The sequence below is a fragment of the Bos grunniens genome, chromosome 12 (assembly GCF_055505025.1).
Source record: "Bos grunniens cultivar Pamir isolate PY7600 chromosome 12, Bosgru_T2T1.0, whole genome shotgun sequence".
NCBI classification, from domain to species: domain Eukaryota; kingdom Metazoa; phylum Chordata; class Mammalia; order Artiodactyla; family Bovidae; genus Bos; species Bos grunniens.
In genome coordinates this window covers 1,467,066-1,539,154 of record NC_141176.1, presented here as the reverse complement: position 1 = coordinate 1,539,154, position 72,089 = coordinate 1,467,066, and positions in this window count along the sequence as shown.

Below are 72,089 nucleotides of genomic sequence, written 5' to 3'. Positions count from 1 at the left end.
AGAGGAGCTATCCCACATTGAAAGTCAGGAAGGGCAGTGGTGAGGAGATACCCCTCGTCCAAGGTAAGGAGCATTGGCTGTGCTTTGCTGGAGCAGCCGTGAAGAAATACCCCATGCCCAAGGTAAGAGAAACCCAAGTAAGAAGGTAGGTGTTGCAAAAGGGCATCAGAGGGCAGACACACTGAAACCATACTCATGGAAAACTAGTCAATCTAATCACACTAGGACCACAGCCTTGTCTAACTCAATGAAACTAAGCCATGCCCATGGGGAAACCCAAGATGGGCGGGTCATGGTGGAGAGATCTGACAGAATGTGGTCCACTGGAGAAGGGAATGGCAAACCACTTCAGTATTCTTGCCTTGAGAACCCCATGAACAGTATGAAAAGGTAAAATGATAGGATACTGAGAGAGGAACTCCCCAGGTCAGTAGGTGCCCAATATGCTACTGGAGATCAGTGGAGAAATAACTACAGAAAGAATGAAGGGATGGAGCCAAAGCAAAAAGAATACCCAGCTATGGATGTGACTGGTGATAGAAGCAAGGTCCGATGCTGTAAAGAGCAATATTGCATAGAAATCTGGAATGTCAGGCCCATGAATCAAGGCAAATTGGAAGTGGTCAAACAAGAGATGGCAAGAGTGAATGTCGACATTCTAGGAATCAGAGAACTGAAATGGACTGGAATGGGTGAATTTAACTCAGATGACCATTATATCTACTACTGCGGGCAGGAATCCCTCAGAAGAAATGGAGTGGCCATCATGGTCAACAAAAGAGTCCGAAATGCAGTACTTGGATGCAATCTCAAAAACGACAGAATGATGTCTGTTCATTTCCAAGGCAAACCATTCAATATCACAGTAATCCAAGTCTATGCCCCAACTAGTAATGCTGAAGAAGCTGAAGTTGAACAGTTCTATGAAGACCTACAAGACCTGTTAGAAATAACATCCAAAAAAGATGTCCTTTTCATTATAGGGGATTGGAATGAAAAAGTAGGAAGTCAAGAAACACCTGGAGTAACAGGCAAATTTGGCCTTGGAGTACAGAATAAAGCAGGGCAAAGACTAAGAGAGTTTTGCAAAGAAAATGCACTGGTCGTAGCAAACACCTTGTTCCAACAACACAAGAGAAGACTCGATACATGGACCTCAAAGACGGTCAACACCGAAATCAGATTGATTATATTCTTTGCAGCCAAAGATGGAGAAGCTCTATACAGTCAGTAAAAACAAGACTAGGAGCTGACTGTGGCTCAGACCATGAACTCCTTATTGCCAAATTCAGACTTAAATTGAAGAAAGTAGCAAAAACCACTAGACCATTCAGATATGACCTAAATCAAATCCCTTATGATTACACAGTGGAAGTGAGAAATAGATTTAAGGGCCTAGATCTGATAGATAGAGTGCCTGATGAACTATGGAATGAGGTTCGTGACATTGTACAGGAGACGGGGATCAAGACCATCCCCATGGAAAAGAAATGCAAAAAAGCAAAATGGCTGTCTGGGGAGGCCTTACAAATAGCTGTGAAAAGAGAAGCGAAAAGCAAAGGAGAAAAGGAAAGATATAAGCATCTGAATGCAGAGTTCCAAAGAATAGCAAGATGAGATAAGAAAGCCTTCTTCCATTATCAATGCAGAGAAATAGAGGAAAACAACAGAATGGAAAAGACTAGAGATCTCTTCAAGAAAATCAGAGATACCAAAGGAACATTTCATGCAAAGATAGGCTCGATAAAGGACAGAAATGGTGTGGACCTAACAGAAGTAGAAGATATTAAGAAGAGATGGTAAGAATACACAGAAGAACTGTACAAAAAAAGATCTTCATGACCCAGATAATCACGATGGTGTGATCACTGACCTAGAGCCAGACATCCTGGAATGTGAAGTCAAGTGGGCCTTAGAAAGCATCACTACGAACAAAGCTAGTGGAAGTGATGGAATTCCAGTTGAGCTATTCCAAATCCTGAAAGATGATGCTGTAAAAGTGCTGCACTCAATATGTCAGCAAATTTGGAAAACTCAGCAGTGGCCACAAGACTGGAAAAGGTCAGTTTTCATTCCAACCCCAAAGAAAGGCAATGCCAAAGAATGCTCAAACTACCGCACAATTTCACTCATCTCACACACTAGTAAAGTAATGCTTAAAATTCTTCAAGCCAGGCTTCAGCAATATGTGAACCATAAACTTCCTGATGTTCAAGCTGGTTTTAGAAAAGGCAGAGGAACCAGAGATCAAATTTCCAACATCTGCTGGATCATGGAAAAAGCAAGAGCATTCCAGAAAGACGTCGATTTCTGCTTTATTGACTATGCCAAAGCCTTTGGCTGTGTGGATCACAATAAACTGTGGAAAATTCTGTAAGAGATGGGAATACCAGGCCACCTGATCTGCCTCTTGAGAAATTTGTATGCAGGTCAGGAAGCAACAGTTAGAACTGGACATGGAACAACAGGCTGGTTCCAAATAGGAAAAGGAGTACGTCAAGGCTGTATATTGTCACCCTGCTTATTTAACTTATATACAGAGTACATCATGAGAAACCCTGGACTGGAAGAAACACAAGCTGGAATCAAGATTGCTGGGAGAAATATCAACAACCTCAGATATGCAGATGGCACCACCCTTATGGCAGAAAGTGAAGAGGAACTAAAAAGCCTCTTGATGAAGGTTTAAGTCGAGAGTGAAAAAGTTGGCTTAAAGCTCAACATTCAGAGAACGAAGATCATGGCATCTGGTCCCATCACTTCATGGGAAATAGATGAGGAAACAGTGGAAACAGTGTCAGACTTTATTTTTCTGGGCTCCAAAATCACTGCAGTTGGTGACTGCAGCCATGAAATTAAAAGACGATTACTCCTTGGAAGGAAAGTTATGACCAACCTAGATAGCATATTCAAAAGCAAAGACATTACTTTGCCAACAAAGGTTTGCCTAGTCAAGGCTATGGTTTTTCCTGTGGTCATGTATGGATGTGAGAGTTGGACTGTGAAGAAGGCTGAGCGCCGAAGAATTGATGCTTTTGAACTGTGGTGTTGAAGACTCTTGAGAGTCCCTTGGACTGCAAGGAGATACAACCAGTTTATTCTGAAGGAGATCAGCCCTGGGATTTCTTTGGAAGGAATGATGCTAAAGCTGAAAGTCCAGTACTTTGGCCATCTCATGCGAAGAATTGACTCATTGCAAAAGACTCTGATGTTGGGATGGATTAGGGGCAAGAGGAGAAGGGGATGACAGAGGATGAGATGGCTGGATAGCATCACTGACTCGATGGACATGAGTCTGAGTGAACTCCAGGAGTTGGTGATAGACAGGGAGGCCTGGCGTGCTGTGGTTCATGGGATCGCAAAGAGTCAGACACGACTGAGCGACTGATCTGATCTGATCTGATCTGATAGCAGTCTTCCAATATTCAAACATTAGAGGAGCATCAAGTTGTTCTTTATTATATGGAATTACAATTTCTGATGGCTCTTTACCAAATAATTCAATGCTCCACTTTTTTCCTTTAATATCAAAATAGCTATCAATCCTGGATAAGAAGCTGCTACTTTTTTGGTTTGAGCGGGAAGATGGACCCACTCTAGGGGTCCGTTTTGCCATAAAACCAATTTTTTGTCTGGCTACTCCAGTTACACCTATGGGGGTTTTATGGCAAAGGAATTGTCAAGCAGTTGTCAATTTAATTTTTTAAATTTTTAAAATTTACATTTTAACAGCATAAATTTAGAGATATGTTAATTTAGGTCTAATGTTTAGTTTAGGTCTCTGTATAAATTTAAATAATAAATGTATAACCTCCTTATCTCATTTTGGTATACAGATATACCTAAATGCAAAATATGTTTATATATGTATTTATAAATGGCAACAAGTATAAACTTATTGACATATAATATATATAAATCAATATACTTAAATTAATCTTTATAATTAATATATTAATTAATATATATTACAGCAATACAACACGTACACAGCTAATACCAACCAACACAAACCAATGTACTGCAATTATACATGTCACACATATATAATTATACAGTATATAGAACATATATCATCACAGCACATCAATCCATATCAATTAATATCAGCCACACACACATTATATTACTGCAATATATATTTAATTATACAGTATATATATAATATGTATATATAGTATATATATTAATTTATATACAAATTAATTAAGTATACATTTATAAATAGAATTAGGCATACCTTTATTATATTTTATTTATACCCATACCTAATTAGGCAAACTGTAATTAGGCAAATATATTTATATTATGTATTTATAAAATATGTAAAGTATTGTTAATTGTACCACCTGTTGATAACTAAGAAATTGAGAAAACCCTTCTCTGAGTATCTCCTATTTGAGACAGCATGTCCCTCCCCCATAGGGTAAAGGGGAGTGTAGGAACTACATAGGGTTGGAAAGTTCCACAGGTATCCTCAAACTGCCAATCTAACATTTTTGAACTTTTTACTGTGGGGGCTTGAGGGCAAATGAAACAAAATTTGACCCCTGAAATCTATCAGGGCAACTTGCCAATCATCACTATTTTGTCAAAGACTTGCAGTTGATCCTTATTGAATGGAATTACTATATTTGCTACTTCTTTTCTAAAAAGTTCCACACTTCTTTTTTCCTCCTTTTATAATTAATTGTGCCACCAAGCTGGGATAAGATGAAACTATTTTTCTTGGGGTCACTGGTAGATGGAACCAATGGGCCTTTTTGTCACAAGCACCCTGTAGGTGTATGTTTTGTGGCAAGAATAATTTAATCTCATCTTTTGGTAATATTAATCCTAATTAACTGATCATTTAAAGTCTCATCTACTTTAACAAGAGCCGACTCTGTCTCATTAGTCAACTTTCTCTTAGAACTGGAATTAGGATTGCTTTTTAAGCAATCAAACAAAGGCTTTAAATCTGCAGTAGTCAGTTTTAAATGTGGGCGTATCCAATCAATGTCCCCTAATAATTTTTGGAAATCATTTAAAGTTAGTAAACAATCTCTCTGTGGCTTCAAAGGGGCATTATCAGTTTTCAAAACTTTTGGCAGACCTAAATATGAGAAGCAAGTTAAGAGGTGTTGCACAACATCTTTATAAGCTTCTCCAGTTATCGTTTTGTAACCTAAATCTGGTCTATAGCCTTTTAGATGACAAGCAACCATCTAATCTTTGCTTGAATACTTCCAGCAATGGGGAACTCACTACGCTTCAAGGTTTTAAACTCTCCCTCACCTTTTTCTCTACAGCATTCCCACCCCGCATACCACTTTCTCTAATCCCACCAACTCATTTTCAGTAGTATGTGTTGGCTAGGAGCTGGGCCAGTCTTTCTGCACCCCACTCCAGTACTACTGCCTGGAAAATCCCATCGAAGGAGGAGCCTGGCAGGCTGCAGTCCATGGGGTTGCGAAGAGTAAGACACGACTGAGCGACTTCACTTTCACTTTTCACTTTCATGCATTAGAGAAGGAAATGGCAACCCATTCCAGTGTTCTTGCCTGGAGAATCCCAGGGACAGGGGAGCCTGGTGGGCTGCTGTCTATGGGGTCACACAAAGTCGGACACGACTGAAGCGACTTAGCAGCAGCAGTTCCTGTGTCTAATAGCCCTGACATTTTATTTTCTTGAATTAAAAAAAATTTTTTTAAAGGCCTAGAAGCTATAATTTCCTGTACCCAAAAAGCTAGATCACGAGATCCAAATCCTCTGGGGCCCCTAGCTTAAGAAGTCAAGGTTGTTCTTGTCTGATAGTAAGGTAAAAGCAAAAACTGTTATTCTTTGACCTTTATTAATTTGCACAGTTTTGGTAGGCGGCAAGATCAAAACCTTAATGTCTCAATATAATCAGAATCTATTACACCATGCACCACTGAAATTCCTTGAAAAGAAAGCGAACTGTGTCTCAGCACAAATCTTACAATGCCCTCAGGCAGGGGTCCAGCCACTCCCGTTGGAATCGGAGCAACCAGCACGTCAGGGGTTAATATTGTTGCTAAATCCCCTTACAGTTCTGCTTTTCTCTTAGCCTGGGTGAGACCCCCCCTGAGGGGGTTTTCTCCAAGGAGCACGCTCTGCATATTGTGCACGCAGTCTGTTTTAAAAGCTCCACTGTTCAAAAACCTTTTTATCTTCCTCATGCTTAGGCAACACTTTGAGAGGATTTGGGAGCAAAGTGGGGAACTCTTGGGCCCTGGAAGGCGCAAATGGAGGCGGCGGCGATTGCCTTAAAACAGATAGTGGTGGCTTTTTTTTTTTTTTTTTAAAGGTTTGTGCAGAGAGGGAGGGAGCTCGCCAGGGCGCCTGGTCACAGCCTCTCTTACTGTCTCTCTCTCTCTCCCCCTCTCTTCCTGCCTTTCTCACTTTTCTCTCCCCCTTCCTTTTTTGTTACCCTTCTCTTTCCCTCGTTTCTTTCCCTTTACCCTCTTTCTCTCTTTTTCTTCCCTCCTCCCTCTCTTTCTCTCTGTATCTCTTTTTCTAACTTCCTTTCTTCCTTTCTCTATCTTGCTGCATTCCCTGATTCCTTCCTTCTCCGTTCCTCTCTCCTTTTCACTCTTTAGTTCTGTCTCTATCTTTAGATTTTTCTCTATTTTCTTTTTCACTTTTTTTTTCTTTTTATTTTTCTTCTTCTTCTTCTTTTTTTTTGCTTGGGTGAGGCCCCCCGAGGGGGTTTTCTGCAAGGAGCAGGCTCTGTATATTGTGTATTCTTTAAAAGCTCCTTTGTTTAAAGGAAAACTTTTTTATCTTTTTCAGCCTTAGGCAATGCTCTGGGAGGCTTTGGATGTAAACTGGGGAGTTCCTAGGCCCTGGGAGGTGCAAGCGGAGGTGGGGCAGTCGCCTTAAATCAGAAATTGTTGGATAAATTTTTAAAGGTTTGTGTAGAGGGGGAGGGGGCTCGCCAGCGTGCCCGGCTGCAGTGTCCTGTAAGCCTTCTCATTCCTTGGGAGGTAGAGCACAGTCTCCCTCCTTTCCTTTGTCAATGGCAGAAAATATGATCTGTGCAGAAGGTGGAGACCCACTACCATCCACAGCTATAGCCTCTCCCATAGGCTATCTAACAGCCTCATGACAGGGGTCCAGAACATTTTTAATCATATTTATAGGATAAGTGTTTAGTTGTTTTTTCAGCTTCACCCAAGTATCTAAATTAACAGTACCCTCTTCTGGAAACCAAGGACACTATTCTTGTACAAATGAAAAAAATGATTGAATGGTAGATTTTTTAACTTTGATTCCTCTCTTACTTAATAACTGTAAAATTACTTCTATAAAGAGCTGTCTTTCATTTGATTCAGTGTTACCCATGTCAGAAAATTAAATATAGTAGAAGATATAGTTTTAGTTTTCAAAGATCAGGTTTCTTTCAACCTTTTAACTCTAGAAACCGGGTTTTCTCTCTAACCCTTTAACACTTTCAATACTTTCCACTCCTCTCGCCCTGTCTATCCTACAGTGGGGTCCGCGGCACCCTGAGTGGGGTCCTAGCTGTCCTGAAAACTCAGCACAGGGGGAACAATAGGGCTGATGACCCTAATTTTTCTGAGGGGGGAGCAATAGGACTGATGACTCTAATTGCTCTGAGGGGGGAGCAACAGGGCTGATGACCCTAACTGCTCTGAGGGGGAAAAACAGGGCTGATGACCCAGATTGTTCCAAGAAGGGGGCAATAGGGCTGATGACCCTAATTGCTCTGAGGGACCTACCTTCGAAAACCATGTCCGGGCGACACTTGCTGGGGACCAGCCCCGGTGGATCCAGGGAATTAGAAGGGGAGACGGCTTCAGCGATCAGGAAACAACAGCTTATTTAAATGTTAATTAAAGATATAAAGAGTAATAGAATAAGGATAGCTCAGTGAGAAAACTTAGTGGAGAAAAGAGGCTGAATAATTCAGCCAGAAGGTGAGAGAAAGAACGACATGGGGAGACCAAGCTTCAGTCTTGGTCAGGACACTGTGGCTGGGCACGCTGGTGAGCCCCCTCCCCCTCTACACAAACCTTTAAAAATTTATCCAACAAGGCCCACACTTTATTTTCCAAAGTAGTTTTTATACCTTAAGTTATGCATAGAGGATAATGGGGGAAGGGGTAGAGTCATGCAGCAAGCCAGGCTTTCTTCCTGCAAACTTACCATATGCAAAAGTTTAGGTGATTTGCATCATCTTCTGGCCCAGAGGCCTGTTAACATTTTAAGACCCTTTCTTCAGAAAACTTATTTTTCTATAAAGGTGATTAGTCAGGGGCCACCCTCCAAAAGCATTAGATAAAGTTGCATTCCTACAGAGCGAAGGTGTGGTGGGCTATAACAAGAAAAAGAATTAACTTAAGGGTCCAAGGTTACAAACATCAAAGCTACTACATACACCAATTATATTAATCAATACACTGCTAGGGACACAACAGGTAAGGGATATGGAAACTTAGCAGCAAACATTGGCCCAACAAGTGAAAAACCCTTCAGCAATACAATCTCTAATCAATCTTTTAACTGCTCAAAGGAATCTGTATTTAGACAGTTTAGAACATCTCATGCCTCTCACAGTTGGGAGGCTCTGAACAATCACATGTGGCCGGAAAAACCTATTCAGGCAGGATAGAGGACTTCCAAAGGAGTTTGTAGGTTGAAACACTATCACACCCAGGAACTTTATTAACTGGAGCTGTAAGTTAACTCTTTTTTCAGAGAAAGGTAGTGAGGGTCAGCCCCCTGTAAAGTCAGAGGTGTAGGTGAGAGCACAAAGCAGAAAGTAGGCAGACTCTGGTTGGGGGTAGATGCTCGAGAATTTCCAGGGGGACTCGTGAGGCTCGATCCCACCTTTGCATATGCCAAGCCTCCTTCCTCATGACCTTTGCCATGGGTGGAGCTCCTCACGCTGGCTCCCGGCACCAGATCAAATTGCCAACATCCGCTGGATCATGGAAAAAGAGAGTTCCAGAAAAACATCTATTTCTGCTTTATTGACTATGCCAAAGCCTTTGACTGTGTGGATCACAATAAACTGCGGAAAATTCTGAAAGAGATGGGAATACCAGACCACCTGACCTGCCTCTTGAGAAATTTGTATGCAGGTCAGGAAGCAACAGTTAGAACTGAACATGGAACAACGGACTGGTTCCAAATAGGAAAAGGTGTACGTCAAGGGTGTATATTGTCACCCTGCTTATTTAACTTCTATGCAGAGTACATCATGAGAAATGCTGGGCTGGAAGAAGCACAAGCTGGAATCAAGATTGCTGGGAGAAATATCAATAACCTCAGATATGCAGATGACACCACCCTTATGGCAGAAAATGAAGAGGAACTAAAAAGCCTCTTGATGAAAGTGAAAGTGGAGAGTGAAAAAGTTGGCTTAAAGCTCAACATTCAGAAAACGAAGATCATGGCATCTAGTCCCATCACTTCATGGGAAATAGATGGGGAAACAGCGGAAACAGTGTCAGACTTTATTTTTGGAGGCTCCAAAATCACTGCAGATGGTGACTGCAGCCATAAAATTAAAAGGCACTTACTCCCTGGAAGGAAAGTTATGACCAACCTAGATAGCATATTCAAAAGCAGGGACATTACTTTGCCAACAAAGGTTCATCTAGTCAAGGCTATGGTTTTTCCTGTGGTCATGTATGGATGTGAGAGTTGGACTGTGAAGAAGGCTGAGCGCCGAAGAATTGATGCTTTTGATCTGTGGTGTTGGAGAAGACTCTTGAGAGTCCCTTGGACTGCAAGGAGATCCAACCACTCCATTCTGAAGGAGATCAGCCCTGGGATTTCTTTGGAAGGAATGATGTTAAAGCTGAAACTCCAGGACTTTGGTCACCTCATGCGAAGAGTTGACTCATTGGAAAAGACCTTGATGCTGGGAGGCATTGTGGGCAGGAGGAGAAGGGGATGACAGAGGATGAGATGGCTGGATGGCATCACTGACTCGATGGACGTGAGTCTGAGTGAACTCTGGGAGTTGGTGATGGACAGGGAGGCCTGGCATGCTGCAATTCATGGGGTCGCAAAGAGGTGGACACGACTGAGTGACTGAACTGAACTGAACTGTGAGAAAATGACTTTCTCAAAGACAACTATTTGAATCAATGATGAAGTTCTACAGACTTCAGAGGGAGAGAGGTTTACTAATTTCTATGTTCAGATGGAGAACTTGGTCAGATGGTGATATTAAAAAGACTAGAAGTGATATCCATATAGTCAAAATTTTCTTCCTAAAACAGAGTTATGAGTTTTCATTCTTTTGGTTAATTTCCTCAGTTGCTTGGTGTCTCCTTGTCTGCTCAGGGTAGGAGGGTCACATCCTTCGTGACATGACACATGCTTTCCCTGTCAACACTGCATCTTGATTTCCCACCTTCTTACAGCACAGAAGACTGTACAAGCCCTTATCTCACTTCTTATCTCACTGATTTTCAGGGCTATCCTAAGCTCTCCCTCTGCTCAGGCTCAGGACGTGTTTTTCTCTCTGCCTCAAAACCCTTTCCCTGGTTAAGTTCTGGTCACTCTTCAAGTATGAGGGAGATTAAATACAGAAAGAAAATGTTCTTACTACTCACCCAGAGTTGGGGGTAGTTAGGTATTATCTCTGAGGAATTGTATTCATCTTGACTTCTAAGTTATTTGTTTCTCAACCTTATCTTTATATTTCCAGGAAATTTATTTTTATGACCTCATAGGGCCTTGTACTTGGTAAGCACCTAATCAGTGTTTGTTGGTTAAACACATAGATGCATTTGATGGATGACTGGAATAGCTTGGAGAATCCTTTCCTGATAAAGGAACAGAAAAAATAAGCTATAGTCTAAAAGTGATCTAGTCTACAGTTTGTGGAGTTTTTAGGCTGTGGATTCTGGAAACTGGCTTCCCAGGATGAAACATTATCTCTACCACTTATTAACTGTGGGTTATTAGGCAATTCTTTTTTTTTTTTTTTGGCTATGGTTTTTCCTGTGGTCATGTATGGATGTGAGAGTTGGACTGTGAAGAAGACTGAGCGCCGAAGAATTGATGCTTTTGAACTGTGGTGTTGGAGAAGACTCTTGAGAGTCCCTTGGACTGCAAGGAGATCCAACCAGTCCATTCTGAAGGAGATCAGCCCTGGGATTTCTTTGGAAGGAATGATGCTAAAGCTGAAACTCCAGTACTTTTTCCACCTCATGCGAAGAGTTGATTCATTGGAAAAGACTCTGATGCTGGGACTGGGGGCAGGAAAGAAGGGGACGACAGAGGATGAGATGGCTGGATGGCATCACTGACTCAATGGACGTGAGTCTGAGTGAACTCTGGGAGTTGGTGATAGACAGGGAGGCCTGGCGTGCTGTAATTCATGGGGTCGCAAAGGGTTGGACACGACTGAGCGACTGAACTGAACTGATTAAGTAATTCTGTGAATTTTCTTGACACAGCTCTCTCATTTTAAAGGCAATATATAAATGATACTAGCTTTATTGGGTTGTTGGAGTGATTAAATACATGACATGTGTTGTGTGATTCCTATAGTCCTGATACCTGGCAAGCAATTCAGTACACTTAGTATGTTCCAGATGGCAGGTGATCAAGTTCAGCTAACACTCACTAGGGCGAACAGAAGGTGGGTCTAGGAAAGAGAAGGGTAGGGAGCCCCTCCCTGTGCACTCAGCTGTCTCATTTCCCTCACGTGCCTTTGAAGACACCACATGGACATTTTGTATACTAGTGTGCATCTCCATTTCATTCTAAATGTCTGGGAGAGAAGGTCTACCTCTCTTTTGGAGACAGTGGAATCGCCAGTGGCAGCACATGGATATTCCTCAATAGCTATTTGCAAATGATTGGCAAGCACAATTGGTGGAATCATTTGATAGACTTTTATGGCCTGAGTTCTAACAACATTGATTGTGAGTAACTGTGGGTCTTAAAAATTACAAACTAAGCCAACAACTCAGATATTACATGTACCCTAACAGCAGTTAATTGTACCTTAAAATTCGCTTACCTTGAAGTCAAGTTTAAACGCCCTTTTTGTCTATGTGTGTGATAGGTCTGGGATCAGCAGAGGTGATGATGATGAAGAGTAGGGGGGAGAACTGAACCCAAGAGCAGGTTCTACATTCCAAGAGAGGAGCCCAAGCGTGTCAGTGGATGGGCCCACAAGTACCAGGTATTGTGTGATACACAGAACCCCTACAGCCTCAAATTTCATTATAAGATTTAAGAGAAAGTAACATATGAGGGAAAAGGTGAGTGAGTTTAGGAAGATAATTGAGTCAGTCCCTCAGTCGTGCCCGACTCTTTGTGACCCCATGAACTGCAGCACGCCAGGCCTCCTTGTCAGTCACCATTTCCCAGAGTCCACGCAAACCCATGTCCATTGAGTCGATGATGCCATCCAACCATCTCATCCTCTGTCATGCCCTTCTCCTCCTGCCCTCAATCTTTCCGAGCATCAGGGCCTTTTCCAATGAGTCAGCTCTTTGCATCAGGTGGCCAAAGCATTGGAGTTTCAGCTTCAACATCAGTCCTTCCAATAAACACCAAGGACTTATCTCCTTTAGGATGGACTGGTTGGATCTCCTTGCAGTCCAAGGGACTCTCAAGAGTCTTCTCAAACACCACAGTTCAACAGCATCAATTATTTGGCAGTCAGCTTTCTTCATAGTCCAACTCTCACATCCATACATGACCACAGGAAAAACCATAGCCTTGACTAGATGGACCTTTGTTGGCAAAGTAATGTATCTGCTTTTTAATATGCTGTCTAGGTTGTTCATAAGTTTCCTTCCAGTGAGTAAGTGTCTTTTAATTTCATGGCTTCAATCACCATCTGCAGTGATTTTGGAGCCCCCCAAAAATAAAGTCAGCCACTGTTTCCCCATCTATTTGCCATGAAGTGATGGAACCGGATGCCATGATCTTAATTTTCTGAATGTTGAGCTTTAAGCCACCTTTTTCACTCTCCTCTTTCACTTTCATCAAGAGGTTCTTTAATTCTTCACTTTTGGCCATAAGGGTGGTGTCATCTTCATATCTGAGGTTATTGATATTTGTCCCAGCAATCTTGATTCCAGCTTGTGCTTCCTCCAGCCCAGAATTTCTTATAATGTACCCTTCATATAAGTTAAATAAGCAGGGTGACACTATACAGCCTTGATGTACTCCTTTTCCTATTTGGGACCAGTCTGTTGTTTCATGTCCAGTTCCAACTGTCACTTCCTGACCTGCATACAGGTTTCTCAAAAGGCAGGTCAGGTGGTCTGGCATGCCTACCCATCTCTTTCAGAATTTCCATAGTTTATTGTGATCCACACAATCAAAGGCTTTGGCATAGTCAATAAAGCAGAAATAGATGTTTTTCTGGAACTCTCTTGCTTTTTAAATGATCCACCAGATGCTGGCAATTTGATCTCTCGTTCCTCTGTCTTTTGTAAAACCAGCTTGAACATCTGGAAGTTCATAGTTCACGTATCGCTGAAGCCTGGCTTGGAGAATTCTAAGCATTACTTTACTAGTGTGTGAGATGAGTGAAATTGTGCAGTAGTTTGAGCATTCTTTGGCATTGCCTTTCTTTGGGATTGGAATGAAAAATGATCTTTTCCAGTCCTGTGGCCACTGCTGAGTTTTCCAAATTTGCTGGCATATTGAGTGCAGCACTCTCACAGCATCATCTTCCAAGATTTGAAATAGCTCAACTGGAATTCCATCACCTCCACTAGTTTTGTTAGTAGTGATGCTTCCTAAGGTCCACTTGACCTCACATTTCAGGATGTCTGCCTCTAGGTGAGTGATCACACCATAGTGATTATCTGGGTCGTGAATATCTTTTTTGTACAGTTCTTCTGTGTATTCTTGCCACCTCTTCTTAATATCTTCTGCTTCTGTTAGGTCCCTAGCATTTCTGTTTTTTATTGACTTCGCACCTGAGGTCGGGGGCAGTGGCCAAGAGGAGCTGCCTCATGTCTGAAGTAAGGAGCAGTGGCTGCACTTTGCTGGAGCAGCCGTGAAAAGAGACCCTGCTTCCAAGATAAGAGAAACCCAGCCAAGACAGTAGGCACTGAGAGATGAAATCAAGGGGCAGACAGACTGAAACTACAGTCACGGGCAACTAGCCAATCTGATCACAAGGACCACAGCCTTGTCTAACTCAATGAAACTAAGCCATGACATATGGGGCCATCCAAGACAGATGTGTCAATGTGGAGAGGTCTGACAGAATGTGGTCCACTAGATAAGGGAATGGCAAACCACTTCAGTATTCTTGCCTTGAGAGCCCCATGAACAGTATGAAAAGGCAAAAAGATAGGACACTGAAAGATGAACTCTCCAGGTCAGTAGATGCCCAATATTCTACTGGAGATCAGTGGAGAAATAACTCCACAAAGAATGAAGGGATGGAGCCAAAGCAAAAACAACACCCACTTGTGAATGGGACTGGTAATAGAAGCAATATTTGATGCTGTAAAGAGCAGTATTGCATAGGAACCTGAAATATTAGGTCCATGAATCAAGGCAGATTGGAAGTGGTCAAACAGGAGATGACAAGATTGAACATCGAGATTCTAGAAATCAGTGAACTCAAATGGACTGGAATGGGTGAATTTAACTCAATTGACCGTTATATCTACTACTGTGGACAGGAATCCCTTAGAAGAAATGGAGTAGCCATCATAGTGAACAAAAGAGTCCGAAATGCAGTACTTGGATGCAGTCTCAAAAACGACAGAATGATCTCTGTTCATTTCCAGGGCAAACCATTCAATATCACAGTAATTCAAGTCTATGCCCCTACCAGTAATGCTGAAGAAGCTGAAATTGAACAATTCTATGAAGACCTAAAAGACCTTCTAGAACTAACACCCCCAAAAAGATGTCCTTTTCGTTATAGGGGACTGGAAAGAAAAAGTAGGAAGTCAAGAAACACCTGGAGTAACAGGCAAATTTGGCCTTCGAGTACGGAATGAAGCAGGGCAAAAGCTAATAGAGTTCTTCCAAGAGAATGCACTGGTCATAGCAAACACCCTCTTCTAACAACACAAGAGAAGACTCTACACATGGACATCACCAGATGGTCGACACCGAAATCAGATTAATTATATTCTTTGCAGCCAAAGATGGAGAAGCACTATACAGTCAGCAAAAACAATACTGGGAATTGACTGTGGCTCAGATCATGAACTTCTTATTACCAAATTCAGACTGAAAGTGAAGAAAGTGGATAAAACCAGTAGGCCATTCAGGTATGACCTAAATCGAATCCCTTATGACTATACAGTGGAAGTGAGAAATGGATTTAAGGGACTAGACCTGATAGACAGACTGCCTGATGAACTATGGATGGAGGTTTGTGACATTGCACACGATAGGAATGAAGACCACCCCCATGAAAAAGAAATACATAAAAGCAAAATTACTGTCTGAGTAGGCCTTACAAATAGCTGTGAAAAGACAGGAAGTGAAAAGCAAAGGGGAAAAGGAAAGATATACCCATTTGAATGCAGAGTTCCAAAGAATAGCAAGGAGAGATAAGAAAGCCTTCCTCAGTGATCAATGCAAAGAAATAGAGGAAAACAACAGAATGGGAAAGACTAGAGATCTGTTCAAGAAAATAAGGAAGATAAGAGTGAATTAACAGCTCACTGTTTGGAAAGCATCATATATAACAGCTCAGGACACAAATTCATTTGATAAAAGATTATCTTCAGGGGATTTTTCAGAAAAATAAAAGTTTTCCAATTAGTTTCCTTCAGATAATGTAATTTTCTCTCATAAACATACTGTGGTTTATTTCACTTTTCATGTGTACGTCTGCTACAGATTTAGACAAAGATGAGTGAACCCATCTTTACTCTCAGGATACATATTTCAAAGTGGTGTACTGGTTCTTGGACAGGTAACTTTCACCAGCAAGCCCTAAAGGTGAATAAGAAACATCTTGTTGACTCTTTGGGACACTAATTCTTTCAGGACATTATTACATTTCATCTTCAGTATACTAATTGGCAATTTGGGAGCCTGAAGCAGTTATGTGTCTGCTAGAAGAGTTGTTCTCTGACAACTAAGGAATAGTTTACTAGGAGAATCAGAATGGCAGAGTTTGAAGGAATTTTAGACAGTCATCACTGTAGGCTTTGGCCAGAGGAGCACAGGAGGGACAGGAATATTACATGCAGCTCCAATCCCAGCGGCAACCCTGTAGTCTTGGGCTCATCCTAAATTCATTCATTTCTTCTCCTTGACCAGGAAAGAAACTCCAGGCCAGTTCTGGATAAGACATGTCAAGTCACGATACGACATATTCTTGTTGGGTGAGTGGGCTTTATGATGTCTTCTTTAATGTCAACAGACAGATGAAGTGGTATGATCCTGACCTTGTGATCCTGGTCAATTTTGGGGAGAGCTTTCCAAAGAATTTTGTTCAGCCTATTCCTAAAATGCACAAATTTAATATAAAATTCCATCTCAGAATGGCCACATATTTACAATATGTATTCTCAGGTATTCTTCCTAAATTACTAATATTATGTCTGAAATTGTCTTATTTGTACTCATTAATCACTGTACTATGTTTATTGTGAATAGGTTTATGAAGTCAGATGGTCAGAGGTTTGCATCCAGCTCTGTCTACTAGTTCATGGCTTCTTCAAGACTCACTGTCCTCCCCTGTAATGTGGGATAATACAGAGGATGAGATGGTTGGATGGCATCACCGACTCAATGGACATGGGTTTGAGTAAACTCTGGGAGTTCCTGATGGATAGAGAGGCCTGGTGTGCTGCAGGCCATGGGGTCGCAAAGAGTTGGACATGACTGAGCAACTGAATTGAACTAAACTGAATAACAACTCACCTTAGATCTTGATTGTGAGGCTTAAGTAAGATAATATTTTATAAGCTTTCATCACAGTCCATTTTAGATCAATGTTAGTTACTATTATTATCATTATTATTGTTGCACACAACAGTCAGGGTTGAAGTTTAGTTCATGTTATAAAATATTCTTCAAAAATTAGTAACATAAAGAAAATCTAAGTGAAGCTTTCTTTTTTATTTTCATAAACATGGAAGACTGAATAAAATAAGTGATACTTATATTATAAATTGTTCTAATGTCATAAAACTATAATTCATAAAATGAATTATATGTCATAAAAGTATAATATATGTCATAAAAGTATAATTCAAAATTTTTTTGTTAGTATTACTTATATGTGCTTAAAACAGGAAAAAAATCATATTTCTTTGAAAACATCTGTTAATTTTAAATTCCCTTGATTTATACAAACTTTTAACTCAGGGAAAATGAGAGATGTTTCCCAGTTTGTCATTTACTTGTCTTTCTTTCCTGCTAACAATCTTAAGTCTCAGAATTTAAATACAAGGGTAAGAATATTAGCCTCGTTTTCATATTACTGTTGTTCACTTACTAAGTTGTGTCTGACTCTTTGTCAGAGTCAAGGACTGTAGCATTCCAGGCTCCTCTGTCCTCCACTATCTCCTTGCTCAAATTCATGTCCATTGAATTGGTGATGTTATATAACCATCTCATCCTCTGTGGTTCCCTTTTCCTTTTGCCTTTGATTTTTCCCGGGATTGGGGTCTTTTCCAGCTCTTTGCATCAGGTGGCCAAAGATTTGCAGTGTCAGCATCAATCTTTCCAATGAAGATTCAGGATTGATTTTCTTTAGGACTGACTGGTTTGATCTTTCAGTCATCTGAGTTAAGTTCATCCTTTCCTCTCCATTTTAGTTCACTGATTGTTGTCAATGTTTGCTCCTGCCATCTCTGGCTTGATCACGTCCAATTTACCTTGATTTATGGACTTCATATTCCAGGTATCTGTTCAATATTATTCTTTACAGCATCAGATTTTACTTTCATCACCAGACATATCCACAAGTGAATGTTTTCACTTTGGCCCAGCTAATTTATTCTTTCTGGAACTATTATTAATTACTGTCTACTCTTCCTTAGAAGCATATTGGACACCTTCTGACCTAGGGGCTCATCTTCTGGTGTCATATCCTTTTGCCTCATCATACTGTCTATGGGGTTCTCTAGGGAGTGGGTTGCATTTCCTCCTCCAGTGAGCCCTGTTTGTCAGAACTCTGCACTATGATCCATCCATCTTCACAGCATGGCTCATAGCTTCATTGAGTTATGCACGCTCCTTCACTACAACAAGGCAATATTCCATAAGGGGGTGTTATTATTTAATAAAATTTAAATCCTTAACTATGTTAGTTTATAGCTTTGTTCTCTGAGAGAATATTTGATCTCTCTGGACCTTGTTTGCTTCTTTGTAAAATAGAGATAACACCACTTCATAGAATTAAAAAGAAAATAATTGGGCTCAGTTGGCTTCACAAAAAACTTTTAGAACTTATTTTAATGTAAAACAAGTTACTCTTCTGAAGTCCACATTGTTCCTTGTAGTGAAGATGAATTGAAGCCCCAGGAGATTAAAGGGCTGGCTTTGGCAAAATATGAACATATCCTGGGTCTACTATACCAGAGTTAATCAAAATATGCTCTTATGAGCATTTTCTCTGTGAGATGTTCTGGGGGAAATGTTTGCATGGGCAAATAACTCCAGGAATACTGCACATTACAACTCCCTCACAGAATGCAGATTTACAGAGCTTTTAAAGTTATTACAAACCAAGGATTCTTTCACCAGAAAAAGCTTATTTAACTTTATATAACATTTATCACAAGACAGGTTATGCTACAAAAAGGCTGATGCCCTCAAGTTGAAGATGATTCTGACTCAAATTATTCTGATACAAATTCATGGCTCTTCCTCCAGTAGAACTCAGATGAACATATACATGTAAACCCACAGAAAAAGTTCACTTATGGACTTGGTTTATCCGGGGGTTGGTATTTCTAGAGGTGGCAAGTCCACAAAGATAGAGAACATAAGAAGAGAGGCACGGCTAGGAAACAGATGACTCTTCTTTTGAACTTTTTGTGCTTGTGCTATCTGTGAGACAGCCAAGGGAGGAAGTATGACCAGAAGTTGGGTGCACACATGTGACTCTTAAGACAGCTGTGAGGCAAGTATAGTAGGTTTTCACTAATTGATAACTTTAGTCAACAAATTTGGATATCAAAGCTTAGACGGGTAGTAGATGTAATTGTACAGAGGGCCTGCTTTAGATTAAAAAAAGAGGGGAATCACAACATTCTCATGAGAATTTTTAGCATTTTAAGAACAGGCAAAAGAAGGGAAAGCATCAATTGCCAGTCCTTTAGTGGATAGTTCTACACTATTTTTCACATTATTGTTGTTGATTGCTGTACTAATATTTTTTCTCTTAATGAGCAGGAGACACTCAGGAAAGTTGTGATATGCCTGAAATCACATTGCTACAAGGTGGCAGCTTCGGCTGCCCAACACAGACAGCTTAACTAATGCTGACTAAGATCTTTTCCCACTACACCCTGTTAACTTTCTCTTATGTACATGTCCCTCTCTTGGATTCTTGCCCTCGTGGAATTTCCAGCCAAGTTACAGAAAACTATAAATATCAATGCTGTGGTATGGGTTATAAATCCTATAAGAGTTGGGAGAAGGTTATCAGTGGGAGTTTCCAATCCTATTATAGAGCCAGTAAAATCAATAAGGGTCTTATCTAAGCTGAGAATAACAGATGTGTTACTCTGAACCATGATAAGAGGTTAGGAGGAGAAACTAGTATTTTAGCAAAGCAAAAATAATTAATTGCATAGTATTACAATCTTCTTTTTATCTTTTCATTTTGATTTAAAATTCATTTTTATAGCACAAGTATTGAATTTCAATGTATTAAATAAGAAATTAAGCAGAATAGAAACATAACATAAATATGTCTGTAATATATATTATATATGTATACAGTAGTATTACAATGTATATATTTACACATACATATACATTTATATCACAGTAATAAAAATAAAACTCAATAGTCAATCTGAGAAACAAACGACTAAATTTTATCTTTATCACTTATATTCACATTGTCAGTGTTTAGATTTTGGTTTCGATTGTTTCCAAAGCAATTATTTTCCATCTGCAATAAATGAAAATGTTTGGGTTTGTTGTAGAAATGTTTAAGATGTTTAAGCTAAACAAAATGTGTGTCTCTACACTGAGAAACATCCGATCAAAACAGTGGTTTTGGTGTTTTGAACTGTCTCAGACAAAATGCATGCTGATCTAATTAATACTGCAAAAGATTTTTCAAAAGGAAAAATAGCTGGGCTTGTTATTATATATGGTCATACATTATAATAACTAGACAATTAGTTTTTAAGAAAACAAAAATGAATCAGTAATTGTCAGTCACATTGTGCCAAGCAGTTTCAACTACTTAGAGACCACAGTCTTTAAAGTGACTTTAAAGACTGATTCCTTGCAGAGCTTTCCTTTGACTTCTGTAAACTTTCTCAAAACACTTAGTGGTAGTTTCCTATAACAAAGTGTCATACACTCAGTTCCGTTCAGTTCAGTTCAGTCTCTCAGTCATGCTTGACTCTTTGCGACTCCATGAATCACAGCATGCCAGGCCTCCCTGTCCATCACCAACTCCCGGAGTTCACTCAAACTCATGTCCATCGAGTCGGTGGTTCCATCCAGCCATCTCATTTTCTGTCGTCCCCTTCTCCTCCTGCCCCCAATCCCTCCCAGTATCAAGGTCTTTTTCAATGAGTCAACTCTTCACATGAGGTGGCCAAAGTATTGGAGTTTCAGCTTTAGCATCAGTCCTTCCAATGAATACCCAGGACTAATCTCCTTTAGGATGGACTGGTTGGATCACCTTGCATCCAAGAGACTCTCAAGAATCTTCTCCAACACCACAGTTCAAAAGCGTCAATTCTTCAGCACTCAGCTTTCTTCACAGTCTAACTCTCATATCCATACATGACCACTGGAAAAACCATAGCCTTGACTAGACGGACCTTTGCTGGCAAAGTAATATCTCTGCTTTTCAATATACTATCTAGGTTGGTCATAACTTTCCTTCCAAGAAGTAAGTGTCTTTTAATTTCATGGCTGCAATCACCATCTGCAGTGATTTTGGAGCCCCCCAAAATAAAGTCTGACACTGTTTCCACTGTTTCCCCATCTATTTCCCATGAAGTGATGGGACCAGATGCCATGATCTTCGTTTTCTGAATGTTGAGCTTTAAGCCAACTTTTTCACTCTCCACTTTCATTTTCATCAAGAGGCTTTTTAGTTCCTCTTCAGTTTATGCCATAAGGATGGTGTCATCTGCATATCTGAGGTTATTGATATTTCTCCCAGCAATCTTGATTCCAGCTTGTGCTTCTTCCAGCCCAGCGTTTCTCATTATGTACTCTTCATAGAAGTTAAATAAGCAGGGTGACAATATACAGCTTTGACGTACTCCTTTTCCTATTTGGAACCAGTCTGTTGTTCCATGTCCAGTTCTAACTGTTGCTTCCTGATCTGCATATAGGTTTCTCAAGAGGCAGTTCAGGTGGTCTGCTATACCTACTTCTTTCAGAATTTTCCACAGTTTATTGTGATTCACACAGTCAAAGGCTTTGGCATAGTCAATAAAGCAGAAATAAATGTTTTTCCGGAGCTCTCTTGCTTTTTTGATGATACAGCAGTGGATTTAAAAATAAAACAGAAAATTGATGATGCATTAGTCAGTCATATGGCTGTCTTCTCTGTGTATCTTAATGTTGTTTTCCCTCTGTTATGTGTGTGTTTGTGTCAAAAACTTCCCATTTTATTAGGACACCATCATATTGGATTAGGGTTCATTCTGATAACCTCATTTTAATTTAATTTTCTCTGCTGATACCCCATTTTCAAATAAGATCACATTCCATGCTATTAGGGATTTGGGCTTAAATGTATCTTTTTGAGGGAGACTTAATTCAACCCATGACACTGATTTTTAAAAATTTACCTTCACACTAATGCAGACATGTAGAACAATGGAACAGACTAGAGAGCCTCGAAATAAACCCTCACATCCACAATCAGTTAATCTTTGACAAAGGAGGCAGCAATGTACAATGGAAAAAAGGGATTCTTTTCAGCAAGTGGTGTTAGGAAGCTAGACAACCTTAAGAAAATCAATGAAATTAGAAACTCTTCACACCATAAGACATCACACCATGAAACTCCTAGAAGAGGACTCATGTCAAACATTCTCAACAATATTTAGAATCAGTATTTAGATCTTAAGACCAGTCTTCCAAGGCAAAAGAATTAAAAGAAGAAATAAATGAGACCTTCAAAGTTAAAAGCTTTTGTACAGCAAAGAAAACCATAAGCAAAATGAAAAGACAACCTATGGACTAGGAGAAAATATCAACCTCTGTGACTGACAAGGGATCGATTTCCAAAATATACAAATAGCTCATAAAACTCAACATCACAAACAAACAAACAAACAACCCAATCAAAAAATGGGCAGAAGACCTAAACAGTCTTTCCTCCAAAGAAGACATACAGATAGCCAACAGGCACATGAAAAGATGCTACATGTCACTAATCATTAGAGAAATGCAAATCAAAGCTACAATGAAGTATCACCTCACATTTGTCAGAATGGCTATTATTCTATAAGCCTATAAACAATAAATCCTAGATAGGATGTGGAGAAAAGGAAATTCTACACTATTGGTGAGAATGTAAATTGGTAAATAGTGTGGAGCTTCCTAAAAGAAACACAAAATATAGAGTTACTATATGATTCAGCAATCTCATTCCTGGGCATATATATGTAAAAGACAAAAGCTCTAATTTAAAAATATACATGCACCCCAATGTTCATAGCAGAACTATTCACAATAGTCAAGATATGGAAACAACTTGTGTCCATTGACAGACGAATGGATAAAGAAGATGTGGTGTATTTATAGAATGGAATATTACTCAGTTATAAAAAGGAATGAAATAAGGACATTTGAAACAACATGGATAGACCTAGAGATTAACATACTAAATGAAGTAAGCCAAACAGAGAAATATAAATATTAGACATCTCTTCTGTGTGGAACCTAAAAGTTAATACAAATGAGCTTATTTACAAAGTAGAAGAGAATTTAGACATATAAAACACATTTATAGTTATCAAAGGGGAAAGAGAGAAGGTGAAGGATAAATTAAGAGTGTGGTATTAACATATCTACACTACAGTCTACAAAATAGATAAACAACAAGGATTTACTGTGTAGCACAGAGAACTATATTCAATATCTTATCATAATCTTTGATGGAAATGAATAAAAAATTATGTATAACTGAATCACTGTTCTGTACACCAGAAACTAAAACAATATTGTAAATCAACATCAGTAGTATATATATATATATATATTTTTTTTTTCCTATAGAGATATTAGTATCCTTTCCCTATGCTTTCCAGATCCTCTTCCTAACTGAAGAAAGTCTGGCACTTCACCTGACTTTTCCACTTAGCTTCTCTGTCATTCCAACAGGGAATAAAATGGAAACATTCTTTAGCTTTTCCATGTGACCTGTTACCTCTTTTATTGGCTTGGTAATTGTCTTCTTAACATCTCAGGAGCTTATGTAACCATTCTAGGCTGAAATCTGGGCAGAAGCTTTTTAATTGTTGTTGTTAAAGTTTTCCAGGTAACTCTAATATGCAAATAAGGCTGAAAAAAGTTCGATGCATGATACTGGTTGCTTGGGGCTGGTGCACTGGGACGACTCAGAGGGATGGTACGTGGAGGGAGGAGGGAGGGGGGTTCGGGATGGGGAACACATGTATACCTGTGGTGGATTCATGTTGATGTATGGCAAAACCAATACAATATTGTAAAGTAATTAACCTCCAATTAAAATAAATAAATTTATATTTTAAAAAATAATCTTAAATTTATGATTTACTGATTTTATATTCTTTTAATGCTTTGTTTGACGTTAGCAAAGAGCCAGACATGGGACTGAGCATGCACACACACTCTTATAGTATTTTTCCTCTTACATTCTAGAGTCTTATGAAAGTTACAGCATATGTGTTTTAATGAATGACTACTAATGTAGAGTCCTAGATAGATAACACAAGGAAGAAAAGATAATGAGATATGCAAGAAGAATCCCATTGGCTATGGGAAAAGTGTTTACATTCTAGTTACAAGATAAAAATCAATCAATTATTTGCCTATTGGCTTTAGAAGTGGATTTCCTTGATACAAAGAGTAAGACAAGCACATAAGATCAGGAACTGAAGTATTCAGAGATGCTGGATATCAACAGGCCTAGGTATGGTCCCATGATTCTGGTACTGAGAGGAGAAAATACAAAAGAAAGACACATGGCCCTTTACAGTAAAATGTGAATAGAGCTCAAAGGGTTATTCTTTTTTTTTTTTTTTTTTAATATAAATTTATTTATTTTCATTGGAGGCTAATTACTTTATAATATTGTATGGGTTTTGCCATACATTGACATGAATCCACCATGGGTGTACATGTGTTCCCCACCTCCCTCCCCATGGGTTATTCTTTTAAAAAATGAATCTTTTAAATTTATCTTGGCTTAGAATATAAGAGAACTATAACAGTCCTTTGGGGAATAAATCTGCTAATTATGTCAGAGGGATTAACTGGAGTAACACTCTATGCATGTTTTCCCATGTTTGTTCCTAACATTTATTTTCCCATTTGAATGAGTCTGTGTGTGTTTGTGTGTGTGTTTCAACAGGCTAAAGCTATCATTGACCATATAACAGCACTGTCTTAATTTACTCTCCTTTTCTACACAATTGAAAGGAATAGATATATTGGACCAAATAGTATCATATTTTGAAGTATTTGCCCTCGGTTCTGAGCATTATATTCTGTATTTTAAACAATGATTTAGGAGAAGACAGCTCTGAAAAATATAGGGTCAAAGCAAGACAAAAAACTCATCTCAGAACAATGGTTGAAACCCAGTTTTACTTGAATAATGAACTAGAATATTGATGAAGATTACTTTACATTTTTAACACTTTTACCCCATGGTATATAACAAATTTATGTCAATTATAGTCCTAGTTCCAAAAGCTATTGGGTTATTTTAAAATGACCTGGCAGACATTTAAGATGTCTATGATTTATTTTATGATTATAATTTATTTTAAGATGCCCTTTGTGCAATAAAGTTTATTTAGGTTTAGTTAGGTTAGTTTTTATTCATTTTCAAGATAATACTATTGCAAAGGAGGATGCATTGGAAAGTCTTCTGATTAGACTCCAGAAGAAAAAATAAGCACACACATTTCTGGAAGAGACATATTAATAAAATGCTGAAAAACGTCTGAAGAACTATATTCTCTAGTGAGCTATGACCATCCAGAATACATATTAGTCTTTACAGACACTATAAAAAAGTTTAGAGATCTAATAGAAAGACTGTTTTGAATTATGGAATTCAAATACAACCTTTTATATTGTTAATCTTTCTTGAAGTATAAAGAGATGGGAATATAGAGAAAAAAACTATTTCATCTTAAATTTAGCCCTGTGTATTTTTTCTTTTTAACTCACCTGCCTTTTGTGGATACCTATGATTCATATAATATCTATGAACTATTATAGATGATACAAAATAACTGTTTGATTTAATTCTTATATATAGGAGTCTGTAGTATATATGAATTGGATATATAAGTAAAACATCATTTTTTAGGAAAATTCTGCAGAGAAAGCAAGCCATTAATCTTAAATTATGAATAACTCCATGATAAGAGGAATCGTGTTCACCTTGATTATTTCTATAGTTGAAGCATTTAACATAGTGCTTTATGCATTGAGGGTATTTAATGAGTATTTCTGGAAAATCAGGATGAAATTGATCAGCAATTTTTGGATGACGAGATTTTAGATGTCTTGGGAAGGATGACTGCAATTTGAATTGGAATGTACTGGAAAACCAGCTAAAAGCAATGTGGAAAAACTGAAAATTGAAGTGAACCTTGAAGAATGCATAATATTTGGATGAAAAAAGAATGGAATGTATATAGGTGTATGTTCCATCCATATACATTATATATATGTATGTACAATAAAAGTGTATGCTGATATGTGTGTATAGAAGCAATATAAAAAAATAAAAATGGCAGGTATAGACATGCTATAGAGAGAAAGGAAATTACTATGCAATAGTAACTAATCTTTTGGAAATTAAATAGAAAGTAAAGTTGAATAGGTTGGGAGAAACCAATAGATTGGAAAGTATTGTTCTTCTCTTTTAGACATTTAAGCTTTTTTGTAAAGTCAGTGAAGAATTCTCTACCCAATAAAACAGATTTCAATGATTTTAGTCCATCAAAAAAAGAGCCAAAGATGAATAAGATTTTTGCCCAAAACAGAAAGAATTGAATTGTCATTAATTAAAGTGGGAAAAGTTGAAGGAGAAGAAATTTTGGAGAGAAAATCAAGTGTTCATTTTTGGATCTATTAATTTGGAGATGCTATTAAACTAATTTAGATGAGGTTAGTTAAATAGAAATTTGCATAGTAAGTTCCAGAGATACAAATGTGGCTATTGCCAGTATAGAGATGAGATTAAACCATAAGGTTGAATCAGATCAGATCAGATTAGATGAGTCGCTCAGTCGTGTCCGAATCTTTGCAACCCCATGAATCGCAGCACGCCAGGCCTCCCTCTCCATCACCAACTCCCGGAGTTCACTCAGACTCACGTCCATCGAGTCAGTGATGCCATCCAGCCATCTCATCCCCTGCCATCCCCTTCTCCTCCTGCCCCCAATCCCTCCCAGCATCAGAGTCTTTTACAATGAGTCAATTCTTCGCATGAGGTGGCCAAAGTACTGGAGTTTCAGCTTTAGCATCATTCCTTCCAAAGAAATCCCAGAGCTGATCTCCTTCAGAATGGAGTGGTTGGATCTCCTTGCAGTCCAAGGGACTCTCAAGAGTCTTCTCCAACACCACAGTTCAAAAGCATCAATTCTTCGGCGCTCAGCCTTCTTCACAGTCCAACTCTCACATCCGTACACGACCACAGGAAAAACCATAGCCTTGACTAGACGAACCTTTGTTGGTAAAGTAATGTCTCTGCTTTTGAATATGCTATCTAGGTTGGTCATAACTTTCCTTCCAAGGAGTAAGTGCCTTTTAATTTTATGGCTGCAGTCACCATCTGCAGTGATTTTGGAGCCCAGAAAAATAAAGTCTGACACTGTTTCCACTGTTTCCCCATCTATTTCCCATGAAGTGACGGGACCGGATGCCATGATCTTTGTTTTGTAAATGTTGAGCTTTAAGCCAATTTTTTCACTCTCCACTTTCACTTTCATCAAGAGGCTTTTTAGTTCCTCTTCACTTTCTGCCATAAGGGTGGTGTCATCTGCATATCTGAGGTTATTGATATTTCTCCCGGCAATCTTGATTCCAGCTTGTGTTTCTTCCAGTCCAGCGTTTCTTATGATGTACTCTGCATATAAGATAAATAAACAGGGTAACAATATACAGCCTTGACGAACTCCTTTTCCTATTTGGAACCAGTCTGTTGTTCCATGTCCAGTTCTAACTGTTGCTTCCTGACTTGCATACAAATTTCTCAAGAGGCAGATCAGGTGGTCTGGTATTCCCATCTCTTTCAAAATTTTCCACAGTTTATTGTTATCCACACAGTCAAAGGCTTTGGCGCAGGCGACTGTGACGGGTGCGCTAAAGCACAGGGGGCTGCGACAGGCATGCTAAAGTGCAGCTGAGAGGAGCCACCCCACATCTGAGGTCAGGGGCAGAAGCCAGGAGGACCCCATGCCCGAAGGGCGGCGGACAAGAGGAGTTACCGCACGTCCAAGGTCAGGGGCAGCAGCCGAGAGTACCAGACTGCCATGGTGCAGGGACGGCCGAGAGGAGCTACCCGGAGTCCGAGGTCAGGAGGGGTGGCCAAGAGGAGTTATCCCATGTCCGACGTCAGGGGCGGCGGCCGAGAGTACCAGACTGCCACGGAGCAAGAACGGCCAAGAGGAGCTAACCGGCGTCCGAGGTCAGGGGCGGCAACAAGAGGAGTTACCCCATGTCTGAGGTCAGGGGTGGTGATGAGAGGAGATAGCCCACGCCCCAAGCCTGAGGCCAGGGGTGGTGGGCAGGAGGAGCTACCACACGCCCCCATGCTGGAGGCCAAGGGCAGTGGCTGGGAGGAGCAACCCCACGTCCAAGGAGCTGTGGCTGCGCGGGCACAGGAGAGCCTAGAGGAGCTATCCCACGTTGAAGGTCAGGAAGGGTGGTGGTGAGGAGATAATGGCTGTTCTTTGCTGGAGCAGCCATGAAGAGATACCCCATGCCCAAGGTAAGAGAAACCCAAGTAAGATGGTAGGTGTTGCAAGAGGGCATCAGAGGGCAAACACACTGAAACCATACTCACAGAAAACTAGTCAATCTAATCACACTAGGATCACAGCCTTGTCTAACTCAATGAAACTAAGCCATGCCCGTGGGGCAACCCAAGATGGGTGGGTCATGGTGGACAGGTCTGACAGAATGTGGTCCACTGGAGAAGGGAATGGCAAACCACTTCAGGATTCTTGCCTTGAGAACCCCGTGAACAGTATGAAAAGGCAAAATGATAGGATACTGAGAGAGGAACTCCCCAGGTCAGTAGGTGCCCAATATGCTACTGGAGATCAGTGGAGAAATAACTCCAGAAAGAATGAAGGGATGGAGCCAAAGCAAAAAGAATACCCAGCTGTGGATGTGACTGGTGACAGAAGCAAGGTCCGATGCTGTAAAGAGCAATATTGCATAGGAACCTGGAATGTCAGGCCCATGAATCAAGGCAAATTGAAAGTGGTCAAACAAGAGATGGCAAGAGTGAATGTCGACATTCTAGGAATCAGCGAACTGAAATGGACTGGAATGGGTGAATTTAACTCAGATGACCATTATATCTACTACTGCGGGCAGGGATTCCTCAGAAGAAATGGAGTGGCCATCATGGTCAACAAAAGAATCTGAAATGCAGTACTTGGATGCAACCTCAAAAACGACAGAATGATGTCTGTTCATATCCAAGGCAAATCATTCAATATCACAGTAATTCAAGTCTATGCCCCAACCAGTAAGGTTGAATAAAATTACTCAAAAAGTAAGAGTATTACAAAACAAAAGAGAAGAGGCTCAGGACTAACTTTCAGGGACCTCTAACTTTGAGGATTAAAGAAAATGGGAGGAATCTACAAAGAAAAATAAAGATGAGTAGCTTCAAAAATGAAGGGATCTGGAGAACCACATGTTTTAAGAATCATTTGCTGTTCTTAGGTCAAGCAAGTTAAGACTGGAGAATCAATCTTTGGACTTAGAATGGGGAGATCATTGTGGTAATGTTGGGGCCAGAATATGAATACAGTAGGTTTAAGAGAATAGGAAGAGATGAATTGAAGACAATGGGTATAAATAACTCTTTCAAGGAAATTCTTGGTTAATTTCCAATTAAAATGCGTGAATCATAAGTATAAACTATTAATAAAAATAATTGATAAAATAAAACTATAAAGAAACTAAGATCATGGCATCCAGTCCCATCATTTCATGGCAACAGATGGGGAAAAAGTGGAAGCAGTGACAGATTTAATTTTCTTGGGCTCGAAAAATCACGTCAGATGATGACTGAAGCTATGGAATTCAAAGATGCTTGCTCCTTGGAAGAAAAGCAATGACAAACCTAGACAGTATATTAAAAAGTAGAGACTTTGCTGACAAAGGTCCATATTGTCAAAGCTATGGTTTTTCCAGTAGTAATGTATAGATGTGAGACTTGGACCATAAAGAAGGCTGATGTTGTTGTTCAGTTGCTCAGTCGTGTCCAACTGTCTGCAACTCCATGGACTGCAGCACGGCGGGCTTCCCTGTCCTTCACCATCACCTGTAGCCTGCTCAAACTCATGTCCATTGAGTTAGTGATGCCATCAAACCGTCTTGTTCTCAGTTGTCCCCTCCCCTTCTCATTCTGCCTTCAGTCTTTCCCAGCATCAGGTTCTTTTCTAATGAGTCGGCTCTTCACATCATGTGGCCAAAGTATTGGAGCTTCAGCCTCAGCCTCAGTCCTTCCAATGATTATTCAGGACTTATTTCCTTTAGGATTAACTGGTTTGATCTCTTTGCTTTCTATGACTAGCAAAGATGGTGGAGTAGAAGGATGTCTGCTTATCTTCAGTGAGAACACCAAAGTTGCAACTATGTGCTGAACAACCATCGACAGAAGAATGTTGGATCCCACAAAAAAGAAATCCCATGTCCAAGGGTGAAGGAGAAGGAGAAACCCCAACAAGATTGCAGGAAGGGTGAAACTATGTTTAGAATCAGACTCCATACCTTCAGAGACACTCAGAGGGTGCAAACAAAAGCCTTGTGCTCACTAGGACCCAAAGAAAGGAGGAGTGATCCCACAAGAGACTGAGCCAGACTTGCCTTTGAGTGTCTGAGTGTTTCCTACGGAGGCACAGTTCAGCAGTGGCCTGCCGAGGGGACAAGGACTCTGGCTGAAGCAGACTGGGAGGCATGGCATCTGGCATAAGCCCTCTTGGAGGAGGTCGCCATTAGCCTTACCATAGGGCCACTGAGCAGACGACTCACAAACTGGGTATCAATGATATGAAATAAGTTCTTGCACTGTCACAAAAGTTCTAGTACATACAACAGATTTCCCAAACTGTGGATCTGGCAAAGGGACTGAGAACCCCCAGAGAATTTGATTTCAAAGGCCAGTAGGATTTGATTACAGAACTTCCACAGGACTGGGGAAACAGACTCTTGTAGGGCACAAACAAAATCTTGTGTGCACCAGGACTCGGAGAAAGGAGCAGTGACCCCACAAGAGACTGAGCCAGACTTGTCTGTGAGTGTCCATGAGTCTCCAGTGGGGGCATGTGTAGTAGTCAGGGGCACTGAATACAACAGCCCTGGGAGCTGCTGCATTCTGGCATAAGTCCTTTTGAAGGAGGTCACCATTGCCATCATTACCCCTACCACAGTTTGGCCTCAAGCCAAACTACAGGGAGGGAACACATCCCGACCCATTAGCAGAAAAATTGGATTAAAGATATACTGAGCATGGCCCCACCAACCCCATGCTCTCCACCCTCCCCCACCCCGCCCCCAGCAAGACCCAGCTTTCTCCACAGTCACTCCCTCCCATCAGGAAGCTTCCACAACCCTCTTATCTTCATCCATCAAAAGGCAGACAGAATGAAAACCACAACCACAGGACACTAGCCAAATGGATCACATGGATCACAGCCTTGTCTAAATCAGTGAAACTATTGGCCATGCCATATAGGGCCAGCCAAGATGGAAGGGTTGTGGTGGAGAGTTCTGACAAAACATGGTCCACTGGAGAAGGGAATGGCAAACCACTTCAGCATTCTTGCCTTGAGAACTTTTCATAAGCAGTATAAAAAGACAAAAAAGAAGTCTGAGAGCCAAAGAATTGAAGTTTTCAAACTGTGGTGCTGGAAAAGACTCCTGAGAGCCCCTTGGAAATCAAGAAGATCAAACCAGTCAATCTTAAAGGAAATCAACCCTGAATATTCATTGGAAGGACAGATATTGAAGCTGAAACTCCAATACTTTGGCCACCTGATGCAAAGAGCTTACTCACTGGAAAAGACCATGATTCTGGGAAAGATAGAAGGCAGAAGGTGAAGAGGGCAACAGAGGATGAGATGGTTGGATGGCATCACCAATTCAACTGACATGTATCTGAGCAAACTCAGGGAGATAGTGAAGGACAGGGAAGCCTGAGTGGGGTAGTCCATGGGGTTGCTAAGAGTCAGATATGACTTACAGCTGAACAATAGCTATATATAACATATCTCAATGTTTACCTTAAAATGAATGTTGTAACATAATGCACAAAAATCATTTAAAGAGCTTTACTTCCTTCTAAGGATGCTTGGGTTATTGATCAAAATAATTTTGAAAAAGAATTTTTTCTTTTGTCTTTGGACAAAAGAATATTTGAAATGTCCTTGCTTGGGACACACACAAATTATTTGAAATAGAAAATACCTGAGAGATCATCTCTACAGATTCATTCTGTAACATTTTCCCTCTACTATCTGATTCCTATTTACATGGCACTCATAATTACTGAAGAAGCATTCAGGAGCTCAGTTAATTTAAAAAATTATCTTAATGCAGATGAATGAATAAAAGGCAATTTTAAGTGTCTTAATTCCCAGTTCTCAGGTCTACCAATACTTCTGAGAATGTGGATATTAAAATAACTGAGTCCACAGAAGAATTTTCCAGATATCTCACAAATAATGACCAGCATGACATTATGAATATTTGGAAATGCAGGGTAGTTACCTTCTCAGCACTGCTCTGTTCTCAGATTTCCTAGAACCACAAAGGGAAGATTTGGAGAAGGAAGTCGAAATATCCACAGACGTTTTAATTCTATATAGATAGAACTGCTGACAAAAAAATGGTTATGAAAATATAAAATATTTTACCTCATCAGCACAAGTATACATAAGCAAGCTTAATAATATTTTCATAAGATTCTCTAATTTTAGTATGTATATATAATTATATAAATATAAATATATATATACACATATAATTTGTATCTTCTTGTCAAACATATTAATTTTCATTGTATGCCATGGCTTTAAGAAACATACATTTGTAAAATGAATATATACATCTTGTAATTTCCATTCTCACCTACCTCCCTCATTCTATTTTTAAACAGAGCATATTATCTATTCTTTGATTTTGTTAATTCTTATATATTGATATTCTGAATTGTAATATGCATTTTGAAACTAGATTGGAATTTGCTAAAAATAGCATTTTAATATCTTTTGCAGTTCCTCAAGCATCTGTCAGATATCTTATTGCATGCAGATTTTACTCCAGAGCCATATATAACATTTCTTTTGATTGACATGAAAGATTTTATACTTAATTCGAAGTCATTTCATTATTAACTTGATGCATTTTGAAAATCTGGAATTAAATGAATAGTTTTATATTCGGTTTTAATATTCTTCACCCTTTATTACAGTAGCTGAGGACTAATATTTGCATGTAATTTAAAACTTGCTTAATATGTTTTGCAATTTCATTTTGTGTTTTACCATGGATCTGTAATGCCAAGTCAAGTGGGCCTTAGGAAGCATCACTATGAACAAAGCTAGTGGAGGTGATGGAATTCCAGTTGAGCTATTTCAAATCCTAAAAGATGATGCTGTGAAAGTGATGCACTCAATATGCCAGCAAATTTGGAAAACCCAGCAGTGGACACAGGACTGGAAAAGGTCAGTTTTAATTCCAATCCCAAAGAAAGGCAGTGCCAAAGAATGCTCAAACTACCGCAAAATTGCACTCATCTCACATGCTAGCAAAGTAATGCTCAAAATTCTCCAAGCCAGGTTTCAACAATATGTGAACTATAAAATTTCAGATGTTTCAGCTGGATTTAGAAAAGCAGAGGAATCAGAGATAAAATTGCCAACATCTGTTGTATTACTGAAAAAAATGAGAGAGTTCCAGAAAAACAACTACTTCTGTTTTATTGACTATGACAAAGCCTTTGACTGTGTGGATTACAACAAATTGTGGAAAATTCTTCAAGAGATGGGAATATCAGACCACCTTAGCTGCTTCCTGAGAAATCTATATGCAGGTCAAGAAGCAACAGTTAGAACTGGACATAGAACAACAGACTAGTTCCAAATCAGGAAAGGAGTACGTCAAGGCTGTATATTGTCACCCTGCTTATTTAACTTATATGCAGAGTATATCATGAGGAATGCGGACTATATGAAGCACAAGCTGGAATCAAGATTGCCAGGAGAAATATCAATAACCTCAGATATGCAGATGATACCACTCTTACAGAAGAAAGCGAAGAAGAACTAAAGAGCCTCTTGATGAAATTGAAAGAGGAGAGTGAAAAAATTGGCTTAAAATTCAACATTCAGAAAACTAAGATCATGGCATCTGGTCCCATCACTTTGTTGCAAATAGATTGGGAAACAATGGAAACAGTGAGAAAATTTATTTTTGGGGGGCTCCAAAACCCTGCAGATGGTGACTGCAGCCATGAAATGAAAAGAAGCTTACTCCTTGAAAGAAAAGTTATGACCAACCTAGACAGCATGTTATAAAGCAGAGCTGTTACTTTGTCAACAAAGGTCTGTCTAGTCAAAGCTAAGGTTTTTCCAGTGGTCATGTATGGATGTGAGAGTTGGACTATAAAGAAAGCTGAGCACCAAGAATTTATGGTTTTGAACTGTGGTGTTGAAGAAGACTCTTGAGAGTCCCTTGGACTCCAAGGAGATCCAACCAGTCCATCCTAAAGGAAATCATCCCTGAATATTCATTGGGAGGAATGATGTTGAAGCGGAAACTCCAATACTTTGACCACCTGATGCAAAGAACTGACTCACCAGAAAAGGCCCTGATGCTGGGGAAGATTGAAGGTGGGAGAAGAAGGGACAACAGAGGATGAGATGGCTCGATGGCATCACCGACTTATGAGTTTGAGTAAGCTCTGGGAGTTGGTGATGGACAGGGAAGCCTGGCGTGCTGCAGTCCATGAGGTCACGAAGAGTCAGACATGACTGAGCTACTGAACTGAAGTGATGAATCTGAAACCTTTAGGCAAATTCTAGCTAATACCTCTTTCAGAGACTCCTTAATACCATGGAAAGAGAAATATAAATTCTTCTAATTATTACAGAACACTTTTGAAAACAACAATCTAACTGATAGGTAATAGTAGAATAGATTTTTTTTTTTTTAACACTTTAAGGGTTTAATATAGCTTGAAGACTTCACTCTGGCTATAATGTAGCAGCTTGTACCAGACCTGCCCTTCTACATGTAACCATAAGTCTAAGCAAACTGTATGAGCCAACCGTTTTTTAAGATCTTTGAGATAAGGTGAAAACAGGAGACAAGTCTACATTTGCAAAGACTGATTGGGGCACATTCCCTACTACAGCACAAGAAGAAGAAAAAGTCAAGGCAAAACATGGTGGCCTCATTGAACAGAGACTGAAGTGGCTGGTGTTTGTAAGGCAGGGTGTTAGGAAGGATGGAGCTATGCCGAGAGGAGCATCAGAAGTGTATGAGAGGCCTATTGCAAGCTCTTGGCCAAAGTACAGGGTAGATCTCTATGTGTCCCATCCAGCAGTAGTTGCTGGTGGCTTGATAGAAGAACAGAGATATCAGAGGTTGTTAGTGTTTCATACTGTGGAGAGACCCTGCAGAGCCCCACAGGCATTTAGTTGAGATCCCAGACCCCTTTGGAGAACAGGCAACCCACCACTGTATGAACAGGACTAATGACAAACCTCTGACAATTTCAAAGAATAAAACCAAATCTAACATGATTGAAAAAAGTAGAGAGTAATTTAACTACTTTGGAAGGAATGATGCTAAAGCTGAAACTCCAGTTCTTTGGCTACCTCATGAGAAGAGTTGACTCATTGGAAAAGACTCTGATGCTGGGAGGGATTGGGGGCAGGAGGAGAAGTGGGCGACAGAGGCTGAGATGGCTGGATGGCATCACTGACTCTATGGACGTGAGTCTGAGTGAACTCCGGGAGTTGGTGATGGACAGGGAGGTCTGGCGTGCTATGATTCATGGGGTCGCAAAGAGTCGGACACGACTGAGCAACTGAAGTGAACTGAACTGAACTGAACAACAAAATCAACAGACTGTAAAAAAAAGCCTTAAAGAGTCAACATAATCCACACTCTTTACTATGTTCAGCATGTAAAAAAAAAAAAAAAAAAGACCTAAAACGCTTAGAAAATTCTATTAGAAGGAAAAACTTAATTGAAAATCAGCAAACCATTAGCCAGATTAATCAAGAAACAGAGGGAGAAAAATCAAATCAATAAAATTAGAAATGAAAATGGAGAGATCACAACAGACAACATAGAAATACAAAGGATCATAAGAGACTACTATCAACAATTATATGCCAATAAAATGGACAACTTGAAAGAAATGGACAAATTCTTAGAAAAGTATAACTTTCCAAAACTGAACCAGGAAGAAATAGAAAATCTTAACAGACCCATGACAAGCACGGAAATTGAAACAATAATCAGAAATTTCCAGCAAACAAAAGCCCAGGTCCAGACGGCTTCACAGCTGAATTCTACTAAAAATTTAGAGAAGAGCTAACATCCATCCTACTCAAACTCTTCCAGAAAATTTCAGAGGAAGGTAAATTTCCAAACTCATTCTATGAGGCCACCATCACCCTAATACCAAAACCTGACAAAGATGCCACAAAAAAAGAAAACTACAGGCCAATATTACTGTTGAACATAGATGCAAAAATCCTTAACAAAATTCTAGCAATCAGAATCCAACAACACATTAAAAAGATCATACACCATGACCAAGTGGGCTTTATCCCAGGGATGCAAGGATTCTTCAATGTACACAAATCAATCAGTGTAATACACCACATTAACAAATTGAAAAATAAAAGTCATATGATTATCTCAATAGATGCAGAGAAAGCCTTTGACAAAATTCAACATCCATTTATGATAAAAACTCTCCAGAAAGCAGGAACAGAAGGAACATTCCTCAACATAATAAAATTTATATATGACAAACCCACAGTAAACATTATCCTCAATGGTAAAAAATTGAAAGCATTTCCCCTAAATTCAGGAACAAGACAAAGGTGCCCACTTTCACCACTACTATTCAACATAGTTTTAGGAAGTTTTGGCCACAGTAATCAGAGCAGAAAAAGAAATAAAAGGAATCCAAATTGGAAAAGAAGAAGTAAAACTTTCACTGTTTGCAGATGACATCATCCTGTACATAGAAAACCCTAAAGACTCCACCAGAAAATTACTAGAGGTAATTAATGAATATAGTAAAGCTGCAGGATATAAAATCAACACACAGAAATCCCTTGCATTCCTGTACACTAATAATGAGAAAATAGAAAGAGAAATTAAGGAAACTATTCCATTAACCTTTGCAACAAGAAGAATAAAATACTTAAGAATATATCTACCTAAAGAAACTAAAGACCTATATATCAGTTCAGTTCAGTTTAGTTCAGTTGCTCAGTCATGTCCAACACTTTGCGACCCCATGAATCACAGCACGCCAGGCCTTCCTGTCCATCACCAACTCCTGGAGTTCACTCAGACTCACGTCCATGGAATCAGTGATGCCATCCAGCCATCTCATCCTCTGCCGTCCCCTTCTCCTCCTGCCCCCAATCCCTCCCAGTGTCAGAGTCTTTTCCAATGAGTCAACTCTTTGCTTGAGGTGGCCAAAGTACTGGAGTTTCAGCTTTAGCATCATTCTTTCCAAAATAATCCCAGGGCTGATCTCCTTTAGGATGGACTGGTTTGATCTCCTTGCAGTCCAAGGGACTCTCAAGAGTCTTCTCCAACACCACAGTTCAAAAGCATCAATTCAGAAAACTATAAAACACTGGTGAAAGAAATCAAAGAGGACACTAATAGATGGAGAAATATATCGTGTTCATGGATCGGAAGAATCAATCTAGTGAAAATCAGTATACTACCCAAAGCAATCTATAGATTCAAGACAATCCCTATCAAGCTACCAACGGTATTTTTCACAGAGCTAGAACAAATAATTTCACAATTTTTATGGAAATACGAAAAACCGCGAATAGCCAAAGCAATCTTGAGAAAGAAGAATGGAACTGAAGGAATCAACCTGTCTGACTTCAGGCTCTACTACAAAGCCACAGTCATCAAGACAGTATGGCCCTGGCACAAAGACAAAAATATAGACCAATGGAACAAAATAGAAAGCCCAGAGATAAATCCACGCACCTATGGACACCTTATCTTTGACAAACGAGGCAAGAATATACAATGGAGAAAAGACAATCTCTTTAACAAGTGGTGCTGGGAATGAAACTAGAACACTTTCTAATACCATACACAAAAAATAAACTCAAAATGGATTAAAGATCCAAAAGTAAGACCAGAAATTATAAAACTCCTAGAGGAAAACATAGGTAAAACACTCTCTGACATAAACCCCAGCAGGATCCTCTATGACCCATCTCCCAGAATATTGGAAATAAAAGCAAAAATAAACAAATGGGACCTAATTAAAAGTAAAAGTTTCTGCACAACAAAGGAAACTATAAGCAAGGTGAAAAGACAGCCTTCAGAATGGGAGAAAATAATAGTAAATGAAGCAACTGACAAAGAATTAATCTGAAAAATATACAAGCAACTCCTGCAGCTCAATTCCAGAAAAATAAATAACCCAATCAAAAAAAGGGCCAAAGAACTAAACAGACATTTCTCCAAAGAAGACATACAGATGGCAAACAAACACATGAAAAGATTCTCAACATCACTCATTATCAGAGAAATGCAAATCAAAACCACTATGAGGTACCATTTCATGCCAGTCAGAATGGCTGCTATCCAAAAGTCTACAAGCAATAAATGCTGGAGAAGGTGTGGAGAAAATGGAACCCTCTTACACTGTAGGTGGGAATGAAAGCTAGTATGGCCATTATGGCGAACAGTGTGGAGACTTCTTAAAAACCTGGAAATAGAACTGCCATATGACCCAGCAATCCCACTGCTGGGCATACACATTGAGGAAACCAGAATTGAAAGAGACACATGTACCCCAATGTTCATCACAGCACTGTTTATAATAGCCAGAATATGGGAGCAACCTAGATGTCCATCAGCAGATGAATGGATAAGAAAGCTGTGGTACACATACACAATGGAGTATTACTCAGCCATTAAAAAGAATACATTTGAATCAGTTCTAATGAGGTGGATGAAACTGGAGCCTATTATACAGAATGAAGTAAGCCAGAAAGAAAAACACCAATACAGTATACTAATGCATATATATTGAATTTAGGAAGATGGTAATGATAACCCTGTATGTGAGACAGCAAAAGAGACACAGATGTAAAAACCATTCTTTTGGACTCTGTGAGAGAGGGCGATGGTGGGATGATTTGGGAGAATGGCATTGAAACATATATAATGTCATATGTGAGATGAATCGCCAGACCAGGCTTGATGCATGATACAGGGTGCTCAGGGCTGGTGCACTGGGATGACCCAGAGGGATGGTATCGGGAGGGACGTGGGAGGGGGGTTCAGGATGGGGAACACATGTAAACCCGTGGCAGATTCATGTTGATGTATGGAAAACCAATACAATACTGTAAAGTAATTAGCCTCCAATTAAAATAAATACATTTATATTTTAAAAAAAAAGGAAAATGAGCAAAAAGCCTGAATAGACACATTCTTTCTGAAAGAATATTCTTGAATATCCAATCAGAACTTTAAATATACCTAGCATAATTATTCAGCAAGAAAATGCAAGATAAAATCATAATTAAATATCATTTAATACTACTTAGAATGGCTAAAGTTAAAAAGATGAAAATGTCAAATTTGTTGGAAACTGGATTGTTTATACATTGTTAGTGGGAATACAAAGGGGTATAACTGTCCATATTGGAGAATTGCTGTGTAGTTTCTTGTGAAGTTAACCATTCATCTATTATATAACACAAAAATTCTATGGACATGTCCAGGAAAAAAGGAAATGTATCTTCAATTTAATATTGATACACAGATGTTTGTAAAAGCTTTCGCTCAATAGCTAAAATCAAAAAACCCAAAACATTTACTAACTGGAGAATAAATAGGTAAATTGAGGAATACTGCTTTAAAAAATGAACACAAAGCCATGGATGTGTTAGGGAAATCTGTTACCATCCTTGAGGGAGTAAGAGGCTAGAGAATCACAGGGCAAACAACTAGAAGGAGGCTTTTCATACTGGGGCATGGGACCATGATCCCCAGGAGAAGGGATATGAAAAAATGTACTCCTTCCAAATTGACTTGGCTTTCTGCCAGGAGAAAATTTTCATTCTGTGGTACAGAGAGTAAAGAATCAAACTGAGCTTGGCAGTTTTGCTGAGTTGAGGAGATAAAGGTCAGAATTTTAGAGATCAAGAAGACTAAAATTTGTAGGGTCACTTGGCAAAAGGGAGTTACAGAAAGAAAGGGGTGTAGAAATCTGCAGAGGTGTTCCCTTAATGTTTGAATCTATGCATGCTTAAGATAATCCTCCACAGACAGGAAAAAAACAACTTCCAGAAAAGAATAATTTCCGAGGGAGGCAAAAGTATAAATTGAGCAATTTTACAGAATAGGATTAAAGGTATATTAGAGTCTGCAAATGAAAACATTTTTGAAGAAATCCATCAATCTAGATTTCTAAACTCCACGAAGTACTTTTCAAATATGAAAGTCAACTATAAATGCTTTCAAAGAAAAATAAAGCTGAAAGAATTCACTGTCAGCCATCTACACTACAAGAAATGTTTGTTTGTTTGTTTTAAAGTTCTTCAAGCAGAAGAAAAATAATACCAGATAGAAAGGTGAATCTACATAAAGGTCGAGAGAAAGTGGAAATAGTAAATATGTTGATAGGATAAATAAAAGAGACTTTTGCATTATTTTTAAAGTATCTTAAAAGATAACTGATAACAAAAGCAGAAATAGAGACACAGATATAGAGAACAAACACATGAATACTAAGGGGTGAAGGGGGCTGGGATGAACTGGGAGACTGGGATTGATGTATATACACTACTGATACTATGTACAAAACAGATAACTAATGAAAACTGAGGGGCTTCCCTGATGGCTCAGTCATAAAGAATCTGCTTGCAATGTAGGAGATGTGGGTTTGATCCCTGGGTCAGGAAGATACCCTGGAGAAGGAAATGACAACTCACCCCAGTATTCTTACTTGGGAAATCCCATGGACAGAGTTGCCTGGCAGGCTACAGCCCATGGGGTTGCAAAGAATGAGAAATGCCTTAGTGGCAAAAACAACAACAATGATAGCTGACTGTAAAATACATGCAACTCTACTCAGTGCCTTGTGGTAAATTAAATGGGAAGGCAGTCCAAGGAAGAGGGGATATATGTATATGTTTGGCTGATTCACTTTGCAGTACAGCAGAAACTAACACAACATTGCAAAACAACTATACTACAAAATAAGATAATTGATAGTTAAAAGCATAAATAGCCATGTAAAACAGTGTTGGGTTTTTAGTATTCATCTTCATTAATTTCCTCCTGAATGTGCACAACTGTTACACTGGCTCAAAGATACAGTTCTTATCAGTTACTCCACAGGAACAAATTAGGTTTTTGCTGCCTGTCCCATCTTGTTCCAGGCAAGACATGATTACTATATAGTGACACAGTGAAAATGGGGTCAAAGGTTTTAGAGAGTAGCTTGACACTTGGTGGATAGGCGATGAATAAAATGGGTTTTCTCTGCTTATGATGAGGAAAAGGATTAATTAATGCTCTGTTAGGAGATGGAGAGTCGATATGAACAAATCCTCTGTTCAATAGTCTTGTGTAGAACCTTGCATTTAAGATCTGTGAATTTCAGTGCATACAAACTTTAATTTAACAAAAAAGTAGCTAGGAAACAAAACTGAAAGCTTTATTTTTATATTTTAAAGTAAATAAGTATTTCTATCTAATGGCTAATGAGGAGAATTTGTGGGATTATATAAGAATTTTTTATTTTATTCAGTCATAAAATACATTATTTGTATATTTCTCATTCTTCTTGTTGATTCTGCCTCCTTGATTGGCATTTTAAATATTTGCAAAGATTACTGTGTCTCTTACCGTACAGAAAATCATAGGTTTTGAACATTCTTGTGACAAAACAGCCATTGAAATATGAAATAAGTCACAACAATAAAAGTAATTTTAATTAATAATTTTTATAAATTTGGATTAACAATCTTCTATTAAAGGCATCATGGGTCAAAAAGAAGAGTGGGGTGTGAAGTCTTGACTTTGACCTTTGCCTTCGTTATTTTCTATTAGTGTGTCACTGGATGAGCAACTTCTCTAGATCTCATTTTCTTATCAGCAAAATTGAGATTATATTCCTAATCTCATAAAGTTTTGTGAAGAATATGTGGAAGTACAAATATGTGTATATAAAGCAGAACAAAAATATGACTAATGCATAAATCAACTGGAGCCCATTGATCCATATAATCTGAACTGTTATATACACAGATATTTTTTTAATCTGAGTTTTTCTGTTGAAGTTTAGGCCTTCATAACATCTTCTTTACTGTTTTAATAATCAATCTATTTCTTTATGTCTAGCCTTCTCCCATGTTCTACCCTCCATCATGCTCTCAGATAGACATAAAAAGTCTGTATAAATTGTATTTTGGAAATATACAGTTTCAACCATGTCATATCAATAGTAAAAGTATCATTCCCGCTGGCTTCTCAGTAAGTTCTGGAGAAAGACCCAGTTCTCTCATTCTCATGGTATATATGAGTTCAATTCCACCTTTCCACCTTTCTAGCCTTCCCTTCTACCGTCCCCACCTCTCCATAGAACTGTTTCATGGCATGCTATTTTTTCCTCTGTGCTTTTTCATAAGATGCTTTTAAAAAAAATGTCTCCTCTGTTTCTTGTGCACTGGACAAATCCTAAATATGTTTTAATATTCAGAACCAAGGTAATTCCAATGAAGACTTACCTAATCTTCCCTTTATTTGGAGGAAAAGTTAAAAATGACTTCATCGATGCCCAATATAATACCTTGTACATATCTCTATTATTTTGTATTTTGTATTAAATTTTCTTACTTATCTGCCCCCATAGCACTTTCTGAGTGTGTGAGTGTGAGTCTTCACTATGCTCTTTGTTTCAGCATCATTTATAGAGTGTCACACACACATGTGGTATGTTCTCAGTAAACATTTGATGCATGAGTGGGTGAATAGCTAGAAAATGTATATATCAGATTTTGTTTCAGTTAAGTAGTTTGTTTCTAGTTAATAGACTAATCATTTCTGTTCATAACACACTTTTTAAAACATTTTAGAAATAATGAGAAATCTGTTTATCAGATCATTAACTAGAGAAAAATCTTTGAAGGCATACTGTTTCTAAAGAGGGAGATGTTTGCTGAGACTAGGAGATAAAGAAGATTACTATTTTCAGTTATTATATCCTTTCCTTTCTTCATGATTGTTTGGTCAAAATTATCTGCTAGATTGTATCTGGAAGTCAATTAGGTAGATGCCAACTGACAAAGCTCACCTCAGTCACAACATCCTTTTTCAGAGGGTACTGTAGAAGCCAAGTTGTCTAGGAAGAAAGTCTCTATTGCTGGACAAAACCAAATTGCTCTTCTTATTTCATGGACTTTAAATATTTAAAGTTACTGATTTCCATGAGGAACATTTTTGACTCCCAAGAGTATCATTATGCAATGACAATGAAAAACTAAACTCCATTTAAAGCTCCTTAGCTCCTTTGGCTTTATTTTAAAACCTCATTCATTTTAAATATAGGAGGAACAGATACAGCAGGCCTAAATTAGGAGAGCCTGACTCATGGATGGCTAATGTGTATCTGGAGAGCACAGCTTATCTCCAGCTTATAAGCACAGCTTATCTTATGTCTGTCAGACATCCCTGGACAATATCATTACACTTTTCTTTTGGGTGCAGACTAGTTTATTCAAAATTCTTCATAACCCCAATCAGCCACCATCAATCATTCTCCAATGGAAAGTAGAATGACAATCTTTTGTCATCCAGAGAAATTATCAAGAGATAATCACCCCTTCCTATAGCACAAAATTATGCAATTTACAGATTGTAGTTACCAGAGTCATGCCATGGGCCACATAAGCTATACTAAGATTACTGACTCCTAACCAAGGCTATCTGGTTTCAAATCTAGCCTATGACTAGGTTGTGTGACCTTGAGATTGTGTAAGTTCATTTGCAGCATTTGGAATAATACTATATACCTCATAGGAATGCCGATGGAAATCTATGAATTGATATTTCTAAATAGAAGATAATTATTTCTTCTATTTCTATTTCTTTCTATATTAGTAAGCATTGGATAAGTGTTTGTTAAATAAGATTATCAGTTCTAGCTTTTAAGATCTCTCTAAGTCATGACTTTCCTGAAGATAACCACTCTTGGATTGAGAAGACAAGGTGATGGATTTTTTTTTTTTTTTTTGTATTATAGAACCCATGTAAATTTATATCTTTAGAACATACTTTAAATAAAATCTCTTTGTGAAATGAATTCCAAAAAATGTCATCAATTGGCAGATGTCCAGTTATTTCAATAAAAGTGATTAAAGGACTGAAGAAAATAATATTTTAAAATGACACTTGAAAGCTAAACACTTTTGAAAAGAGCTGCATTCATTAGTGTATGGACAAAGAAAATGTGGTGAAGTTGAATTAAGGAAAAATATCAAATGTCAGGAAAGAAATACATCTAAGTAATCTATTAGGCTATGTAGTTGAATCCATTCCTCAAGCAGCACACAATCTTCTAGCATTTAAATACATTGTAATGTTAATGGCACAATTGCACTCATCTCACACGCTAGTAAAGTAATGCTCAAAATTCTCAAAGCCAGGCTTCAGGAATACATGAACCGTGAACTTCCAGTTGTTCAAGCTGGTTTTAGAAAAGGCAGAGGAACCAGAGACCAAATGGCCAACATCCACTGGATCATCGAAAAAGCAAGAGAGTTCCAGAAAAACATCTATTTCTGCTTTATTGACTATGCCAAAGCTTTTGACTGTAGATCACAATAAACTGTGGAAAATTCTGAAAGAGATGGGAATACCAGAACACCTGACCTGCCTCTTGAGAAACCTATATGCAGGTCAGGAAGCAACAGTTAGAACTGGACATGGAATAACAGACTGGTTCCAAATAGGAAAAGGAATACGTCAAGGCTGTATATTGTCACCCTGCTTATTTAACTTCTATGCAGAGTACATCATGAGAAATGCTGGGCTGGAAGAAGCACAAGCTGGAATCAAGATTGCTGGGAGAAATATCTATAACCTCAGATACGTAGATGACACCACCCTTATGGCAGAAAGTGAAGAGGAACTTAAAAGCCTCTTGATGAAGGTGAAAGAGGAGAGTGGAAAAGTTGGCTTAAAGCTCAACATTCAGAAAATGAAGATCATGGCATCTGGTCCCATCACTTCATGGGAAATAGATGGAGAAACAGTGGAAACAGTGTCACACTTTATTTTTCTGGGCTCCAAAATCACTGCAGATGATGACTGCAGCCATGAAATTAAAAGACACTTGATCCTTGGAAGAAAAGTTATGACCAACTTAGATAGCATATTGAAAAGCAGAGACATTACTTTGCCAACAAAGGTCCATCTAGTCAAGGCTATGGTTTTTCCAGTGATCATGTATGGATATGAGAGTTGGACTGTAAAGACAGCTGAGTGCTGAAGAATTGATGCTTTTGAACTGTGGTGTTGGAGAAGACTCTTGAGAGTCCTTTGGACTGCAAGGAAATCCAACCAGTCCATTCTGAAGGAGATCAGCCCTGGGATTTCTTTGGAAGGAATGATGCTAAAGCTGAAACTCCAGGACTTTGGCCACCTCATACTTAGAATTGACGCATTGGAAAAGCCTCTGATGCTGGGAGGGATTGGGGGCAGGAGGGGAAGGGGATGACAGAGGATGAGATGGCTGGATGGCATCACTGACTTGATGGACGTGAGTCTGAATGAACTCTGGGAGTTGGTGATGGACAGGGAGGCCTGGCCTGCTGCTAATCATGGGGATGCAAAGAGTCGGACACGACTGAGCAACTGAACTGAACTGAACTAAATGTTAATGATATTGGAGTAATTTAGAAGTAGGAGATTTTCCTTTTTTCAAAAAAGTTATTTTTTGGGACTGTTCTGGCTCTTCGTTGCTGTGCACAGGCTTTCTCTAATTGCGATGAGCACAGACTACTCTCTAGTTGTGGTGAATGAACTTCTCAATCCAATGGCTTCTCTTTTGCAGAACACAGGTTCTAAGGGCATGCAGGCTTCAGTTGTTGTGACTTGTAGTCTCAGTAGTTGCCCTGAGGCATGTGGAATCTTCCTGGATCAGGGGTCGAACCCATGTCCTCTGCAATGGTAGGTGGGTTATTAACGACTGGACCACCAGGGAAGTCCCAGATATTTTCCTTTTTGTTATGATATATTCCCTTATATTTTTGTAATTGTTCAGTCACCAAATTGTATCCAACTCTTTGTGACCCCATGGACTACAGCATGCCAGACTTCTCTGTCCCTTACCATCTTCCTTAGTTTGCCCAGGTTCATGTCCAATGAATCAGTGATATCATCCAACTATCTCATCCTCTGTCACCCTCTTCTCCTTCTGCTTTTAATCTTTCCCACCATTGGGGTCTTTTCCAGTGAGTCAACTCTTAGCATTAGGTGGCCAGAGTATTGGAGCTTCAGCTTCAGCATCATTCCTTCTAATGAATATTCAGGGATGGTTTCCTTTAAGATTGACTGATTTGATCTCATTGCTTTCCAAGGGACTCTCATGAGTCTTCTCCAGCACCACAGTTCAAAAGCATCAGTTCTTCAGCACTCTGAGTTCTTTACTGTCCAGCTCTCACATCTGTGCATGACTACTGGAAAGGCCATAGCCTTGACTATATAGACTTTGCTGGCCAAAGTGAGGTCTTTGATTTTTAAAACACTGCCTAGATTTGCCATAGCTTTACTGCCAAGAGACAATCGTCTTCTAATTTCATGGGTGCAGTAACAATCCACAGTGATTTAGAACCCAAGAAGAGGAAACATGTCACTGCTTTCCACCATTTCCTCTGCTATTTGTCATGAAGTGATTGAACTGGATGACATCTTAGTTTTTTTAATATTGAGTTTTAAGTCAGCTCTTTCACTCTTTTCCTTCACCCTCATTAAGAGGCTCTTTAGTTCCTCTTCACTTTCTGCCATTAGACAGCTCTCATCCACATATCTGAGGTTGTTTGCTATTTCTCCTGGCAGTCTTGATCCCCTTCATGGATCACTGCCTTGTTGTGGTGAAGGTACTTGTGTAACTCAATGAAACTATGAGTCATGCTGCATAGGGCCACCCAAGATGGACAGGTCATAATGGAGAGTTCTGACAAAATGTGATCCACTGGAGGAGAAAATGGTAAACCATTCCAGTATATTAGCCATGAGAACCCCATGAACTGTGTATTTCTTATATTAGGTACTCAGTAAGTATTTGCATATTTGTTGACTCTTTTAGAGTTTGGCATCTGAGTTCATGTATAGCCTTTGAGCAAAAGTAGGCAGATTGAATAAAAGTAGCAGAGAGAGCACTCTGAAAAGGGTTTAAATTTTTTCTAACTCAATTTGTTTAAATTTTGGTCTCTTAGGAATCCAGGTGTCAAAAGAGTTTCCATAATAGTTGTGAGAATTAAAAATGATTATTTTAAAATTCAAGAATGAAGGCAATATGGAAAGAACAGCTAAGGAAATGAATTGTAGACCTACTGTTTAGGCTTCAAGGAATATAAAAAATGTTGTAGGAAACCTTTTCAGTAGCAGAATTTTTGAGATTTTGACCCATGGATAGAATGAGAAGGAATTTGAATAGTCTTTTCAGTATCACTTAATAGTGCTGAAGTTTATTTAATTGCTAATACACTATTGAAGTATATGCCAATATAAAATACACAATTTTATTTCCATTATAGATTTCTTTGGTCTGTACTGTGGCCTTTTGGGGGCACTTGTTTTTTAAATAAATAAACACATATTTTAGAAAGTACTTTTATGATTGATTTTCAGACAAGGTCAAATGGCCTTAACCAAGGATTACCTTGAATTCCAAACATACATTTTCACAAGTATTTATTATTTTCAATAATTAGCTTTGTAAATGCACTATTTTCATGGATTTAGTATAGTCTTTTAAGTTAGGATTTTTAAGTTCTTTAAACTTATTTGCTCTGCTACCACCTCTGAATGAAAATATTTCAGAAGAGAATAAACCCTTCAGCTTAATAAAAACTCTGTATGTGCATGCTAAGTGGCTTCAGTTGTGTCCAACTCTTTATTACCCTATGAACTGTAACCTGTCAGGCTCCCCTGTCCATGGGATTCTCCAGGCAAGAGTATTAGAGTGGGTTGCTGTTTCCTCCTCCAGAGAATCTTCCTGACCCAGGGATTGAACCCATGTCTCTTATGTTTTCTTCACATGGAGGAGGTTTCTTTATCACAAACAACACCTCCACTATTACCCTAACTGTAAGAAGCTGAGTTCTGGAGAAATAGATGCTAAGACACCATTATACATATTAAGAGATTTTTTAGGTGAAATGCTTGTAAGCCAAGATGGGGAAGGAAATAAGAGAGGCTAAGAAAACATTAGACTGTGGTGCAGGTGTGATCTTGTGAAGAAGAGAAATTAAGAAGGAAATCTACATGTAAGAGTCTTAAGCTGCAGTACTATTTAGATAGGATTCAACTAGGTGAATGGTAGGTTTGTCAATCTACCTCACTGACCCAAGCCACAAGCCAAAACCTTCCATTGAAAGAGTCCCCATCCCTCAGGCATAGGTCTGCCTTAACAGGCTTGCCATGTTCCATCGTTAGCCGGGAGGATCACTGGAAAGGTAGCCTCAGTGCGAAGAGATAATTCAGAGCATAGTGGCTGGTGCTGTGGGTCAATTATGCTTCCATGGAGGGCATCTTTAATGGTCATCATCAACTTCCAGGTTGAAAATCTCCATCGCCAGGGGAGGATTAGAGTCATTATTTATGTCTATTTGCACCTCATCCTTATGAAATATACAAATAACATTTATGGATCAATTATTTCTTATCAGGGGCTTTTATGTATCTAATCATTCACATTTACAGTAAATATAAATATACCCATATTAATGATAAAAGAATTGAAGCTTAGAGATCCTTCCCTCTTTGGATAATACCTCTGGCTCTTATCTTTCATTTTTTATTAAAAGTTTTCTGTGAATGTTATTTCTGAAAATTACCCTCTCTTGTTATCAAAGAAATGGTCTCTGCTAATACAACAATAGATGTTAATGGGCACACTCCATTTCCTGACAAAAGGTTCTTTTATGTCTGAGAGGCTTTTGAATAGGAGAGGCACATGCATGATTACTTGTTCTTTTTTTAATGCTCAGTGTATTAAACACATAAATACACTAAAGAATTTTAAGCCATTTGTAGCTTTAAAAATGGGCTGTATATTTTATTTTCACTAAAAATTAAAATATTCAATATCACTGTGAAATTATTATAACTGATTCATATACCTTAAACAGTAGGCAAAGTATATACAAATGCAGTTATCACTACATTAATTACTTCACTTAATTTCAAACCAATTCTGTGATTTAATACATTTTTTGATTAGTTCTGTATTTGTTTCCATATCTTTCAAGTATCATAGCTACAGTTACTTTGGTATATTTTAAAGATTTTAGTGATGCTACTTTGATATAATTCTGGAATTATGGCTATCTTATTTGACTTAAAAGAATAAAGGATACCTTCTCACAACAGCCAGGTTTTGGATTCTTGGTTGGGGCCTAGGATCTGCCTTGTTTCTCTCAAGGTGACTCAAAATTGAGCTATTAATCTTCAAATAGAGCTTCTTTTGGTATTGTTAAATTTTCATTGTTAGGTCAATATGCTTCTTTTTTTATTTGTTTGTTTATGCCTTTGACATAGGTTTCTGTTGTTTGCAACCAGCTTCTTCCTTTTTCTCATCATTATGATATGATGAACTTACTGAAAATATATGTGTGGCTTATCAGTTTTTGTACCATTAGTCTCTTTAAATTTCATAAAATATTAAGGATTCAATCAGCTGATATAGCCCTTGCTTACAGTACATTTATTTTGTCAATCACCTTAGAATACTTGATTGAAATCTACCTCACTGACCCAAGTCACTGGGTCAATTGTCTTCAATGCCTTTTCTTTTTTTCAACTCCTTGTGATGTATGATTGACAGAAAGGATCAATTGTTTTCATTCTTGGTAAATTCCTACCCTTTCCAAGACTATTTTATTTTATTCACTATTACCTTTTCTTTCCTGTGTGGGCAAAGAACAATGTCTGCCTTTTCAGTAGGCAAAGAATGTTGTGGCCATAGCTATCAGTTACTGCACTGTGCCTTGAGGGGATTCAGGAGGGAGACAAACAGAATGCTGACCCCAGATACTTAAAATGCATATCAAAGCATTCAGTAAACCCAGACTCTTGAATATTCCCATTTGTAGAAAAAAAGTAAAATCATTTTGCTGACTTGTTGGTTTTTATAATTAGCACTAATCTAATGTAGTTGATGTTCCACTACATTTTTTTTTTTTTTCCAGCAAGAACTCCTGTATATCCTTTCTTTTCCCTTACCTCTTTGGAAAGTTCCTCAGAGCTATCTGAGAGGTTGTATCCTGGGTTATAGTCCTCAGTAAGTCTGCTGATTAAAACATAATTATTAAATTTGGTTATGAATTTTTCAGTTGACACCTGTGTATGTAAAGAGAAGGAAGTACAAGTCTATAATTTAGAAACATAATTAACAAAATGAATATGTCAAATGTGCATATACACACACATGACTTTATTAGAATAGTCATCCAAAATTATTCAACAGTTTTTTCTACAATCATTTATCTGTACAATTTATATTAACTTTTCTTATTTGAATCTCACCATGTACTAATGTACATGTCATTTTTCAGGTTCATTTTGTCCCAGAATGTACACCAGAAGTTATTACTTGCCCAGAGGAATCACTTTTAATTTGATTTCATTTCCCTTATAACTGTCATTCTTTCTATTCACTAACATCACTGGATATTCTAAACTTGTCATGGAATTGGGTACCCTCAACAGAATTCTCATTTCTTTTAGCGGAGAATGTTATTAGAAAACAAATCCACAAAATAACATGCACATGAGAGTTAATGACAACAAAATATGATGTTTCTACTACTATTGAGCCAATTTAGTAACAGAACTTGAAAAAGTACTTATATTTATGGCTATGAGTTTTATTGATCTTTTCAATTTAACTTTTTATCATAGCTTGCTTTTTGAAAAGTGTTTCCATTCACACTTGATTTGTCCTCTTGGGTAAGATAGTAGCATTTTATTATGGCCTTCTACATTAAAATGAAAACAAAATTCTGATAGTATAAATTTCAGCAATAGTGTTTCACACATGCTTTTGAGCTGAAATATCAGCATCATTCAACCATAGACAATACTATGCAAACTTAATGTATAGGAAGGAATTACAGCTTATCTTTCCCCATGAACATGCCATACTGGTAACAGTCGACATCACTGATATGACCCCATAGTATAAAGCCAGCACAGTAAGGACCATAAACATACAGATGCTTCAAAATTCCTTGATATTGAAGGAAGAAACTTTCTTCATTTTGAAGTCTTGAAACTTATTAGCACTTGCATATGAACCTGTCTTCTCCTTCTGATTAGTTTTGTTGCTTGGTAAATAACTCAAGATGGAAGTAGAAGATAGAGTGTGTGAGAATGTGGAGATATCTGTGTGTACAGCCTATCAAAGAATACCAGAAGAGTATAGAGGAAAACTCTAATTGCTGCTCATGGGTTAGTAAGGGGCCAAATAATTGAATGGAGAGGAGTTGGAGAAAAATAATTGATGAATAGGTAGACAAATTTAAAAAGCAAATTTAAAACACCTTGTCTGGGAAGTTCTGATTTATCCACCATATTCACCAGATATTGCACCTTCAGAATTCCATTTATTTCAGTTGTTACAAAATTCTTTTAATTAAAAATATTTCAACTCCCTGAAAGATTATAAAAGGCATCTGGAAGAATTCTTTGCTCAAAAAGATACAAAGTTTTGGGAAGATGGAATTTCAGGAAGTTGCCTGAGAAATGGCAGGAGGTAGTGGAACAAAACAGTGGGTACATTGTTCAATGAAGTTCTTGGTGAAAATGAAAATTTTATCTTTTATTTTTATTTAAAAACAAGAGGAACATTTTGGCCAAATCAATATAATACCACTCAATAAGCCAGCAAATTTGGAAAGCTCAGCAGTGGCCACAGGACTGGAAAAGATCGGTTTTCATTCCAATCCCAAAGCGATGCCAAAGAATATTCAAACCACCACACAATTGCGCTCATTTCACATGCTAGCAAGGTAATGCTCAAAATCCTTCAAGCTAGGCTTCAACAATATGTGAACTGATAACATGCAGATGTACAAGCTGGATTTAGAAAAAGCAGAGGAACAACATTTGTTGGATCACACAAAAAACAAGGGAGTTTCAGAAAATCATCTACTTCTGAATAACTGACTATGCTAAAGCTTTTGACTGTGTGGATCGCTACAAACGGGAAAATTCTTCGAGATGGGAATACCATATCACCTTACCTGGGTCCTGAGAAACATGTATGCAGCCCAAGAAGCAACAGCTAGAACCAGACATGGAACAACAGACTTGTTCTAAATAGGGAATCAAGTATGCCAAAGCTGTATATTGTCACTCTGCTTATTTAACTTTTATGTGGAGTATATCATGTGAAGTACTAGACTGGATGAAGCTCAAGCTGGAATTAAGATTTCTGGGAGAAATATCAATAACCTCAGATATGCAGATGACACCACCCTTATGGCAGAAAGGGAAAAGGAACTACAGAATCACTTGATGAAAGTGAAAGAGGACAGTAAAACAGCTGGCTTAAAACTCTACATTAAAAAATTAAGATCATGGCACCTGGTCCCATCAGTTTATGGCAAATAGATGGGGAAACAATGGAAACAGTGGCAGACTTTATTTTCTTGGGCCCCAAATCACTGTAGATGGTGACTGTAGCCATGAAATTAAAAGACACTTCTTCCTTGGAAGAAAAACTATGACAAACCTAGACAACATATTAAAAAACACAGGCATTACTTTGCTGACAAAGGTCCATCTAGTCAAAGCTATGGTTTTTCCAGTAGTCATGTGTGGATATGAGAATTGCATCATAAAGAAGGCTGAATGCCCAAGAATTGATGCTTTTGAACTGTGGTGTTGGAGAAGACTTTTGAGAGTCACTTGGACTGCAAGGAAATCACACCAGTCCACCCTAAAGGAAATCAGTCCTGAATATCCATTGGAAGGACTGATGCTGAAGCTGAAATTCCAATAGTTTGGCCATCTGATGCAGAGCCAACTCATTGGAAAAGACCCTGATGCTGGGAAAGATTGAAGGCAGGAGAAGAAGGGGGTGATAGACGATGAGATGGTTGGGTGGCATCACCAACTCAATGGACATAAATTTGAGCAAACTCTGGGAAATAGTGAAGGACAGGGAAGCCTGGTGTGCTGCAGTCCATGGAGTCACAAAAAGTCAGACATGACTGAGCGACTGAACAACAACAAATATAATACCAAACTACAGAGGGCAGGGTCACAACAATGTGTAGGAGGGTGCGAGAAAGAGATTAACATTTTATGTTTTGCATTTTATTTTCATGGGGATGTCTCTTCAAGGCAAAACAGAAGAGATATAAATAACATAAGTTTTGAAGAAAAATAGGCCCTGGCTCTGGACTAAGTAAAGTAGAATTTTGTTTTTTGCAAGCTGATAAGATAATTTCTTCCTGAACTTTCTTTTTTTTCCAACCTGACATCAAAACCTTTATCCAGTTTGTTATTCAGTCTTTGTTTCTTGCTTGGGAATTGCCTCATAGGTATTGAATGGTCTTCCAGACTGTTAGGCAGCCCTGGCCCTGCAGCCTTACCCGACCTTGTGCTTGTAGAAGACAAGTTGAAGCTCCTCCCTGGAAATTTGGAAGAGATTTGTTTAGCTATTTATTCAACAAATATTTATAAACACCTTTTACTTGCAAGACATTGCACCAATAATTGCAAGTAGATATTCTACTTATAAATAAGAATAAAATCTCTGTGCAGAATCACCACACTTGGTACATCTTTTTTTGTTTGTTTATTTTCATTTTTGACAGCTAAATCCATATTTAATTTGCTGTTATAAAGTCATTAGTAAAATAAATAGTGTGATTTGAGGCCAGTAAATATATGTGAAATAAAGAAAATATAGAAATTAGTAATGAAAGTTTATAAATTATTTAATGCTGGTTAAAACAAAGTAAAACTATAGAATGCATTCACATTTATCATACAAAATTGGACATGTCTAAACCACAACATATTTTACCTACAATTCAGATTAGGTTTATTAAGTGGAGTCCAAGAAGGTAAGTAAAGGTGATCCTTCAAAAACTGATGCATGTAAATGCCTCAGGAGATGTTTTTATAAAAAGCAGCACTGTTATGATTTGAAGTCTAAGGTTTCCATAGAAGTAGTTTGCAATTAATGTTTTTGGGTGTAGGTTTAACACACCATGCTAATGCAAGTGAAAGTCACTTTCTTATTTTAGAGCTTCTTCATTAAAATGTGTCATTATTAAAGTCCCTTGGTATATATTCAAACACTTAAAGGAAAAAGTAATCTGCAGTGCACCTGGCTGTATTTAATTGCCCTTGATTCTAATAGCAAAATTAGCAGAATTGCTTTTTAAAGATGTTCACATTATAGTCACTGATGTTGCTGTGCTATTAGTAGTTTTAAGAAGTTATATAACACATTTTTTGGCCTGCTTAAAAATATATATTTGAAAGTTGCATATTTTTTACATTATGAATTAGAAGAAACTATTTATTTATTTATTATTATTTTACTTTACAATATTGTATTGGTTTTACCATACATCAACATGCATCCGCCATGGGTGTACACATGTTCCCCATCCTGAACCTTCACAACAGACAACACACAAATACAAAGGATCATAAGAGACTACTATCAGCAATTATATGCCAATAAAATGGACAACGTGGAAGAAATGGACAAATATAGAAGAAACTTTTAAAATTAGATACCCACCTCCATCCTCCCTAAAACATTAGATACCATATCAGCACAAGCTGGTATCAAGATTACCGGGAGAAATATCAATAACCTCAGATATGCACACTTATGGAAGAAAACAAAGAAGAACTAAAGAGCCTCTTGATGAAAGTGAAAGAGGAGAGTGAAAAAGTTGGCTTAAAACTCCACATTCAGGAAACTAAGTTCGTGGCATCTGGGCACCATCACTTAATGGAAATAGATGGGGAAACAATGGAAACAGTGAGAAACTTCATTTTTGGGGGCTTCAAAATCCCTGCAGATGGTTACTGCAGCCATGAAATTAAGACACTTGCTCCTTAGAAGAAAGGTTATGACCAGCCTGGACAGTGTGTCAAAAAGCAGAGACATTAATTTACCAACAAAGGTCTGTCTAGTCAAGGCTATGGTTTTTCCAGTGGTCATTTATGGATGTGAGAGTTAGACTATAAAGAAAGCTGAGCGCTGAGGAATTGATGGTTTTGAACTGTGGTGTTGGAGAAGACTCTTGAGAGTCCCTTGGACTGCAAGATCAAACCAATCCATCCTAAAGAAATCAATCCTAAATATTCATTGGAATGACTAATGCTGAAGCTGAAACTCCAATACTTTGGCCACCTGATGTGAAGAGCTGTCTCACTGGGAAAGATCCTGATCTTGGAAAAGATTGAAGGCAGGATAAGAAGGGGACAATGACGACAGAGGATGAGATGGTTGGATGGCATCACTGATGCGATGGACATGGGTTTTAGTAAGCTCCGGGAGTTGGTGATGGACAGGGAGGCCTGGCATGCTGCAGTCCATGGGGTTGCAAAGAGTTGGATATAACTGAGTGACTGAATTGACGGACCATACAAAGTTCCTTCCAAGTATAAAGCTATAGCCAGCTCTGAGGCTAATATATTCTTATTTGGGTCAAAGTAAATGTGTAAAGACATACTGGCAGTAGTAGTTAAGATTCTAATGTATTTTTTTCTGGGAAAAAAAATTATTCTGGTCAAAATGGGTACTTCCACACACCTCCCAGTGACTGGCTAGGTTTCTCATCTCTGATTTGTCTCTGAGTTGCATGATGGTAATGTATGGTGGGAACATAACAGGAGCACATAGATAGCAAGTTAGAAGATGAAGCAGGTGCCAGCCAGAGTAAGTAGGAAGCATCTCATATTACCTCTTGATTGGTCCACAGAACCCTGATAGCATTCCTATGGTAGCAACCCTGAACACAACCCTGATAGCAACCATGAACACATTCTTATGTTGTCTAGTTTCTTTCTTTTCTTTTTTAATTGAGATATAATTGAGTTATAGCGTTATGGAAGTCTAAGGTGTACAAGTTAATATGATACATTTGTACATTGCAAATGATCACCACACCAATAGCATCAATTCATACTTCCATCCTGTCACATAATTACCATTTTTCTTTTTTAGGGGAAAATATTTAAGACTTACTCTCTTAGCAACTTTCAAGTGTATAATACAGCATTATTAGCTTTAATTTCCATGCTATACATTAGGTCCCCCAAACGTATTCATCTTCTGAATAGAATTTTTAATCCTTTGATCACTGAATTTCCATTTCCCATACTTCTTGTGGGCTGTGTTTTGCTAATTCACTATAGTTGTGTCCTACTATAGGCCATTAAGCTCTTCTGTCCATGGGATTCTCCAGGCAATGATACTCGAGTAGGTTGCCATGCCCTCCTCCAGGGGATCTTCCTGACCCAGGGATTGAGCCCACTTCTCTTAAGTCTTCTGGATTGGTAGGCTGGTTCTTCACTATTAGCACCACCTGAGAAGCTCTTCCCATACTCCTTAGCCCCTGATAGTCACTACTGTATTCTGTTTCTATGAGTCTGACTTTTTGAGATTTCACACATAAGTTGTAAATACAGTTATTTGTGCTTATCTGATTTAGTTCACTTAGCTAATTCCCTCAGGTTTCTTCCATGCTGTTGCTAGTGGCAGCATTTTCTTCTTTCTCAAGAATGTATAATATTCCTCTGTGTGTGTGTGTGTGTTTATTCATGTCTTCTTCCTTCATTCATCTACTGGTGGATACTTAGGTTGTTTCCGTGACTTGACTGCAATGAACATGAGAGTGCAGGCATCTTTCCCAGATGGTGATTTCATTTCCTTTGGATATATACCCAGCAGTGGGGTTGCTGTCCATAACATATGTAATGTTTATGTTACCCCAAACCATTTATAGATTCAATGTAATCCTTATGAAAATGTCATCTTTTTCACAGAAATGAAAAAAAGCACTCCTAATATTTGTGTGGAGCTACAAAAGATCCCCCAAGGCCAAAACAATCCTGAGAAAGAACAAAGCTGGAGGAATCACAATTCCTAGGTTTCAAACCATATTAAAAAAAAAAAAATATATATATATATATATGCGTTAGTATACTGTATTGGTGTTTTTCTTTCTGGCTTACTTCACTTTGTATAATAGGCTCCAGTTTCATCCACCTAATTAGAACTGATTCAAATGTATTCTTTTTAAAGGCTGAGATATACTCCATTGTGTACATGTACCACAGCTTTCTTATCCATTTGTCTACTGATGGACATCTAGGTTGCTTCCATGTCCTGGCTATTATAAACAGTGCTGCGATGAACATTGGGGTGCACTTGTCTCTTTCAATTCTGGTTTCCTCAGTGTGTATGAGTCGCCAGTCCAGGTTTGATGCATAATACTGGATGCCTGGGGCTGGTGCACTGGGACGACCCAGAGGGATGGTACAGGGAGGGAGGAGGGAGGAGGGTGCAGGATGGGGAACATGTGTATACCTTTGGCGGATTCATGTTGTTGCTAAGTCGCTTCAGTCGTGTCCGACTCTGTGCGACCCCATAGACGGCAGCCCACCAGGCTGCCCTGTCCCTGGGATTCTCCAGGCAAGAACACTGGAGTGGGTTGCCATTTCCTTCTCCAATGCATGAGAGTGAAAAGTGAAAGTGAAGTCGCTCAGTCGTACCCGACTCTTAGCAACCCCATGGACTGCAGCCTACCAGGCTTCTCTGTCCATGGGATTCTCCAGGCAAGAGTACTGGAGTGGGTTGCCATTGCCTTCTCCAGATTCATGTTGATATATGGCAAAACCAATATAATATTGTAAAGTTAAAAAATAAAAATAAAAAAATAAAATTTAAAAAAATCTATAGTAATCAAAATAGTAAATGTGCTGATATAAAAATAGATTCCTAGACCAATGAACCATAATCAAGAGCTGAGAAGTAAACACCACATATATGGTAAGCAAATATTTGACAAGGAAGTCAAGAGTACTCAAGGGGGAAAGAATAGTCTCTTCAAAAAATAATGCTGAAGGAAAATCGGATAACTTATTTTATACCACTCACAAAAAATTAACTTGAATTGAATTAAATAATTAAACAAAACATGAAACCATAAAATATATGGGGAAAAACTCCATGACATTGCTCATTGCAGTGATATTTTGAATATGACCAAAAGCACAAGCAACAAAAGCAAAAATAAACAAGTGTGATTACATCAGACTATAAGTTTTTGCACAGCAGAAGAAGGAAACACCAACAAAATAAAAAGGCAACCAATGGAACAGGAAAAAATATTTGAAAATCACACATCTGATAAGGAATTAACATCCACAATATGCAAGGAATTCATAAAATTCAATAGCAAAAGCCCAAACATTTTGATTAAAAAAAATGGTAGAGGAAATAGATATTTTTTTTCCCAAAGAAGACATACAAATAATCAGTAGATATATGAAAAGATAATCAATATCATTAGTTATCTGGGAAATGCAAATAGAAACCATGATGAAATATCAACTCATATCTGTTAGAATGGTTATTATCAAAAGACAAGAGATAACAAGTGTTAGTGAGGATGTGGAGAAAGGGAACCCTTGTGCACCACTGATGGGAATGTAAATTGATGGAGCCACTGTGGGAAATGGTATGGAGTTTCCTCAAAAAAGTTTTAGAAAACACTCAGTTTTAACTGCTGTGCAAAGGACAGCTAATTTGTCAGTACTTTCTATCCTTTAAAAATGTTGTCCTTTTACTTGAACAGCTCTTATTAAACTATTTCATGCACTGTTCAGATTAAAATTCTCCTCACAGTTAGATATGACACAATGAACCCAATTACCTGGAAGATAATCAAAAGAACTAGGTGGCCATCTGGTTATCTCTGCTATTTGAGCTAAACAGTTATTTGGCAAGTCAGTTCACCAATCAGATTTGGGTTCTAACAGTCCATTTAGCTATTAACTAGGAGATCAGTCCTGGGTGTTCTTTGGAAGGAATGATGCTAAAGCTGAAACTCCAGTACTTTGGCCACCTCATGCGAAGAGTTGACTCATTGGAAAAGACTCTGATGCTGGGAGGGATTGAGGGCAGGAAAAAAAGGGGATGATAGAGGATGAGATGGCTGGATGGCATCACTGACTCGATGGACGTGAGTTTGAGTGAACTCTGGGAGTTGGTGATGGACAGGGAGGCCTGGTGTGCTGTGATTCATGGGGTCGCAAAGAGTCGGACACGACTGAGTGACTGAACTGAACTGAACTGAACTGAACTGAAGTTTACTGATGTGAAGAAGTTATCCAGCTTCTTTTGGCCTCAGTTTTCTCTTCTGTTAAATGACAGTTTTGTGTTTAATTCAAAAGTTTAAAAAATACTCTCAAGATCTTGGATTGAATGGATACATTTTCTCCTTGAGAGTTTCCGAGAACTTTCTCTCATTGGCACAAGTAGTCTTGATAGAGACTACTGTTAGATTAGTGGCATTTTATTTTTAGTGAGTCTTTATTAAAACAGAATTCTGGATATACTTAACCAGTAGATGTAGAGCAAGGCTATTTTATATAGCCATGCTGTGTTAAGATATATTTAAAAATAGAACCCCAGGTGAATGTGAGACAGATCTGGATTTGGGGAACAACTGAACCAATATAGATTATTTCATGTATTTGACAGACCTAACTGATGTCATAATAGCCTCCTTTCATTGACAGGGCTTCAGAGAATACTCTGGAGACTTATGTGTAATCAGCTTAACTTACCCTAGGCCAGCCTTCCAATATTCAGCTAGTAAATTCACATATCATTTTTTAAAAAAGCAAGTATATCCCCCACATAACTGAACTAGTTTAAATATCAATCCGAGCTTGAAAAAGGAATCAATTACATGACCGTAGTTTCAAGGATAGAGAAATAGAGCTGTAGCTGGTAATATAACATCCGGGAAGACTAAATGGGTTAGAGTTGATTAAAAATGGGCTAAGGCTGGATCATGGAAAAAGCAAGAGAGTTCCAGAAAAACATCTATTTCTGCTTTATTGACTATGCCAAAGCCTTTGACTGTGTGGATCACAATAAACTGTGGAAAATTCTGAAAGAGATGGGAACACTAGAACACCTGACCTGCCTCTTGAGAAACCTATATGCAGGTCAGGAAGCAACAGTTAGAACTGGACATGGAACAACAGACTGGTTCCAAATAGGAAAAGGAGTACATCAAGGCTGTATATTGTCACCCTGCTTATTTAACTTCTATGCAGAGTACATCATGAGGAACCCTGGGCTGGAAGAAGCACAAGCTGGAATCATGATTGTCGGGAGAAATATCAATAACCTCAGGTATCCCGATGACACCACCCTTATGGCAGAAAGTGAAGAGAAATTAAAAAGCCTCTTGATGAAACCAAAGAGGAGAGTGAAAAAGTTGGCTTAAAGCTCAACATTCAGAAAATGAAGATCATGGCATCTGGTCCCATCACTTCATGGGAAATAGATGGGGAAACAATGGAAACAGTTTCAGACTTTATTTTTTGGGCGGGGGGCGGGGGCTCCAAAATCACTGCAGATGGTGATTGCAGCCTGAAATTAAAAGACGCTTACTTCTTGGAAGGAAAGTTATGAACAACCAAATAGCATATTCAAAAGCAGAGACATTACTTTTCAAACAAAGGTCTGTCTAGTCATGGCTATGGTTTTTCCGCTGGTCATGTATGGATGTGAGAGTTGGACTGTGAAGAAAGCTGAGTGCCAAAGAATTGATGCTTTTGAACTGTGATGTTGGAGAAGACTTCTGATAATACCCTGGACTGCAAGGAGATCCAACCGGTCCTTTCTAAACGAGATCAGTCCTGGGTGTTCACTGGAGGGACTGATGCTAAAGCTGGAACTCTAATACTTTGGCCACCTCATGCTTAGATTTGACTCACTGGAAAAGACTCTGATGCTGGGAGGGATTGGGGGCAAGAGGAGAAAGGGACGACAGAGGATGAGATGGCTGGATGGCATCACTGACTCAATGGACATGGATTTGGGTAGACTCCGGGGGTTGATGATGGACAGGGAGGCCTGGCATGCTATGATTCATGGGGTCACAAAGAGTCAGACATGACTGAGCGACTGAACTGAACTGAAAGCAGTAGGGACAAATGACTTCAGCTTCACATTTTATGTGCTTTTAAAGGGAAAAATATTCTTTATATACACGAGGCATTTTTATTTTCTTTTCAAAATGCAGAGCTACTTCATACAACATAATGTTCAGTTCAGTCGCTCAGTCATGTCTGACTCTTTGCGACCCCATGGACTGCAGAAAATGGAATGAGGCATTTCAAAACAACATAGGCACTATAGTCTGCAAGAAATTTATCTGTGGCACAAATACTGGTCCAGCAGCCACAAGTCAAACTTCCCCATGGTCTCATTAATGTCCTTCAGAGAAAACTTGAAGAAGGGAAAGGGCATTTCACTTCTTTGACAATTTTAACTGAACATCTCTTCTAGAATGTTCAGCAAGAACCAGATGAAGAAGAATTTGTGTGTGTGTGATGAGAGTGTTTCCAAATTTGTTATTATCACAGGTGGATTGGATAAAGGTGGTCAAAAGGCACAGACTTTCATTTATAAATAAATACTAGGGATGTAAAGTACAACATATAAATATAATCAGCACTGCTGTATATTATATATGATAGCTTTTAAGATAGTAAGTCCTAAGTTCTTATCATAAGGAAAATATTTTTTTTTCTGATTTTACAATTGTATTTCTATATGAGATGATGGATTTTTCACTAAACTTACTGTGAAAATCATTTCTTGATGCATGTAAGTCAAATCATTATGCTGTTCACTTTAAACTTATATAGTGCTATATGTCAATTATATTGCAATACAACTGGAAGAAAAATAAATAAAAGTGAAATACTTTAGAGAAAAAATATTTACTTGGAAATGCAAAAATCTCCTTTCAAAGGGCTCTGCCTTCAGTAATTATAAGCTAAAGGTTCTGACCTGCTTTAGAGGGCCCTGACTCTCCTAGAGATTCAACCAAACACCAAATCTCTCTTCCTTGTCTACAATTTGTATTCTATTTTATTATGTTACCTCATTCCAAAGAATGAATCCTTATGCTTTTGAGCATTGTCAAAAATGAAGCTTTTTATTATCTTAGAGTTTGTGTTAAGAGGATTCATATGGCAGTGTTCAAATCTTAAGCCAAATTAGTGCAATTTACTTCAAGGTACCAATTTTATGATTCATGAATTCATGTTATTATTGCTAACTTTCACTCTAATTTTACCTTGAAGATGAACAGTAAGTAATATCTGACAAAAACTGCATAGGGAGAACAAGATGATGGAGGAGTGGGTGGATGTGAAGTACATCTCTCTCCACAGTTACATCAGGAATACACCTTCAAACACAGAAGTGCATTAAGAACACCAGCTGAGAGAGTGGACAGGAGCACCTGACCAGAGGAAAAGAATATATTGAATCACACAAAACTCAGTAGGACAAAGGAACTACTGGGAAAAACAGGAGTGTTAGTAGGATTGGACCTGACCTCAGCGGTAGGGGGAACAGAAGCAGGGGTCCAATCTCCACAGCAGGGCAATTGTCTGAGTCAGAGGAGAAACATTTAAGTCTGAGAGTGAGACAGTGTGACAGCCTAAATGGAATGAGAATCAAACAGTCCTTGCCACAGCCCTACAGCCAGACAGGGACATGGGTCCCCTGGAAGGTGCAGCAGCTGGGAGCTGGAGTTTGGGGATTGTGGAGTGATCCCAGGGATAAGGCTGCTGTTGACTGTGGAGAGACAAATTGAGGGGATGTGAGGTAGGAGATTGTGGTGGGAAATGCCAGTGGAGGAAAGCTAGGCAGCCATGGAAGCAAGGAATACTGCTGAGTCATGCATAGGGGCCAGAGCCATCACCATAACCTGTTTTTCCCCACATGCTAGCATTAGCAGCTGAACAGTAGAAAGGCTGGCCCATCAAATGCCTGACACACTGAACTACAGAGCAGTACTACAACCAGAGTGTTCCTTTAAGTGCCTGATGAGTCCATTTACAGAGTAGGACCCCAGCCGGGTTGGGGCTGGGGGCTCTCTCTATGTACCTGATGAACCAAACAACAGAGAAGGACCCCAGGTAAGTGAGCCCTCTAAGTGCCTGAATGGGCAGAGATATGGAGAAAGACTGGTCAAAGAGACCTTCTGATTGCCAGCTACAAGAGGCTCGAGAAAAGACTCTGATAGGGCCATAACTCCTGTGGTGGAGGCAGTTCATGTCCCTGCACACTTGGTGCTGCCAGGGTCCCTGCAAGCCAAGCAGCTCTGCCACTTTCATCCTCAGCTCTCACTGGAGCAGAACTGCCACAGGTAAAAAAGTCTTGTGTCTGTTTTTATGCCAATTGCATACTCTTTTGATTGTTGTAGCTTTGTAATATAGTTTAAAAAAATGGGAGTACGGTGCCTCCAGCTTTGTTTTGTTTTTTTTTTTTTGCAAGATTGCTTTGGCTATTTGGGACCTTTTGTGGTTTCATCCATATTTCAGAATTGTTTATTCCATTTTTCTGAAAAAAGTATTTAGGATTCTGATAAGAATTGCATTGAATCTGTAGATTACTTTTGGTAATATGGATATTTTTCAATATTAATTCTTCTATTCAGGAGTTTTAAATATTTTCCCATTCATTTGTATTTTTCTTTAATTTCTTGCATGAATCATTTACCCCTTTGTTTAAATTTATTTCTGGAAACTTATTTCTTTTGTGATGCAATTGTAGATGGGATTTTTTTTTTCTTAATTGTCATCAGAAAAGATGCTTGATATGATTTCAGTCTTCTCAAAGACTTGTTTTATGGCCCAGCATGCAGTTGATCCTGGAGGCTGTTCCATGTGTATGTGAAAACAATGTGTATTCTGCTGTTTTGGAATGGAAAGCCTTATACATAACTATTAAGTCCAACTGGTTTAATATATCATTTAAAATCACTATCTCCTTATTGACTTTCTGCTTGGATAATATGTCTATTGATGTAAGTGGAGTGTTAAATGTCCCTATTCTCATCTTTTTTGTTGTTCTTTTTTTACTTAATTATTTATTTTAATTGGAGGCTAATTACATTACAATATTGTGGTGGTTTTTGCCATACATTCACATGAGTCAACCATGGGTATACATGTGTTCCTTATTTGGAACCCCCCTCCCAACTCGCTTTCCATCCCATCACTCTGGGTCATCCCAGTGCACCAGACCTGAGCATCCTGTCTCATGGATCGAACCTAGACTAGTGATATGTTTCACATATGCTAATATACATGTTTAAATCAATGCTATTCTCTCAAATCAGCCAACAGTCACCTTCTCCTTCTCCCGTAGAGTGCAAAAGTCTGTTCTTTACATCTCTGTCTCTTTTTTAAAATTTTATTTATTTTAATTGGAGGTTAATTACTTTATAATACTGTAGTGGTTTTTCCATACATCAACATGAATCTGCCATGGGTAGATTCATGGGTAACACTTGTTACCCATCCTGAACCCCCCTCCCATCTCCCTCCCTGTACCATCCCTCTGGGTCATCCCAGTGCACCAGCCCCAAGCATCCTGTACCATGCATCAAACCTGGACTGATGATTCATTTCATATATGATATTATACATGTTTCAATGCCATTCTTCCAAATCAACCCACCCTCTCCCTCTCCCACAGAGTCCAAAAGACTGTTCTATACATCCGTGTCTCTTTTGCTGTCTCGCATACAGGGTTATCATTACCATCTTTCTAAATTCCATATATATGCATTAGTATAGTGTATTGGTGTTTTTCTTTTTGGCTTACTTCACTCTGTATAATAGGCTCCAGTTTCATCCACCTCGTTAGAAGTGATTCAAATGTATTCTTTTTAATAGCTGAGTAATACTCCATTGTGTATATGTACCACAGCTTTCTTATCCATTCATCTGCTGATGGACATCTAGGTTGCTTCCATATTCTGGCTATTATAAACTGTGCTGCAATGAACATTGGGGTACACGTGTCTCTTTGAATTCTGGTTTCCTCGGTGTGTATGCCTAGCAGTGGGATGAGATGGCTGGATGGCATCACTGACTCGATGGACATGAGTCTGAGTGAACTCTGGGAGTTGGTGATGGACAGGGAGGCCTGGCGTGCTGCGATTCATGGGGTTGCAAAGAGTCGGACACGCCTGAGCATCTGAACTATGAACTATGGCAGTTCTATTTCCAGTTTTTTAAGGAATCTCCACACTGTTCTCCATAGTGGCTGTACTAGTTTGCATTCCCACCAACAGTGTAAGAGGGTTCCCTTTTCTCCACACCCTCTCCAGCATTTATTGCTTATAGATAGACTTTTGGATCTCAGCCATTCTGACTGGTGTGAAATGGTACCTCATTATGGTTTTGATTTATAATGAGTGATGTTGAGCATCTTTTCATGTGTTTGTTAGCCATCTGTATGTCTTCTTTGGAGAAATGTCTGTTTTGTCCTTTGGCCCATTTTTTTATTGGGTCATTTATTTTTCTGGAATTGAGCTGCAGGAGTTGCTTGTATAGTTTTGAGATTAGTTGTTTGTCAGTTGCTTCATTTGCTATTATTTCCTTCCATTCTGAAGGCTGACTTTTCACCTTGCTTATAGCTTCCTTTGTTGTGCAAAAGCTTTTAATTTTAAATAGGTCACACTTGTTTATTTTTGTTTTTATTTCCAATATTCTGGGAGATGGGTCATAGAGGATCCTGCTGTGATTTATGTCAGAGAGTGTTTTGCCTATGTTCTCCTCTAGGAGTTTTATAGTTTCTGGTCTTATGTTTAGATCTTTAATTCATTTTGAGTTTACTTTTGTGTGTGGTGTTAGAAAGTGGTCTAGTTTCATTCTTTTACAAGTGGTTGACCATTTTTCCCAGCACCACTTGTTAAAGAGATTGTCTTTTCTCCATTGTATATTCTTGCCTCCTTTGTCAAAGATAAGATGTCCATACATGCGTAGATTTATCTCTGGGCTTTCTATTTTGTTCCATTGGTCTGTATTTCTGTCTTTGTGCCAGGACCATACTCTCTTGATGACTGTGGCTTTGTAGGAGAGCCTGAAGTCCATCAGGTTGATTCTTCCAGTTCCATTCTTCTTTCTCAAGATTGCTTTGGCTATTTGAGATTTTTTGTATTTCCATACAAATTGTGAGATTTTTTTTTCTAGCTCTGTGAAAAATACCGTTGGTAGCTTGATAGGGATTGCATTGAATCTATAGATTGCTTTGGGTATTAAACTCATTTTCACTATATTGATTCTTCTGATCCATGAACATGGTATATTTCTCCATCTATTAGTGTCCTCTTTGATTTCTTTCACCAGTGTTTTATAGTTTTCTATATATGTCTTTAATTTCTTTAGGTAGATATATTCCTAAGTATTTTATTCTTTTTGTTGCAATAGTGAACAAAATTGTTTCCTTAATTTCTCTTTCTATTTTCTTATTATTAGTGTACAAGAATGCAAGGGATTTCTGTGTGTTGATTTTATATCCTGCAACTTTACTATATTCATTGATTAGTTCTAGTAATTTTCTGGTGGAGTCTTTAGGGTTTTCTGTGTAGAGGATCATGTCATCTGCAAACAGTGAGAGTTTTACTTCTTTTCCAATTTGGATTCCTTTTATTTATTTATTTTTTCTGCTCTGATTGCTGTGGCCAAAAACTTCCAAAACTATGTTGAATAGTAGTGGTGAGAATGGACACCCTTGGCTTGTTCCTGACTTTAGGGGAAATGCTTTCAATTTTTCTCCATTGAGGATAATGTTTGCTGTGGGTTTGTCATATATAGCTTTTATTATGTTGAGGAATGTTCCTTCTATTCCTGCTTTCTGGAGAGTTTTTTTTTTTTTTTTAATCATAAATGGATGTTGAATTTTATCAAAGGCTTTCTCTGCATCTGTTGAGATAATAGTATTGTTTTTATCTTTCAATTTGTTAATGTGGTGTATTACATTGATTGGTTTGCAGATATTGAAGAATCCTTGCATCCCTGGGATAAAGCCCACTTGGTCATGATCTTTTTATGATCTTTTTAATATGTTGTTGGATTCTGTTTGCTAGAATTTTGTTAAGAATCCTTGCAATCTATGTTCATTAGTGATATTGGCCTGTAGTTTTCTTTTTTTGTGGCATCTTTGTCTGGTTTTGGTATTAGGGTGATGGTGGCCTCCTGGAATGAGTTTGGAAGTTTACCTTCCTCTGCAATTTTCGGGAAGAGTTTGAGTAGGATAGATGTTAGCTCTTCTCTAAATTTTTGGTAGAATTCAGCTGTGAAGCCGTCTGGACCTGGGCTTTTGTTTACTGTAAGATTTCTGATTACAGTTTCAATTTCCGTGCTTGTGATGGGTCTATTAAGATTTTCTATTTCTTCCTGGTTCAGTTTTGGAAAGTTGTACTTTTCTAAGAATTTGTCCATTTCTTCCACGTTGTCCATTTTATTGGCATATAATTGCTGACAGTAGTCTCTTATGATCCTTTGTATTTCTGTGTTGTCTGTTGTGATCTCTCCATTTTCATTTCTAATTTTATTGATTTGATTTTTCTCTCTTTGTTTCTTGATGAGTCTGGCTAATGGTTTGTCAATTTTATTTATCCTTTCAAAGAACCAGCTTTTGGCTTTGTTGATTTTTGCTATGGTCTCTTTTGTTTCTTTTGCTTTTATTTCTGCCCTAATTTTTAAGATTTCTTTCCTTCTACTAACCCTGGGGTTCTTCAGTTCTTCCTTTTCTAGTTGCTTTAGGTATAGAGTTAGGTTCTTTATTTGACTTTTTTCTTGTTTCTTGAGGTATGCCTGTATTGCTATGAACCTTCCCCTTAGCAGTGCTTTTACTATGTCCCACAGGTTTTGGATTGTTTTGTTTTCATTTTCATTCGTTTATATGCATATTTTGATTTCTTTTTTGATTTCTTGGTTATTCATCAGCGTGTTGTTCAGCCTCCATATGTTGGAATTTTTAATAGTTTTTCTCCTGTAATTGAGATCTAATCTTATTGCATTGTGGTCAGAAAAGATGCTTGGAATGATTTCATTTTTTTTTTTTTTTTAATTTAGCAAGGCTAGATTTACGGCCCAGGATGTGATCTATCCTGGAGAAGGTTCCGTGTGTGCTTAATAAAAAGGTGAAATTCATTGTTTTGGGGTGAAATGTCCTATAGATATCAGTTAGGTCTAATTGGTCTATTGTATCATTTAAAGTTTGTGTTTCCTTGTTAATTTTCTGTTTAGTTGATCTATCCATAGGTGTGAGTGGGGTATTAAAGTCTCCCACTATTTTTGTGTTATTGTTAATTTCCCCTTTCATACTTGTTAGCGTTTGTCTTACATATTGTGGTGCTCCTATGTTGGGTGCATATATATTGATAATTGTTATATGTTCTTCTTTTTTTTTTAATTTTTATTTTTAAACTTTATATAATTGTATTAGTTTTGCCAAATATCAAAATGAATCCACCACAGGTATACATGTGTTCCCCATCTTAGACCCTCCTCCCTCCTCCCTCCCCATACCATCCCTCTGGGTCATCCCAGTGCACCAGCCCCAAGCATCCAGTATCGTGTATCGAACCTGGAATGGCATCTCGTTTCTTACATGATATTTTACGTGTTTCAATGTCATTCTCCCAAATCTTCCCACCCTCTCCCTCTCCCACAGAGTCCATAAGACTGTTCTATACATCAGTGTCTCTTTTGCTGTCTCGTACACCGGGTTATTGTTACCATCTTTCTAAATTCCATATATATGCGTTAGTATACTGTATTGGTATTTTTCCTTCTGGCTTACTTCACTCTGTATAATAGGCTCCAGTTTCATCCACCTCATTAGAACTGATTCAAATGTTTTCTTTTTAATGGCTGAGTAATACTCCATTGTGTATATGTACCACAGCTTTCTTATCCATTCATCTGCTGATGGACATCTAGGTTGCTTCCATGTCCTGGCTATTATAAACTGTGCTGCGATGAACATTGGGGTACACGTGTCGCTTTCCCTTCTGGTTTCCTCAGTGCGTATGCCCAGCAGTGGGATTCCTGGATCATAAGGCAGTTCTATTTCCAGTTTTTTAAGGAATCTCCACACTGTTCTCCATAGTGGCTGTACTAGTTTGCATTCCCACCAACAGTGTAAGAGGGTTCCCTTTTCTCCACACCCTCTCCAGCATTTATTATTTGTAGACTTTTGGATCGCAGCCATTCTGACTGGTGTTAAATGGTACCTCATAGTGGTTTTGATTTGCATTTCTCTGATAATGAGTGATGTTGAGCATCTTTTCATGTGTTTGTTAGCCATCTGTATGTCTTCTTTGGAGAAATGTCTATTTAGTTCTTTGGCCCATTTTTTGATTGGGTCATTTATTTTTCTGGAGTTGAGCTATAGGAGTTGCTTGTATATTTTTGAGATTAGTTGTCAGTTGCTTCATTTGCTATTATTTTCTCCCATTCTGAAGGCTGTCTTTTCACCTTGCTAATAGTTTCCTTTGATGTGCAGAAGCTTTTAAGGTTAATTAGGTCCCATTTGTTTATTTTTGCTTTTATTTCCAATATTCTGGGAGGTGGGTCATAGAGGATCCTGCTGTGATGTATGTCAGAGAGTGTTTTGCCTATGTTCTCCTCTAGGAGTTTTACAGTTTCTGGTCTTACGTTGAAATCTTTAATCCATTTTGAGTTTATTTTTGTGTATGGTGTTAGAAAGTGTTCTAGTTTCATTCTTTTACAAGTGGTTGACCAGATTTCCCAGCACCACTTGTTAAAGAGATTGTCTTTAATCCATTGTATATTCTTGCCTCCTTTGTCAAAGATAAGGTGTCCATATGTGCGTGGATTTATCTCTGGGCTTTCTATTTTGTTCCATTGATCTATATTTCTGTCTTTGTGCCAGTACCATACTGTCTTGATAACTGTGGCTTTGTAGTAGAGCCTGAAGTCAGGTAGGTTGATTCCTCCAGTTCCATTTTTCTTTCTCAAGATCACTATGTTCTTCTTAGATTGATCCTTTGATCATTCTATAGTATCTTTCTTTGTCTCTTTTCACAGTCTTTGTTTTAAAGTCTATTTTATCTGATATGTGTATTGCTACTCCTGCTTTCTTTTGGTCTCTATTTGCGTGAAATATCTTCTTCCACCCCTTCACTTTCAGTCTGTATTGAGGTGTGCCTCTTGTAGACACCTGTTTTGAGGTGGGTCTCTTGTAGACAACATATATAGGCGTCTTGTTTTTTTATCCATTCAGCCAGTCTTTGTCTTTTGGTTAGGGCATTCAAACCATTTACGTTTAAGGTAATTATTGATAAGTATGATCCCATTGCCATTTACTTTATTCTTTTGGGTTTGAGTTTATACATCCTTGTTGTGTTTCCAGTCTAGAGAAGATTCCTTAGTATTTGTTGTAGAGCTGGTTTGGTGGTGCTGAATTCTCTCAGCTTTTGCTTGTCTGTAAAGCTTTTGGTTTCTCCTTCATATTTGAATGACATCCTTGCTGGGTACAGTAATCTGGGCTGTAGGTTATTTTCTTTCATCACTTTAAGTATGTCCTGCCATTCCCTCCTGGCCTGAAGAGTTTCTATTGCAAGATCAGCTGTTATCATTATGGGAATGCCCTTGTGTGTTATTTGTTGTTTTCCCCTTGCTGCTTTTAATATTTGTTTGTTGTGTGTTTGATTTTTTAAAAACTTGATTAATATGTGTCTTGGGGTGTTTTGCCTTGGGTTTATCCTGTTTGGGACTCTCTGGGTTTCTTGGACTTGGGTGATTATTTCCTTCCCCATTTTAGAGAACTTTTCAACTATTATCTCCTCAAGTATTTTCTCATGGTCTTTTTTTTTTGTCTTCTTCTTCTGGGACTCCTATGATTCGAATGTTGGGCCATTTATTATTGTTCTGGAGGTCTCTGAGATTGTCCTCATTTATTTGAATTAGTTTTTCTTTTTTCCTCTCTGATTCATTTATTTCTACTATTCTATCTTCTACTTCACTAATCCTATCTTCTGCCTCTGTTATTCTACTATTTGTTCCCTCCAGAGTGTGTTTGATCTCGTTTATTGCATTATTCATTATATACTGACTCTTTTTTTATTTCTTCTAGGTCCTTGTTAAACCTTTCTTGCATCTTCTCAATCCTTGTCTCCAGGCTATTTATCTGTGATTCCATTCAAGATTTTGGATCATTTTCAGTATCATTATTTGGAATTCTTTATCAGATAGATTCCCTATCTCTTCCTCTTTTGTTTGGTTTGGTGGGCATTTATCCTGTTCCTTTACCTGCTGGGTATTCCTCTATCTCTTCATCCTGTTTATATTGCTGTGTTTGGGGTGGTCTTTCTGTATTCTGGCAGTTTGTGGAGTTCTCTTTATTGTGGAGTTTCCTCACTGTGGGTGGGGTTGTATGGGTGGCTTGTCAAGGTTTCCTGATTAGGGAAGCTTGTGTTGGTGTTCTGGTGGGTGGAGCTGGATTTCTTCTCTCTGGAGTGTAATGAAGTGTCCAGTAATGAGTTATGAGATGTCAGTGGATTTGGAGTGACTTTGGGCAGCCTGTATATTGAAGCTCAGGGCTATGTTCATGTGTTGCTGGAGAATTTGCATGATATGTCTTGCTCTTGAACTTGTTGGCCCTTGGGTGGTGCTTGGTTTCAGTGTAGGTATAGAGGCGTCTGATGAGCTCCTGTCAATTAATGTTCCCTGGAGTCAGTAGTTCTCTGGTATTCTCAGGGTTTGGACTTACGCCTCCTGCTTCTGGTTTTCAGTCTTAATTTTACAGTAGCCTCAAGACTTCTCCATCTATATAACACCATTGATAAAACATCTAGGTTAAAGATGAAAAGTTTCTCCACAGTGAGGGACATCCAGAGAGGTTCCCAGAGTTACATGGAGAAGAGAAGAGGGAG